Below are 68,506 nucleotides of genomic sequence, written 5' to 3' on the forward strand. Positions count from 1 at the left end.
TCTCTTTTTCCTTAGAAGATGATCTAACATACCCTGTTTCCTCCAAAACATCGTCTTTCCTGACACGTCTCTCTGCTGAAGTCTTCCATGCCCCAGGCAGAGTCCACGGTTGCCAGGCCCCACCGAGCCCTTCTCTGCCGGGAGTACCAGTGGCCGGCGCTCTTACAAGTGCTTCTGCTCCATAAATCCGGAAAAGTGCACCGCGAGATGCTTTAGATTACTTAGGAGAAGGGGCCGTGCTTTGGCGGGAGGGTGAAACGACCATTGGGACAGTGAGGTCCCCGTGGCCTGACTTCTGCCCCGCCCCCCCAGGCCATCTCCCTGCCTGCTTCAGAGGGTGGCGCCCCAGAGGGACCAGCCCTGACCTGCAGCCTGGAACACAGCCTTCCTCATGCATCCTCCACCCTGCGGAAAAAGAGGGAAGGGGGCAGGGCACAACCTTTAAAAGAATGGCATAGCCCGAGGACACGACGTAAGCTAATTGGAACCAAACAGGTCCAAGATGACGGAGGAGTCCACCTCCACTAGACCTCAAGCCTCAGCGTGCGTTCTTTGTAACAAGTCAGCTAAATGACACACCTGCAGGTGTCTCGACAGTTCCGAGGCTGACCATAAGGGTCAAGAAGTAGGTGGTGGCCCCATTCCCGGAAATCCCCGCCCCTTCCCCAATTAGCTGGAATATTCCTCCCACTCATTAGCCTATGAAATTAGCCAGCCCTATAAAAACTGACAGCCCCAGACCCTGGTGATTTTCTCACCTTCTGAGATGGCCCACGCTCTCTCTGTGGAGTGTGTTTCTCTCTAAATAAATCTGCTTCTTACCTATCACTGTGTCTCTCACTGAATTCTTTCTGCAATGAGACATCAAGAACCTGAGCTTCACTAAGTCTTGAAACCAGGTGTGTGATCTCAGTTAAAAGACCAGGGAGGGGCTTCCCTGGTGGCGCAGTGGTTGAGAGTCCGCCTGCCGATGCAGGGGACACGGGTTCGTGCCCCGGTCCGGGAAGATCCCACATGCCGCGGAGCGGCTGGGCCCGTGAGCCATGGCCGCTGGGCCTGCGCGTCCGGAGCCTGTGCTCCGCAACGGGAGAGGCCACAGCAGTGAGAGGCCCACGTACCACAAAAAAAAAAAAAAAAAAGACCATGGGGGATAGGCAGGGTGGGAGGGAGGGAGACGCAAGAGGGAAGAGATATGGGGACATATGTGTATGCATAACTGATTCACTTTGTTATAAAGCAGAAAGTAACACACCATTGTAAAGCAATTATACTCCAATAAAGATGTGGAAAAAAAAAAAAAAGACCGTGGGTTTTGGCCGGGTTCGAGTCCCCACATGGGGGTTCAAGTCCCAGTCTGAGGTACACGGTCTCACTGCCACTCACAGGAATGAGCCCCCACGCCCACACTCGCTGGGGGGGTCCCAGGAGCTGAGCCCCTCCTCTTCCCCGTCCAGCCTCTCCAGCTCCGGACAGGGTGAGCCCACCGGCGATAAAGCCAGAGTTTATAGAGCAGTGACCTCCACGCGGTGTGTAGCTGTGCACCCGTCACGTGGTGCTCGTAGCAACCGAGTGACTCGGGGTCCACTGCGGCTTGGTCAGTTTATTTACCAAGGTCAGGGCAGGTGGACCCAGGACTCCCAGCCACCTCCTAGGCAGCCGGACACCCAGGCAGCAGGACGCGCTCCCCGCAGCCACACCCTCCCCCTCCTCTTGCTCTTCCTTGCTAGCGCAGCTCGCTTTTCCAGAAAGCTGGCCAAGGGCCAAGGCGCGAGCAGGGAGCCAGAGGGACGAGGACGTGAGAACCGAGGCTGGAAGGACGTCCACGCCCCGCCCCCCACCGCCCGCTAACACTTACACACGTGTTGCTCTATTTTTAAAACCCTCCTTGGAAAGCTGTGCATTCTGACATGTGCAATCCCATGCCGTGGGTGGGAAATCAACAGCTAAGCTCTACAAATTACACATATTACAAATCCTTAGTGTCTCTAAATAAACGTACACTACTCCCCCCCCACCTGTAGCCTCATGGGAAACCTAGCAATAATATTCATGACAATAAAACGTGTGTTCCCACTAAGTCACCGAGCTTGCGGTCCTTTGTGATGCAGCAGGAGGTAAACAGATAACTGATACAGGTATTGCTGCGAACTTGTTTTTTGTTAATTTAGGAAGAAGCCTTCTTGTTAACAAGAGTCGCCCAGCGGTGGAGTGGGGACCAGAGGAAAGAGAGGGACATTGCCTTAAGGACACACTTCTGAGGGGGAGGGGCCCCTTGACACTGGGACTCCAAGGACTAGATGCTTGTAACCGGGGAAGCAAAGCCCTCATCTCGCTGTCCATTGTCTTCCCCTTTACGCTAGTTCAGCAGGAGCCCATTGAGCGCCACTGTATACAGCAGCCGCACAGGGGCCTGGGGGAAGTTGGCAAACCAAACAAGCCGGGACCCCCGCCATGGCGGGGTGGGTCTCCCTAAACAGACTGCTGGGCCCAGGGCAGCCAGGACCCCACCCTGCCTGCAGCATGCCGGGAACCCAGGGATCCAGAGCCACTCAGGCGCCTGCTGCCCCCTCAGGTGACACGCCTACTTCTCCAAGAAACACAGACCCCTCATTTACGGATCTTAGCCCTTGCCGACACGCAGCGTTTGGAGTGGCAGGGGCAGGGCGGCAGGGCCCCAGGTTCTCCCGCGCAGGGCTCAGGGGGTCAAGGGTGTGATCCGGTCACTGACGGACACAGCGGACCGGCCCCGCCCTCCCCGAGCACCCCACCGAAGATTTCTCTAAGGGGTCTCAGCAGTTCAAGAAGCTCTCGTGCCTGGGGAAGTCGCAGGAGAAAGGGAAAACAGCTTGGAGTCGAAGGTTCCGGCTGCCGGGCCGTCCGGGCTCCCCGGTTCACAGGAGAAGGGTTCAAAGTGGCCGGGGACCCCAGACAAGGGCCTGCCGCCCACACGGTACAGCAAAGCCTTCCAGGTGACATTTCCTGTGTGGTTTCAAGCAAAGGCCTTGTCATAATATTTGTGCTACGTTGCCTTTTATGACTTTTTAAGCTCCTAGGCTGGCTGGAAAAGAAAGCTTTGAAAAGAAGTCAGCTTAGCGGAAAGGTCAGGGGTGTGAAAACCAAACATGAGCTTCCGCAGCCCAGCCAGAGCGCAAGAGCCCAGCCGGAGCGCAACAGCGCAGCCAGAGCGCAACAGCGCAGCCAGAGCGCGCTTCCACTGCGGGCGTCCTGAGTGGCGACAGCTACTGCCTGGCAAAGGACAGGTCCCAGCGGCCACGGGCTGCTGCCTTCCCCTTGGGGGCTCCCGAGAGAGGCAACGGATGGCACCGTCCATGGTGAGACCCTGGCGTTCCCCTGGGTGCAGGGATGAGCCTCCACGGGCCCGACACAGTCTGACACATCACTCCTGTGACAAGGACACTCAGCTCCCAATCCCAGGACCTGATCACTGAACTGGTGGCCTGTCTTCCAGAGAGCAAACCTGGGCTAATTTGGTGGATTGAAAGCAACGTTTGTTGCCCTGGGCACGTCGCTCTCACCCTCCGAAGTCCCCACACGATCCGCACAAGAGCGTTCACTCCACAGGTGTCCACTGAGCAGGGCTGTTTGCAGGGCTGACGGCATCCAGAACAGCTGGGCCCCCAGGAGCATCCATTCACCTGTGTGCCCATTTCACAGACGACCAAATCGAGGCACAGAGAAGCTAAAACTCTTGCCCAAGTTTTGAGAAGCAGGTTGAAACCACTTCTGTCGCCTCAGAGCTCACTGTGCTGGCCTCCAGCAAAGGGACGTTTGTGTTTCCTGTGAAGGCTACATTTTTAAGCACGTATTTTATGCGCTAAGACTCCGTGGTGAGAACATCAGGGCTCAGAGGAGCAGGCAAGCCCAGAGCCAGCTGGGAACAGAAAAGTAAGTACTGAGCCTGAACTTCTCCCTTGGCCGTGCCTGGGGTCTGGGCAGGGCTCCCTGGCCTCGCCCCCTTTCCTCAGCGCCTCTCTCCCCTCCACCCACTGCAGTTTCTGATCCCCAGCCCACCAGGTGCAGCCAGCCAGGTCCACGGCTGGGCCCTGAGCGTGACATCTGATGGCCACATCCAGGTGGTGATGACAGTCCTGGGCCGCACCCCCTGCACCCACAGTGGCACAAGGCCACCCACAGGGTGCCAGGCGCAGGAGCCCAGCCCGCTCGGGGACCAGTGCTGCTTTGTTCTCTGCTCCCCCATTCAGCCCCCCCCCACCCGCCACTTAACTGTGCCAGAGCTCCCCTGGGCACCCAGCTTCTGGCGCCCCGTGGGCACCCCAGGAAGGAGGGGCAGCCCAGCCATCCCAGCAGGAAGCATCCTCCTTGGGACCCCCACCCCCTCACCTCCTCTCCCCCACCTAGCGAGCTACAGGCGACCCGGGGGCAGTTCCCTTGGGGACGCGGGGCATAAGAAGCTGGGAAGACCTGGGCCCGGAGGCCGAGCTGCCTGAGGAGGGTGGCTGGAAAGAGCCGACACTCCCTGCGCACCCCGCGGGAATCCCAGGCCCCTGGGGCTCTCCCCCCAGCCCGGATGGGCCCTGCGAGGGCGCGGGGGCGACCAGCCAGCCCTGCCCCCTTGCGGGGCGGAGACAGTGGCTGGGGCCGCCTCCTCTCCCCTCCAGCGTCCCCCACGGCTGGGCGCGCCAGTCGCCGCCGGCTCAGGGGAGGCGCGGAGCCCGGGAGGGGGCTGGCGCGGCTGGAGGTACGCGGAGCGGGGTGCGCGGAAAGCACGAACGAGGAGAGAGCGCTCCGGACAGCCAGGCGTGCGCTCCGCTCGGCACCACAGGCTCGCCCCGCGCAGCCCGAGCCCCAGCCAGCCAGGCGCTCTCAGCTGGAGCCGGCGCTGCCGCCCCGGGGCCCGAGGAACCGTGGGGTCTGGTATTCGGAGGAAGCCGGGAAAGCGCGCAGCCCCCGGTGAGTGCAAGCCCCGAGCGCTCTAGGCTGGCACGGACCAGGGGTCGGCGCTTCCCGGCTGGACGGCGCGCCCCCTCTGCCTTTCACGCCCACCCCTCGGGCTCCCTCTGCTCTGTCCCTGCCTGAGACGCGCCCACCCCGCCCGGCGCGCGGGACATGCACCTCAACAGCTCGGCGCCCGGCCCACGGGTCTCCCAGGCTGGCGACCCCTTCTTGCTACCGACATCGGGGCTGGAGGCGGCGCTCCTGGCCCCGGGCTTCGGCAACAGCTCCGGCAACCTGTCAGAGCCCGTCCCAGCGGCGCCCAGCAGCGACCTGGACGTGAACACGGACATTTACTCCAAGGTGCTGGTGACCATCGTGTACCTGGCGCTCTTTGTGGTGGGCACGGTGGGCAACTCTGTGACGGCGTTCACGCTGGCGCGCAAGAAGTCCCTGCAGAACCTGCAGAGCACGGTGCACTACCACCTGGGCAGCCTGGCGCTGTCTGACCTGCTCATCCTCCTGCTGGCCATGCCCGTGGAGCTGTACAACTTCATCTGGGTGCACCACCCCTGGGCCTTCGGCGATGCCGTGTGCCGCGGCTACTACTTCCTGCGCGACGCCTGCACCTATGCCACAGCCCTCAACGTGGCCAGCCTGAGTGTGGAACGCTACCTGGCCATCTGCCACCCCTTCAAGGCCAAGACCCTCATGTCCCGCAGCCGCACCAAGAAGTTCATCAGTGCTATCTGGCTGGCCTCTGGCCTGCTGGCCGTGCCCATGCTCTTCACCATGGGCCAGCAGAACCGCAGCGCCGACGGCCAGCACCCTGGTGGCCTGGTGTGCACGCCCATCGTGGGCACCGCCAAGGTCAAGGTCGTCATCCAGGTGAGCAGACTCTTCAGGGGAGCAGGAGTCAGAGGGCACCAGGCCAGGGTCTCCCCTGGGGCAAGGGTCCAAGGCACACCCTCAGGGAAGCCTCAACGTGTCTCTTTCCCTCACCCCAACAGTAATTTCTGGTCTGTGTACCCTCTGGGTACAGGAAGTTGGAGAAGTGTCCCAAAGGAAGTTTACTCCTGGGAAGCTGGGAAGGGGTGGGGGGGTGCGGCAGGGGGGGTGGGGCTTGAGGGCAGCCTGACCCCCACTTCTTCCCCCCTTTCGCTCCAGGGCTGCCAGGTCTCAGCCCCCCTTATCTCATCCCCTCCTTCCATCAAGGGGGCTGGAGCCCTGGATCAGTGACCTCTCCAGGGGAGGGGCATCTGTGCATGGGCCAGAGCTGTCTCCATGTTCCCCGAGATGTAGGGTAACCTTGTGTGTGCTGGTGCCGGCCTCTTTCGGGAGAGAGTCCCTTCCATCAGCTTCTCAAAAGGCCCTGTGGTCCGTCTCCTCTGTAGCAGAACCGCCCCCGCCAGGACTGCTCCCCCTGTGCCTCCTGGCCCGACGCTGTCTTGGGCCAGTTCCTTAATTTAGCCTCAGTTTTCCCATCTGTGAAATGGGGCAATCACAGCCCCCCACCTCTGAAGGTGGAAATTCAAGGGAGAAGGTGTGGGAAGTGCTTGTTTGGCTCCTGGCGTTTAGAAGCTCTCGGAAGCACTCTTACTGGTGGTGGTGGTGTCAACGCTGTTTCTATTGGAAAATCCTAAGGTACTAGGCGTGGTGGCAGGCGGGGGGCCCATGTAAGGTGGATAACACTGGAGCCGGGTGACCAATGGTCCTCTGAGGGTCTGGGCGAAGTGCGCGGGAACCCAGGGGGCAGCCCTCCCCGGGGAATTGGCTTGGACGAGGCGGCCTGGCCAGGAAGGGGTATTCCGACCCTGGGGAGAGGCTTCTCAGGCAGGGACGTTCCAGGCAGGGCCCCGAAATGGAAGGAGGAGGGCGTCCATGGGAGCAGGTCCTGGCAGAGACACCGCTTTCAACGGCATCGTGGCCTGAGAATGTGGGTAGCCATGAAGGGGGGTGGGGGGGCGTCCTCCATCTCAGGGTGGGATGGGAAAGGAGGAGCTGGGCTGAGTGGGGGTGGGGTGGGCGCTCTGGGCTGTCCCGTCTGGCTGTCGTTTCATGCCTGAGCCATCCGCAGCTTCCCAGCAGAATTGATGTTGTTGCCTCTGAGTATGACGGGTGTGCCAGGGTAGGAGAGCTGGCGTGCTGGGGGACAAGAGATGCCGTCTGCATGTCCATTCCTGGGCTGCGGCTGACCCTCCACAAGCCACCACCAAGATGGACCCGGTGGGCAGAATTAAGCTTCGGGTCCCCCGTCGCCTGTGCTGAAAACGTGTGGCTCCGGGTGTCCCTGCATGGAGTGGCCCCGGCAGCCACGTGCGGCGGGGAGATGAGTCAGAGGCGGCCGCCTCTCTACTGATGCCTCTCCTGTGCCAGAAACAGTGGCAAGCAGGGCGGATGCAGTGAACAGTGGGAATGACCTCCCGGCTTCCTGTGAGGTCTCGAGGGGCTGTGCCCAGGGTTGGGGGGTTGGGGGACAGCAGCCATGACACCTGCCTATGAAGGTTGGACGTGTCCGGCTCAGGTCAGCAGCTCGGGGTCAGCAGTGCCCACTGCCCTCCAAGGGGATGCGCCCCTCAGACCCCTGCCCGCTCTGGCCCCTGTGGCTCAGCCAGGAGCAGCCGGCATTCGGATCATCCAGAAAAAACAACAACAGCAGAGGGAGCACGGCCTCCCCCTAAAACATCCTCACTCTCTCTTGGTCATGGAACCAGACACCTCAGTGACATGGCCTCGCCTCCCAAAGGGCCACTCCCAGGAATCCTTTTGGTCAGAGGCTGTGATGCTGATGTGGGCCGGGGCGTGTCCTGCTCATGCGTCCACTAGACAGGTGTCTGTTGAGCACGCGCTGCGGAAGGACCGCTCTTGCGCCCGCAGCTGTAGCACTGCCGAGAGTTTACTCAATACTTGCTGGCTTCCTGGCGCCCTCAGAGATCAGAGTTTCCATTTTTTTTAAAGGCCTTGGCCGTGTGCTTGGGAGAGACTGACGGGCCGGTTGTGGAAGGTGCCCTTCCCTCTGATGCTGACGGCTCCCGCGAGGCTCCGTGGGCTCCTGCATGCGGGCTGCTTCCTGTGCCTGAAAGAACGCTCCTCACGGGGGAGCTCAGCCCTGGCGTTGCTCCCCGCTGCGTCTCTTCTGCACCACCATCTGCCATCCCAGGAGAGGTTTCCCCAGGGGATTTTACGTTCCCCACACGGGCTTCTGGGCCACCTGGCAGATCTGGGCCAACGTCCACCGTTTTTAAACCGTGACATCTGTCCAAAGAGGGGCTGGGTGCCTGCCTCCGTGCGTCTGCCTCTCATGGACCACGTTTGGGCGTGTGGCGATGTTGACCAATCCAATGACCCTACTTTCCAAAACGGGGGCCCCTCCCAGCCCAACTGTATCCCACAAGGCCTGTCAGCCCTCCATACCTGTGAGATTCCGTCCTGGACACTTGCAAACAGAAGTCGTGTTTAGAAACGAGGTGGTTTAGTGATTAGATTTCTGAGCCGCTTGGAATTGTCATTGCTGGCCACAGCTGGGCATTTTCTGGGCGTGTAGCCGGGGGCTGGGGGTGGACAGGGGGCAAGAGGAGCTTACGGTGAGGACAGGGCCTTGCAGGCCAGCGAAGGCCCCAGACCCTGGGCCTCAGGTCAATGGGGGAGTCTGGGAGGAGGAGGCCTCAGGGCCTGCCACGTTGCCCGAGGACGGTCCGGCCCCTCCCTGGACCCCAGAGGGAACTGGATTCAATCCTCCTAAACAGACTGCTGGGCCCAGGGCCGACTTCTGGAGTGGAAGACAGCACGTGCCAGGGACTGTGGGGTCTCCCTGTTGGGCAGCGCTGTCCCTGCTCACTCAGGCATCTCCCAGGGCAGGCAGTGGTCCCCACACAGGTGGGCTGACCCTGGTCGTGTCTGGTCCACTGCGTTTCAGGCCTGGCCTCGTGCTCTGACCTCAGCGTGATGAGGTCCTGCCATCACAGGCTCTGTGTCACAGCTGCGGGTCCGGTGGGGCCCGTGTCCATCCGTCCTGTGAGAGTGTACTGGGCGCTGACCGGGCAGCTGGCCGGGAGGGCAGCGACCCGAGGAGGCCTTAGTGGCAGAGGCCTGGGGGCTGAGCGTGTGCCTGACTGTGGTCGCTCGCGCCCTCCTGTCCCCGTCACTGGCTGTCTCCAGAGCTCAGTTACTAGAAGGGGATCCTTTCCCTCCAAAGTACAGAGTCATCTGTGCCTCTGGGGGGGCAGGATCTGGGGGGCCACACCTGCAGTGGGTGGGCACGTGAGCTCAGAGTCCAGACCTTGGGCCACAGCCAGAGACGCCCCAGGAATAGGGTCACCTCCAGCCCTCGATGCTGATGGGCACCTGCAGGCAGAGCGCCCAGCGCCCTGGTCCAGGATTTATGCTTAATGCTGCCCAGTGGAGCTTAGAGCCCCGTAGTGGTGAGTGCCCAGCGGTGATGAGTGCCCAGTGGTGGTTAGTGCCCAGCGGTGATGAGTGCCCAGCGGTGGTTAGTGCCCAGCGGTGATGAGTGCCCAGCGGTGATGAGTGCACAGTGGTGGTTAGTGCCCAGTGGTGGTTAGTGCCCAGTGGTGATGAGTGCCCAGCGGTGGTTAGTGCCCAGCGGTGATGAGTGCCCAGCGGTGGTTAGTGCCCAGCGGTGATGAGTGCCCAGCGGTGGTTAGTGCCCAGCGGTGATGAGTACCCAGTGGTGGTTAGTGCCCGGTGGTGATGAGTGCCCGGCGGTGATGAGTGCCCAGCGGTGGTGAGTGCCCGGCGGTGGTGAGTGCACAGTGGTGGCCTCGTGCAGTCACCGGCAAGTGTCCTTGGGGCAGCGTGCGTAAACCCAGTCCTCGTGAGGCTCAGCCGGGGGGTAGGTGTCCCCCTCCCGGGAGCTCAGTGCTCTGCCAGGGCGGGCCGACAGAGGACCTCTAGGAGGCTCCCAGGTCACAGCAGCCCCTCTGCACGTGGCCGCGCCCCGGGAAGGGTGAATTAGTGACCACAGGGCATCTGCACCCCCACCCAGCGAGGCCGCCCTAAGGCAGCCGCGTCGGCGCGGCTGAGCTCTCGGTCGTCACTTCATGGTCGCCGTCTTCCAGGCCCCGTGGCCCCGGCAGCAGCTGCGCGGGGTGGACCACTCCGGGAGCCCGGCCTCATCGTCTGCCTCCACATTCAGTGCCACCGGCAGCAGTGCTCCTCGCTGGGCTCGGGCCCGGCTGCAGGAGGGGGGCTGGCCCTGGGCGGGGCTCGTGCCGGGGGGGCTCGTGTCTGTGGGCACATGGACCCGGCGGTGTCCTGAGCGCCAAGGCCATTAAAGTCTGACGTGATTCCGCAGAGGCAGAGGCAGCCGAGACCCGTCTCCACAAAATGGAAGAAAATTGGTTCCAGTAAAATCAGGGCATCGATCATTTTCTCTGTTTCTGTCCTGTGCCACCAGCTGCGCCCGGTGCCCTCCTCCCCCATCCATCCACCTGTTGGCGCCCCATTCGTGGAGCTGCCGCTGCTTCCCCTGTAGCCGACTCGGCCTCAGTGACACTGCTACTCGTGGCTGAAGTTGGGCGAGTCACAGGCCTCCGAGAGTAACGTTATATTGGGGAAGCGGGCAGACGCCAGAGTGAGCGCCCCCAGGACTGGGGCCATTGTGGGCCTCCTGCTGTATATGCACTGAGGACACGGCACCCCTGCCCAGAAAGCGGACCCTCCACGTATCCCTTTGTCCCCGAAATTGAGGGATGTTCTAAAGGCAGCTGCCCTGTGCTCACAAGGTGCCCAGATCGTGAAAGTCCAAGACCGGCCGAGGGGCTGTTCTGTATTAAAGGGGATTAAAGACACAGCCCCTGAGCACAAGGCGTGGTTTCCCATCAGACCCTGGTCCAGAAAGGCTGTTGCTGAGACAGTGGCTGGATGAGGTCCACGGTTCGCGCGTGTGTTGTACTGACGTGCGACGGGACTCCTCGATCTGGCAAACTCCTGCTGCGCTTCTGCATGAGCACAGGGTCTGTCCTGAGGCTCCGCGGCAGTGAGGAGGGCAGGGACCCCTGTGAGCGGCCGCCCCAGGGGACGCCCTCAAGCTTAGGGCTGGCAGCCCGTCCCCCGCGTCTGGAGTCTCAGCCGCAGGAGGACCGGGGCTCTGGCCATGAGCTTTGGTGCCGGCACAGGGTGCTCTCCCACGGGCAGCAGCAGGACAGTGAGGCCGGGCCAGGTGGTGCTGGAGGCCTCCGTTCCCTCCAGCAGAGGAGCAGCAAACTTCCCGTCTGGTTATCGAGCGTCTGTTTCGAGGGGAGAGGAATCACAAGCCTTTTGTTCTTTTTTTCTGTTAGAGTGAAAGATACATAACATAAAGCTTTACCACCCATCTCCAGAGCTCTCCCATTGTTCCCCAGGGAGACTGTGTCCCCGCTGGACCCCAGCTGCCCCGCCCCTCCCGCCCTGACTGTCCGTCTAGGGTGTGGCTGCACCAGGCCTTTGTCGGACGGGATTTCAAGCCTTTCTTTGGTGCCTAAGATGCAGTGGTCAGGAGTGCATGCCCCGTGCCGGGGGTCGGAAGCCAGCCTCAACAGGCCCCCGACTGTACGACTCTGATCACGTGACCTGGGCACAGGCGGGGGTGTGTGTGTGTGTGTGTGTGTGTGTGTCGGCAGTGGGTGGTGAATGTTCTGTGTCTTGCCCGTGCTACGGGCGCATGTATCAAAACTCATGGAGCTTAGATAAAGGAGTGATTTCGGTGAACGTACACCGTGTCTCCATGAGTCAGTCAGAGATGAAAGATCAGGGTCCAAGGCCTTGTCCTGTGAAGGCTGTTTGGGTGCCGGGTCCTCCCTCGGGGGTGGGGTACCTTTGGGCAGGAAAGAACCCAAGGGTCCTAGGAACGTTCCTGGGGAGCTCGAAGGCCCCAGGCAGCCGCTCGCCCTGCGCCCGCTGCATCACCGCCAGGAACCGGGCCGGTGCTCGGCACCTGGGGGTGGGGGGAGCGGTGGTGCCCAGCTGTGGCGGCTGCCTGGTCCCCAAGACCCCCACTCCGACCTGGCAACGCCTGGCATCAGACCTGGCCCCTGCCGTCCCTGGTGAAAGCCTGGCCCCGAGAGGAAGGGGAAACTGAGGCCCAGAGGGGGGGGGGCATCCAAGCCAGGCCCAGCGCCGGCCCTGGGCTGCTGCTCCCGCAAGGGGCCCAGGTGGAGCCACCCACCTGCTGCGATCCCTGCCCCCTTTGGGGACTTCACCCACGTGCGCCTGTGGGGGCAGCTTCATGCCCCGGGGCTGGTGCGGGAGGGGGAGGGTGGCCAGGCCAGTGCACCCAGGAGCCAGGAAAGGGGCCCTTTGGGGCTTCTCGCCTGTGGCAGCCCAGGACCCGAGGTCAGACCCCAGCTTCTCCGCGGGCAGCTGCAGGGCCTGGGCGAGCGGTGTGACCGTCTGTGCCTCAGCTTCCTCACCTGCCGGCTGGTCCAGGAGCCGAGGAAGGGCTCAGGGGCCCACACACAACAAAACGCGGCATCAGGAGAGACGGGCCCTCTGATTCGCCGTTTTAGGGGAACAAGAGCCCGTCTCCTCCCTAGAAAGCTCTGCGTGCCGGAGCTGGGAGCTGATCCTGTGGTCCATGCTCAGTCCCGCCCTGGGGGTCTGCATGCACGCGTCAGGTCCTACAGGAAACCCCTGGGTCTGGCATTGTTCCCATGCCTGTAGGCTCAGGGGCCGCCCTCAGCGTCCGTCCAGCTCCTCTGAGAAGCGTTCGCTGCCCGAGGGCCTGAGCCAGGTCTCTGCAGCACCGTGCGCATGAAGAATCCCCTCCTGTCGCTTGTGATGACAGCCGCTTCCCTCACCCCCTTCCACCCCTACTCAATGAGCATCGTGTGTGAGGCCCCACGGGTCCCGCAGGGAACAAAACTGGCAAAGGTTTCCGCCCCATGAAGTACACATCCCGGCGGAGAAGACAGACAATTAGCAAAATAAATAGGTACAACATACAAATGGTAGATAGTAAGGAGGGCAGCAGAGAAAAGGTGAGCAGGAGAGGCCTCACAGCGGCAGGGAAGGGCAGGTGGGACAGCATCTGGGGAGGAAGGTTCCAGGAGAGGGAGCAACAGGTACGGGACTGTGGCCGCCGGCACCTGCCGCGGCGACGTGGCCAAGCAGGCGAGCCCAGGGCAGGACCAGACGTAACAGGTGATCACGTAGGGCACGCAGTGTCCCTTATCCGGGAAAAATGGGCCCCACGGGAGACTCTAAGCAAGGAGCCATGTGACATGCATTTCAGGGGACCATTCTGTCTGCCTCGCTGAGAACTCAGCGGGGGTCAGGGAGGACGGTTAGGAAGCTGCTGCGGCGTTCTGAGTGCGTGACCACCGAGAGCCGGCTGGTTACGGGGAAGGGGGAAAAATGATAAGATACCAGATCCAGGCTTTTCTGTTTTCTTAGGTTTAAGTTTACATCCAGGAACAATCATTTTCCTTTTGTTTACATCTATGCGTTCTGACAAATACATAGAGCCCTGTAACCACCACCACCAAAGAGAGAGCCCGGTCCTGTCGCCCGTGGAGTCTCTGCACACCCCCATCCCCTCACCCACCCCGCCCCACCCCTCGGACGGCCTTGGGCCTGACTCCGACGCCAGGTACGTGGAACCTCTGAGCCTGGCTTCCTTGGATTATGTAATGCCCTAAGATTCATCCATGTTGTCACCTGTGTCAATAGCGTGGAGTACGAGTCCATCGTACGGATGTTCCACCGTTTGTTCACCCATTCGCTGGTCGAAAGACATTTGGGTCGTTTCCAGTTTTGAGCAGTTATGAGTGAAGCCGCTGTAGATATTCACGTACAGGACAGTGTGTGAACGCATGCTTTCATTTCTCTCGAGTTAACACTCAGGAGGCAGATTTCTGGCTCATACAAACTGTGTATCTAACTTTATAGGAAATTACCAGACCTTTCCAAAAGTGGATTTGCCATTTCGAATGTCCCCCAGCAACGTGGAAAGACAGTCCTCTGCATCCCGGCCAGCACCTGGTATCGTCAGTGTCTGGTTTGGTTGTTTTGTTTTCATTTATGCATTCTAGTGGGAGTGTGGTGGTATCTTGTTGAGGTTTTAATTTGCGTTTCCTTAATGACTCATGACGTTAAGCATCTTTTCAGGTGCTTACTTGGAATCTGTGTATCTCCTTTGGCAAAGTGTCTGTTGCCGTAGTTTGCCTATTTTTAAAATCGGGTTGTTTTCTTATTGTTGACTTTTGAGAGTTTTTAAAGTATATTCTGCATCTAAGTCCTTTGCCAGATACGTGATTTGCAAATATTTTCTCCCCTTCTGTGGCTCATCTTTGTATTTGCTAACGTTGCATGTCACAGCGCAAAAAGTAGGAATGTGGACAAAACCCAACTTACCAAAACATTTAATGGCTCATGCTTTTGCTATTGTACCTAATCCAAGGTCACTAAGTTGTTTTCTCTCTTCTCTTCTGGAATCTTTATAGTTCTATGTTTTATACTTAAGTTTATGATCCATTCGGAGTTAATTTTTCTATAGGGTGTGAGATGTAGGTACCTTATTTGCATACATATATCCATGACCAATACCGCTTGCGAAAAGATGATCTTTTCTCCTTTGGAGTTTTTTTGCACCTTAATTAAAAAATCACCTGACCTCATGTGTGGGGTTCTATCCAGACTGTCATCTGTTCCTTTAATCTATGTGTCTGTTCTGTCCCCAGCCCCACAGTCTTGACCACTGTAGCTTTATAGGAAGTCTTTCAAGTAGCATGAGTCCTCCAACTTTGTTCTTTTCCAAAATTGTTTTGGCTACTCTAGTTCCTTTGCTCTCTACATAAATTTTAGAATCAGATTTTCAGTATCTACAGAAAAGTCTGCAGGGATTTTGATTGGGATTGTGTTAATCTACAGATCATGTGGGGAGATGTGGCATCCTAACATTGAGCCTCTTCCAACGCATGATCACACTACATCCTTCCATTTATTTAGGTCTTCTTTGATTTTTTCAGCAGTAGTAGTTTTCAGCACAGAGATCCTACACATATTTTGTTACATTTATATCTAAATATTCATGTTTGGGGAATTATTATATATGTACTTAAAATTTTTTTCTATTTCCAATTTTTCATGGCCGGTATATATAAATGTGATTGATTTTTAGTTACTGACGTTGTGTCTTGTAACCGTGATAATAATAATAATAATAAATAATTAATAATAATAATAACTTATTAATTCTAGAAATTCGTTTGTAGGTTCCCTGGGATTTTCTATGTAGACAGTGATGTTGTCTGTGAATAGAGAAAGTTTGATTTCATCCCTTCCAATTCTTTAATTTCCTTTTCTTGCCTTACTGGCCTAGCTACAACCTCTAGTGTGATATTTAATAGGGGTGGAAGGAAAGACTTCCTCGCCTTGTTACTGAGCTTAGAGAGAAAGTCTTCAGTGTTTACAATTAAGTATGAGGGTTTTAGTTTAAGTTTTTAGTAGATGTTTTTGTTTGTTTGGTTTTTTGTGGTTTTTTTTGTGTTTTTTTTTGTGTTTGTTTTTTTGTGTTTTTTTTTGCCGTACACGGGCCTCTCACTGTTGCGGCCTCTCCCGTTGTGGAGCACAGGCTCCGGACGCGCAGGCCCAGCGGCCATGGCTCACGGGCCCAGCCGCTTTGTGGCATGTGGGATCTTCCCGGACCGGGGCACGAACCCGCGTCCCCTGCATCAGCAGGCAGACTCTCAACCACTGCGCCACCAGGGAAGCCCTTAGTAGATGTTTTTTATCAGGTGAAGAAAGTTCCGTTCTATGCCTTGTTTGCTAAGAGTTTTTATCATGAATGGACGCTGAATTTTGTCCAATGCTTTTTCTGCATCTGTTGGTATGATCGTATGGCTTTTCTTCATTAGTCAGCTAATATGGTGAATGATATTAATTTTTTATTGTGGTAACATATACATTACATAAAATTTACCATTTTCAGATGCACAGTTCAGTGACATTAAGTTCATTCACACTGTTGTGCAATCATCACCGTTATCCATCTCCAGAATTTTCTTCATCTTCCCAAACAGAAACCCTTTAAACAACTGCTCCCCATCCACCCATCCTCCAGCCCCTGGAAACTACCATTTCCCTTTCCGTCTCGGTGAATTTGAGTATACTAGGTACCTCATTTCGGTGGAAAACATTGATTAATTTAATGTTGAACCAGTCTCACAGTCCTAGGACAAACTTACTTGGTCGTGTATTATCCTTTTTATATGTTGCAGGATTTGACTTGCTAATATTTTATTGAGAATTTTGGGTCTATGTTCATGAGAGATATTGGTCTATAATTTTCTTTTCTTGTAATGTCTTTATCTGGTTTTGGTATCAAGATAATTCTGGCCTCATGAAATGAGTTGCAAAGTATTGGCACCTCTTCTGTTTTCTGAAAGAGAGTGAGTGGAATTGGTATTATTTCTTCTTTAAAGGTTTGGTAGACTACTCCAGTGAAACCATCTGGGCCTGAAGTTTTATGGGAACGTTTCTAATTCAGTTCCTTTAATAGGGATGTTCAGGTTATGTATTTATTCCTGAGTACGTTTTGGCAACTTGTATCTTTCAAGGAATTGGTCCATTTTAACTAAGTTGGCATAGGGTTGTTTGTAGTATTCACTTATCATCCTTATGATGTCTGTGGGGTCTGTGATGATATCTCCTTTTTCATTCCTAGTGTTGGTGACCTGTGTCTTCTCTCTTTTGTCCTTGGTCAGAGTATGGCTGGGAGTTTATCAATATTATTGTTCTTTGTAAAGAACAACTATTGATTGCATTGGTTTTTTTAATTGTCTTTCTGCTCCTATCTGCATTTCATCTCTCTGCTTGCTTTGGGTTTAATTTGTTCTTATTTTCCTAGATTTCTTAAGGTGGAAGCTTAGACAATTAATTCAAGACCTGGGATTTCTTTCAATTCTTTTATAATATAAACATGTAATGCTAAAACTTTCTCCTAACTACTGCTTTAGTAGCATCTCAAAACCCTTGAAATGCTGTATTCGAATTCAGCTCAAAATATTTTCTTCTTTCTCTTTAGAAAGAGCTTCCTTTTTAGAAGCGTGTTGTTTAACTTCCAAATGTTTGGCGATTTTCCAGCTACCATGTTGTTATTGATTTCTCATTTAATTCCATATGTTCAGAGAACATGCTCGCACGATATCAGTTCTTTAACGGTGTTAATGTGTGTACTCTGGTCCCAGATAATGGTCTGTGTTGGCGGGTGATACATGCACACGCGCAGAACATGTATTCTGCTGTTGTCGGGTGTATTATTCCGTAAGGGTCAATGTGGTTGATAATGTTGTATTATTTAGTTCTAAAGTTTCCATCGGTCCTTTTAACATGGTTTCTTTTTCTCTTTTAAGAACTTCTATCTTTTCGGTCATTTCAGGAGGGTTGCCTTTACCTCAGGGACCATGATTGCGATAGCTTCTGTCAAGTCTTTGGTAATCCCATCACCTGAGTCTTCTCGAGGGTGGCGTGTAGGAATTGTCTTTTCCTTGAGAGTTCACCATATTTCTCCGGTTCTTTCAATGTCAAGTGATTTTGGATCACTTCCCAAACATCTTCAATACCGTTGTGGTATTTGGGGTTATGTTAAAAGCCTCTGGAGAACGTTGATGTTTTTCGTTGATTCTTTTCTTTTAGCCATCAGCCCAGTTAGAACTGAAGTTCTGTCTCACTCTCTGTTGGTGGTGGTTCCAATGTCAGTTCTGTTTTCAGGTTCTCGACTGTGCTCTTCTGCTCTTCCCCCTATGTGCGCCATTCGGGGTGTAGTCTTAGATCTTGGAGGTGGTTTATATCACAGTTCAGGTTTCGGAAGCTCTGCTCTGGTTCTTTGGGTGTGTCCGTGCGTGTGCGGGTCGATGGTAACCCCACGACTGGTGTCAGTTAATGCACAGACCCTTTTCCAGCTCTCACCTGCTGAGATCTCCTCCCCACATGCTCCACTTTCTTAGTCCTCAGGCTGGGAAGCCAGAGTATCCGGTTTAGGTCCTCTACTGACTTTTTTTTTTTGCGGTACGCGGGCCTCTCACTGTTGTGGCCTCTCCCGTTGCGGAGCACAGGCTCCGGACGCGCAGGCTCAGCGGCCACGGCTCACGGGCCTAGCCGCTCCGCGGCATGTGGGATCTTCCCGGACCGGGGCACGAACCCGCGTCCCCTGCATCGGCAGGCGGACTCTCAACCACTGCGCCACCAGGGAAGCCCTCTACTGACTTTTCGAGGTCTACCTCTCTGAATCTGTTCTTGTAATGGCTGCTCTCGGGCTATCAACACGCACCCTTACGTTATCAAAGTTTGGTGAGCGTTCGTATCGTACCCCTTCACACCTGACACTTCTCACGCTCACTGTTCACCCGGAGGTGTGTTTTCACGGACCTCCTTTTTTCTTATTAGTGGTCACGTTGTCTGATTTCTTTGCATACCTAGTAATTTTTTGCTTACGCTGGACGTTGTAGATGACACGTTGAAGACTCTGGATTCTACTTGCTTCCCTTGAAGAGTGTTGGCTCTTGTTTTAGCGCCGTTCAGCTGCAGACTGATTACCGTGAACTTGTGGAGGCTGGGCTTACGCCTCGTTAGTGCAGCTCTGTGGAAAGCCCAGCCCTCCTGTCCTGGGAGGATTCAAGTCTGGGCTCAGTCTCCACTGGCGATACTGTCCTTTGCTTTTAGGCTTAGTTAGGGTGGGTCTAGACTTGGCCTTCCTCTAGGGCGTGGTCCTTACTACTAAGGTGTGGACTTGCTGGCATCTCAGCAGGATACTCGGTGTGTTAGGGAGGGCACGCCTCTCCCCTCCAGCTCTGCCAGAATGCCAGCCGCCCTCCCATAAGCCCTTCAAGGTTTCAGTCTGTGCACACACGCCAGCCAGCCCAGACCCATAGGAAGGCCCCCCACAGGCTTCCGAGGACCCTACCACGGGCATGCATGTCCCCCTCTTCAGCAGATTGAAGCCCCTCCTGCAGCCCCAAGCTCCGGTTTCCACCTCCTCAGCTGGAGAAGCCATGCTCTGCCCAGACCCCAGCTCCTAAAGCCACAACCAGAAAAGTGTCCCCAGGAAGAGAACTGGGTGACAGTGGGGCCCACCTTGTGATTTCCCTGCTCTCAGGGGCCACAGTCGTGCACTGTGGCCTGTCCTGTGTCTGAAAACAATCGCCTGATAAATTGCGTACAACTGTACAGGTTATGACAGGAGAGCTTGTGCAGCACCCCACGTGGAAGTCATCTGTGGATTTTAAACACTGCCTGCTTTCAAAAATATCTGATGCAGCTTATGATAAAAGACCTGGTTCAAAGGGATTATTAAAATAATGTTGCGAAAGAATACATAAAAAGAAACACAGTTATCCTAGAAACATAAAGTTGAAGACAGCCACTGCATCTGAGTAAATCTTGTACTGAGGCTTGTGGAGAAAGTGCAACATTATTTGGACTTGAACATTTTTAGCTCTTTGTCTGTTAAAAGGTGGATTTGTTGTAAATTTCAATAACTCTCTCTGGACATATTTAAAGGTTAAGAGCGTTCTTCAGTGAGTAATTCAAAAAGGATTCCTCTGTTTAAGAAAACACACCACTTCCAACCTCCTGAAGTTCAGAGACTCCTGGGGTTGTTTGGGAATCATCCCTGTTGAGGAGCTATTAAGTAGTGACCGCTCACAGCAGGCCGTGGGATACTGTGGTCCAGAGCATAACTTCCCAGTTGTGTGGCAGGACCCCAAACCTCCAGGTCCCGAGGGTCAGGAGGGAGTGAAAGTACATCTGGGTCGTGTCACTTGGGAGCCCCGTCTGTAGAGCCATCCAGGACATGCTGGTCCGGAACCAAAATCAAAGACTCGCTCATCTGTGAACCGGTCCCTTTTGGGCTCTGTGCCCGACGGGACATGCACGGTCAGAAGCACTGTGCAGGGGGCATGGGGGAGAAGCAGTTACATCTGTGCTGACCTGTCTCCCGGGCGCTCCTGATCTGGGCTCACCGGCCGCTCCCATTGCTGCCAGCCCCTGCTGGGACCCTTCAGAAGAAGGTGCACCGGGTGGGGGCACGGATCTCTCCATCCCAGGGACCCTGTTGGACCCGTAGTCTGGAGACCCCACTCTGGACTGTCCTCAGTGTGGGGAGCCCCGTGACATCACCCCTTTGTTCTCCCCACCCCAGGGACGGGCCTGGGGGAGGCAGGGCCAAGCTGTGGCAAAGCACCCTCCAGTGGTCTCCCACTGGTCTGCCCGTCTCCCGGGGACAGCCGGTCAGGAGCACAGGCACCAGCGTCCAGGGCAGGAGGCAGGACGGAGAACCCCACGAGCAAGGGGTCAGGCAGCTGAGTCGTGGCGGGTCCTGTGCCGACGCCTGCGGCGATGCCCACGTGGCTTTTGCAGGAGGCAGGAGGGAGAGCGGCCGGCCCGAAGGCCCCTCTGTCCCCACAGGCTGGCACGACGCCTGGGCACCAGATTCCGCCCAGTGCCAAGGCTCATTCTGCTGAGGTGGACCTGAGCCCCAGCCGGGGACATCTGCTCTGCCGGGGGCTGCACGGGGTTTGAGGAGGAGGGGACATGTGAGGGCAGTGGCCGCACGCAGGCCCGGGGCTTGGGGGGCGCCGAGCTCATGGGGGCCCTGAGGACAGTGGGCTCTTTGCGCGCTCAGAGGCCCAGAAGATGGGAAAAAACACCAGCCGGCCACGGCGAGCTGGCGGCGAACAGACAGCGAATCCCAGCCAAGGGAGGCTTTCCTAGAACAGCAAGGCGCCTCTGAGGCCCCCACCCTGTCAAACACGCCTGCAGACTCTCGAGGTGGATAATTGCAAGGCGCTAAGACAGGGTGAACACCAGTTAAACTTCCTGCAATTCATTTTCCTGACAGCTTGTTTTAAGAGATGCCCGTCTCATGTATTAAAAATACCTCCTTGAGTGTCGGATCTGGAGAGCAGCTAGAAGACGCTCAGAAAGGTTCCAGTTAAAACCACCAGGGGCGGGTCTTCATGTTTCGAAAAAGCTCTAACCCCAAACACCTTTTGTGCTTCTGTCTGTCACGGGCGACCGTGGGAAACTCCTTGGTCTCGGGGCTGACTGTCCTGGGGCCACAGCAGCAAAGACCAGCAACAGACCAGGCCTCTCAGAACAATAGAAATCTATTCTCGCACAGATCTGGAGGCCAGATTCCAAAATCAGGGCGTGGGCAGGGCCAGGCGCCCTCCGGGGGCTCCAGGGGAGGGTCCTTCCTGCCTCTTCCAGCTTCTGGAGGCCCAGGCGGCCCTGGGCTTGTGGCCGCGTCCCCCCCCCCCCCCCCCCCCCGTCTCTGCCTCAGTCTTCACGTGGCTTCTCCCCTGTGTCTGTCTCTCCTCTCTGGCTCTTCCTAAGGACACTTGTCCTTGGATTTAGGGCCCCCCCACTCCAGGATGACCTCATCTTGAGATCTTTAATTGCATCCACAGAGACACTTTTTCCAAACAAGGTCACGTTCACTGGTTCTGGGGGTTAGGACTGGACGTATGTTTTGGGGGCCACCAGTAGCTCCACTAGACCACACTCCAAGGGCAGGGGCAGAATGCGGGACAGGGACGGCTCTTGCGGACAGAGGGCTGGCCCCTGTGGGCTGCCTGCCCGCATCATCTCAGCCCCCGGCCAGCACAGGGCCCCTTGGTAAATGCAGGAGCAGGAGAGGGCTGAACACAGACCTCACAGGCTGCCGTTGAGAGAGCCCCGGACAGTCCCAGGACAGCCAAGACGGGGCCTTGGGTGTCTTCAGCAGAGGAGATGCCCTCTGGCCTCCCTGTGCGGACACAGCCCTGGTAGGGCTGGGGTCTGGGGGAGGAAGAGGGGCACAGGCCAGGCAGGCTGAGAACCGCCTTTCATACATGTTCTCATTTGACCCCCGTGGTGACCCTGTGAGGCTGGGGCTATGGACCCATCTTACCACCCAGATGAAGAGGTGCCTCAGGCAGCACGCCAGCAGCGTCCTCCCGTCCCCTCTCCCAGATCCCTCCACCTTCTCTGTCCCGCCAGGGCCTGGACACGCAGAGCCCAGCAGTCCGGATCGCTGGCCCTGCCCCAGCCAGGTGAGGCCCGTGGGAGGTGCAGGAGGAGCAGAGGGAGACGGCAGGCGAGCTCGCGGCCCGTGTTGCCCCATCTCCTCCCTGCTGTGCAGTGGGCGCCGTCTCCCACCGCGGCCGTGGGTTCCGTCACTGGTCCTCGGGCCTGGGGTGGAAAGGGCTTCCCTTGGGGAGCCTCAGGATCCTGCACTAGGCCTGGCCAGTTGTCCTACCTGCCCAACCTTGTCAGGCAGACACACCTGTTCACACCTTGCCAGGCAGACACACCTGTTCACACCTTGTCAGGCAGACCCACCTGTTCACACCTTGTCAGGCAGACACACCTCTTCACACCTTGTCAGGAGTCCCACCTGTTCACACCTTGTCAGGTACCCCTTGGCTCAAGCTCTTCACGTTGCCTGCTGGAGCGCTGGCTGCTCCCTGCCGGGTCCTGTCCGACACCGTGATGAGCCAAACTTGAGCTCCGGTGGACTTGAGGAGCACACGCGAGCCTGCTGTGGCGGGACAGGTGCCTCTGACAGCTGAGCGGATCAAATGGGGAGAACCAGCCACGGCAGGAAGGGTGTGGTGAGGTCTGGGGCTCCAGGGTCCATCTTTTCTGCTCCGAGCTTGAAACCTTTAGCAACCCTGTGGGGTCCCTGAGCCTGGGTCAGGGTCTGCAAAGGCATCTCCGAGGGGCCATGTGAAGGCCGAGGGGACGTGTGTGCAGAACAGGCCTGGGCTTCCACCTGGGCCCCAGCAGGTGAGATGGCTCTGCTGTTTGGGGCAGCCTGGGTGCAGGCATGGACACTGGGACCCTGTCAGGAGGCTGCGCTGGCCCAAGGGTGAGCCGAAAAGGGGGTGGCGGCAGTGAGGCCAGGCTGCGGGCAGTTCCCCGGCGCCCTCCAGCCCAGCGCGTGGGCACCCTCCCAACCCACTGGGCTCCCTGGCCTGGGCACAGGGGGGCTCCTGGTGGCTCTGCCTCAAGGCCCCAAATCCCTGCTCCGTCCCCTGGGGACCCGGGGGTTCTCAAAAGAGGAAAAGCTCCCCTCCCTGTCCTGCCCCTGACAGGGATTGAAGGGAGCTGCCAGACAGTGACCTGGGGGCTGGGGTCACCGGCAGCCCAAGGGCAGCACCTGGTTGACAGTTATAGCATTTAGAGCTAATTCCAGCCCTTTCTGGGGGGCCTCCTGCTGAGTTTTAACGGACTCCTTCCCTGACCTTTTTAACTAACTCGCAAAAGAGATGGGACACCCCTGGGTCGACTTCCCCCCACCCTCCCAGAAGCTGTGAGCTGGGGTCACGGTGCAGGAACTACAGTCGAACCCAAGTAGCAGCGTGCCAGAACTCAGACAGAAACGGATCTCAGGGAGGCTCTGGTCTCCAGGAGCCGACAGCTCGGGCCACAGCTGCCTGGGAACTCCCACTTCTACGCCAATAAATTAAATTTGCCTTTGTTTCTCCTGCCCTGGAGAAACGGCTGCTGTCAGAGCGTGGAGCCCAGGAGGGAGGGCTCTTGACGAAGGACCCCCCAGAGGGGCTGGCGCTGCACAGGCCCCTTATGACCCCTTTCTCTGCACTCTGTGCCCCGCCCCGGGAGACGGAGCCGGCATCCCTGGCCACCCGCATGCGGGTCCCGGGAGACTCTCACTCTCCCACGCAATGTGGCCCCTGGGACACAGAAACACTTCCCAAATGTCAGGGGCTTTGTCAGTTTACAGACTTGGGGGTCAAGTGGTTCCATCTCCACAAATAATGGGGGCGCCCACAGTGCCAAGCCGGGATGTCTGCTTGTCCCTTGCTACCAAAGGAGGTGACAGATGCTGAACGATGCTCGTGACCGTCGTGTATCTCTGCCAGCGCTGGGTGTCACACCGTCACCTTCGGGGTTGCTTTGGAAGCCAGATGCCGTGTGTGCATCCGACCCTCTGAGTCCAGTCGGGAAACCGGCTCCACTAACAGGGCCGGAGGTTCGGGCGCTGATACTTGTCAGGAGTGCCTGGCAGGACGCGGAGGGTTTTGGTGTCACCTGTGTTCATTGCCTCCAAAGGCTACAGTGCTCCTGGAGTTGCCGGAGACACCATCTAGTGCATCGGGAAGCGTTATCTCGTGAAGCCAGGTCAGGTCACATCGAGCCCCCAACGGGAGCTCGTGCAGCCCCCTCGGCCCGGGGTCAGACACGGGGTCTCTGTGCCCACATGGCCCCACAGACTTGTCACCGTGGACTCCTCTCTCTGCAGCTACCTCTGCCGTCTGCCCTCCCAGCACGGCTCCTGAGCCCGTGGGCACAGCCCCTGAATCTCCATGTATCAGGGAGCAGCAAGGGCTGGGAGGGAGTGGGGATCACAGGGAGGTCCCGCCCGGAGTTTACCGTGAACAGGTGGGTCCAGGTGCCAGAGCGCAGCAAGGCGTGAGCAGCTTACCTTTGCCCCTGAAAATAAGCAAAGCCGTCACCGCCTGGGACCGTGGCTTCCTTCCCTGTGACAGGGCCCGTCAACCAGGCAGGTGTGGAGCCGACTTCTGCGCTCCACAAGGCTGCCGGCATTCAGCACAAGTGGCTCTGGGCGTCCCTGCGGATGGCCGCTGGGCAGTGGCTCTGAGCCCCTGGCTGGCGACAAAGCGACTACAGTAGGCAGCACAGACGGGACAGCTGGGCGTGGATTTCCGCAAGGACGTGTGTCCAGGGTGGCTGGAGGAAGCACCTCCAGCCGGAAGAGATGGACCCTGGGCCAGTCGTAATCACTAGCCGAAAGCTTTTGCGGCAGATGGTCCCTGGACCCCGGGAACCCAGGCGAACATCCAGGGCGGGCCTCGGTCTGCAGGAGCTTCCTGGGGCCAGCAGGGACCTGAGGCACTGCCCAGGGCGGGGGGCGGGGCTGCCCAAGAAGCTGCCCCGAGTTTCTTCTCAGTGCCACCCGTCCTGCCCGGGAGTCTGAGGCGAGATGTTGTCTCAGACTGGCCAGTCTGGTTCCTGGGTGAGGGCCGGCAAAGCAGACCAGGGGACAGAGCATCTGTATTCTGTGCCCTGGGCCCCCCAGTGCTGTGACCGATGTAGGGCCAGCCCAGCTGCCAGCTCCTGGCGCTGCTCACCCCTTGTCACAGCAGACAGTGCCAGGCCCGGCACGACCACAGGAGTGCCCAAAGCCCACGGCCTGGCCAAAACAGGGCCAGTCGGCTCTTTGCACCCCTCCTAGGGCTCCCTGTGAGGACAAGGAAGAGTGAGATTGATCTGCGAGCAGTGTCAGGCTTCCTAAAGCAAGGAGGGCTTCCTGGAGGAGGGGCCGGGGGGCTTTCAAGTCTGGGGAAGGGGGTGGTTTGCTGTCCCCAGGTTCCCTGAGCATCTGAGCTTTGGCCTGGTAGGACGGAGGCTTGGGCTCCTTGGCACTGATGTTCTCACCTCCCCCCACCTGCTCAGCTGGGCCCCTGGTTGCCCCCTCCAGGAAGCCCTCCATCCCTCCACCCCACAACTCCCGTAGCCATCCTTGGGCTCCACTTCCTCCTTGAGGAACGTGGGCAGGGCAAGCGAGGCAGCTCTGACTCCCTGGCGTCTGACTTGGTCGGCAAGCTGCCAGGTTTCGGGGGGCGGGTGGGAGGGGGCAGACGGACAGCTCAACGCAAGAGCGAGCAAAGCTTCCATTTGACCGAAGCTTTGCTCCTGCGAGTTTTTATGTTTGGTTCTAAGAACGGCAGAGGGCTCGTTTCTCAACATCCCCTCTGCAAAGCTGTTTCTATTTCAGTGAATTGAAGGTGTTTGTGGTTTTAATTGCCGACCAGTCCCTGGGCCCGTTTCCCTCTGGCTGCACCAGGGCTCTGCAGAAGGTAGTGTGTGCACAGTGGAAGTTTATTTCTATGTGCACGTCTTGCTCAAAAAGAGAAAACAAAAAAGGAACATCCGTGAAGGGCGGGCGGGCTGACTGGGAGGCTGGGCTTCTCTGCCGAGCAGATTGCAAGGCAGTCTCTCTGGGAACAAACACCTGCTCCTCGTTCAAAATAGAGGGGCGTCCACCAGGCCCACCTGGACGGGCCAGCAGGTGCTCGGCCGGGCGCTGGCAGCTGCACTACAGCCCCTCTCAGCAGGGCCCTGGGCTCAGGATGGAGACGGCTCTCAGCAGAGAAGGGTCTGGGTGGATTTTATCCTGAGGGAACCTGTGGTGCCGAGTTGGAGAGGGGCCCCCGAGGCACCTGCTGACCCCGCCCCTCCCGACAACGGCCAGAGAGATACTGTCCTACTGTCTGGCCCTCGTCCATCCGCGCCTGGGGGCTCCTGGCTGGCAGGTAATCGATGCTGAGAGTTGTCGGTGCCTAGACGCACACTCGGCCGCCTTTCCCAGCCTGTAGCCCATGGATTCGCCCAGGTCAGCTTCTCTGCTCTGCCTGCAGCCCCCGGGAGGGCCTGGGGAGGGTGGAGAGAGCAGCTGTCTGGGGCAGCAGGGGTGGCAGGTGAGGGGCTCTGGAGAAGTCCAGCCTCAGCCCCTCCCACTGGCGCCCCGGAATGGGAGCTGCCCAGAGGTTGTCCTGCCCGGAGGTGGGGCTGGGCTGTCACCCTCACATCGGGCATGTCTGGGCCAGGAGTGACTCAGGTCACACAGGCCTGTAGCAGGGCCAGCACCTGCAGCCTGTCACAGCGCAGGGGACCTGCGGGACACCGGAAGACCGCCCCGGCCCAGCAGAGGACACGTGCTGTCCACCCGGGGCTTGCACCTCTGTCCAAGGTCCCCGCCCAGGCACAGCCACGAGCAGCAGAGTTCAGCGGATCTGTGACACATGCCAGCGGCCAGGGTGGAGTTCAGGGTGATGAGTCAGGAGACGGGCGGCCATGCGTCGGCGCGGGTGGGGCAGGCGTGCCTATAGCAGTGAGTCGGGGGTGGGGGCAGCTGTGGTGATGTCCTCGGGGGTACCACGCAGGCACGTTGGCCCCAGAGGACCAGGCACCCCAGCTTGCCCATCCGCGGACCTCGAGCATCCAGCCCTCCATGCCCTGGTCCCACGGATGCAAGGACAAGCATGGCACCTGCGTCCCGGGCTGCCGTGAAAATTCCAGGAGCCTCAGCCCTCGGCCCGGCGAGCACCCGCGAGGCCTCAGATGTCAGCCCTGGGCCTCAGCTAGGCAGTTGAACTCTCACGCCTTGGTTTCCTTGTCCGTAGGGTGGAGACAGAGCCCACCCCGCCTGGGCCTCCGGCCCCTGGTGCAAGGCAGCAGACCGACGGCGGGGGAGTTTGTGGGGGAGGAGAGGTCTTCTGAACGACAGGGAAGCGTGCCAGAGCCCGAGGGCTCACCCGGGGCGTCACGCCCGCTGTGGCCGGGGGTGAGGGCCGCTGACTCCACGCAGGGACAGCCCATGACCCCTCTGTGGGACCAGGTTCAGCCCAGTTTGGCCGTGCATGGGGGAAGGGCGGCCGCAGGAGCTTAGCCCCTGTGGCCCTGAGAAGGGTGACCAGTCCCCGTGTGCTCGGGACTGAGGGCTTCCTGGGCTGTGGGACTTCCGTGCTAAAGCCAGGAGTTGGGAGCAGGCAAACAAGGACTGGGCCTCCCCCAAGTGCCGGAGGGAAGTGGCCCCTGGTGCCCACCGGAGAGCTTGTTGAGCAGGGCAGAGGCATGGCCAGGAAGGTTAGGGTTTAGGTCTAGCTGGTGGACGAACACTGTCCTGGACGGGCTTGAGGCTTGGGTGGCGAATGCTGAAACCCCTTGGACTGGCCCAACATCAGGCCCCCGCCCTTGGGCGGCAGACAAGGGCTCCCGGCGACGCTGCGCCCAGGTGGGAGGGCACCGCCTGCCCGGACCCCACTGCTCCCCACCCCCAGTGGCCTCTGCCGGGTGCTGTGACTCCATCAGAGCGCTGCCCTCCTCCCAGGGACTCAGGGGCCTCTGCTCCCCCAACAGTGGGTATCTTTCCAGGAGGTCTGGGTCCTAAGCTTGGCTGGCCCAGGCAGGCTCCAGGCAGGCACAGGGGGTCAGTCAGTGGGGGCAGCGGCAGGCAGGATGCAGCTGGTGAGGGTGAGGCTCAGGGCATGGGGGACAGAACAGCAGGGCCCCCTTGCTCCCTGGGATCCAGCTGGAGGACTTGGGGGCCGCCACCTACAAGGGCAGGAGGGGCTGACCTCTCCCACAGCTCTGTCAGAGGCCGCTGGTCCCCCTCACAGGCCCCTGGAGCCACCGGCCCAGACACATCTGGTCTTGCACCGTCTGCCTCCGGGCTAGGGCCTGGAGTCAGGGAAGGAGCCCCTCAGCCAGGGGGACGTCACAGACGGAGGGTCATCAGAGGGACAAAGCGCGGGGGGCATGCGCTAAGGCAGGGTCACCTGTTCACAGACGCACCTGGGGGCCCCTTGCTAAGTACTTAATCCTCTAATTTTGTGCCCATTTTATTTATCTATTTTAAATTATTTATTTATTTATTTTTATAATTTTTTTTAAAAAAAAATAAATATTTTTGGCTGCTTTGGGTCTTCGTTGCTGCACGCAGGCTTTCTTTCGTGGCGGCGAGCAGGGGCTACTCTTCATTGCAGTGCGCGGGCTTCTCATTGCGGGGGCTTCTCTTGTTGCAGAGCACGGGCTCTAGGCGCGTGGGCTTCAGTAGTTGCAGCACGCGGGCTTAGTTGCTCCGCGGCATGTGGCATCTTCCTGGGTCAGGGCTCGAACCCATGTCCCCTGCATTGGCAGGCGGATTCTTAACCACTGCTCCACCCAGGGAAGTCCCTTGTGCCCATTTTAAATGAAATTGGTTGTGTCCTGAGGAAGATGACCACATGGGTGGGGACACCCAAGGAAGGCCATGGGAACTAGAGACCAAGGGGACACAGTCACTGTTTCCAAACATCTGAAGCATGTCCAGAATTCTACCCAGAAGGCAATTTGTATTTTTCACCATCTCCATAGTTCTGCCTTTTCCAGAATGTCCTACAGAGAGTTGGAATCACACAGTCTGTAGTCTTTTCAGGTTGGCTTCTTTCACTTAGTAAAATGCTTTTAAGTGTCTTCCATGTCTTTTCATGGTTCAATAACACCTTTCTTTCTAGTACTGAATAATATTCCACTGTCTGGATGCAACATGGTTTATTTATTCACCTGCTGAAGGACATCTTGTTTGCTTCCAAGTTTTGGCAGCTACGAATACAGCTGCTACAAACATCCCTGTTCAGGTTTTCGCGTGGATATTAGCTATCAGCTTCTGTGGGTAAATACCAAGGAGCACAGCTGCTGGATGGTCTGGTAACAGTGTGTTTAGTTCTATAGGAAACTGCCAGACCATCTTCCAGAGTGGCTGCACCACGTGGCATCCCCCCAGCAATGAATGAACGCTTCATGTTGCTCCACATCCTTACCAGCATTTGGTGTTGTCAGGTTTTATTTTAGCCGTTCAGGTTGTATCTCATTGTTTTGATCTGCATTTTTTCCCTAATGACGTAGGATGTGGAGCATCTTGATTTCATATGCTTATTTTGTCATCTGTGTATCTTCTTTGGTGACGTATCTGTTCAGATCTTTTGCCCATTTTTATTTATTTTTATTTATTTATTTTTTTTTGCGGTACACGGGCCTCTCACTGTTGTGGCCCCTCCCGTCGTGGAGCACAGGCTCCGGACGCGCAGGCTCAGCGGCCATGGCTCATGGGCCCAGCCGCTCCGCGGCATGTGGGGTCTTCCCGGACCGGGGCACGAACCCGTGTCCCCTGCATCGGCAGGCGGACTCTCACCCACTGCGCCACCAGGGAAGCCCTGCCCATTTTTAAATTGGGTTCTTTATTGTTTGGTTGTTGAGATTTAGGAATTCTCTGTGTATTCTGGATATGATTCCCTTACCAGACATGAAATAACAAATCCTTTATCAGATACGTGTTTTGAAAATATTTCCTCCCAATCTGTAGCTTGTCATATTCTCTTAACGGTGTCTTTGCAGAGCAGAAGTTTTCATTGTAATAAATACAACTTAGTTTTTTTCTTTCATGGATCACGCCTTTGTTGTTACATCCAGAAACACGTTGCCAAACTCAAGCTCACCTAGATTTTTCTCCTGTGTTACTATCTAGAAATTTTATCGTTTTACATTTTACATTTAGGTCTATGATCCATTTTGAGTTGATTTTTAAGGTTTAAGGCCCATTTTTTAACATATGGTTGTCCAGTTGTTCCAGGACCATTTGTTGAAAAGACTGTCCTTTCTCCATTGAATTGATTTGCTCCTTTGTGAAAGTCAGTTGACTATATTTGTGAGGATGTAGTTCTGGGCTCTCTGTTCTGTTCCGCTGATCTCTTTGTCTGTTTTTTCCCCAGTGCCGTGCTGAATTGATGACGTCATAGTAAGTCCTGAAGCTGGGTAGTCAGTCCTCCGACTCTGTTTTTCTCCTTCAGTGTTGTGTTAGCTGTCCTGGGTCTTTTGTGAAGTTCAGAATCAATTCATCAATGTCCACAAAATAACTTGCTGAGATTTTGACTGGGGTTGAGTTGAATCTATAGATGAAGTTGAAGACAATTGACATCTTGACAGTATTGAGTCTTCCTGTCCATGAACACGGACTCTCTGTCCATTGATTTAGCTATTATTCGATTTTCTCATTAGAGTTCTGTGATTTTCCATCTATACATCCTATACATACTTTGTTAGGTTTATACCTAATGTGTTTCATTTTTTTGGTGCTAGCGGCAAGCGGAAGCCAGGCAGGTGGCCTAGATGCACGTCTCCACCCTGCACTTGCTCTCGGGGTGACGGGAACCTCCCTTTGCCTCAGTTTCCCCGTCTGGACTGCGGTGAGGACGCAGTGAGCTTTCATCTGTAGGTCACTGAGAGCCGCACCTGGTGGGGAGCCCCTGTGTCAGGATTTGGAAATAAAGGCCACTGGCCCTCTGCTCTTCACACAGGACATTTCCAAACTTCCTTCAACAACTGGCTTTAGCAGTTAGTTTAAACAGGAAGTCTGCCTTGGGCCCAACCCAAACCCACTTTGCTTTGGTTCAAGAGGAATATCTTTGACGTCTGAGTTCCTGGGCCTTTGACCCACTGGGCGCACATGCGTGTTTTTACCCCACAAGCAGGAGGGGGCACAGGGCCCATCACCAGGTGGGTCAGCCGCAGGCCGGCCGGGCCATGCAGCTGCCACAGAAGGCCAGGCATCTCCCCCGGGGGTGGACCCCAGGCTCCCTCCAACTGTCCAGCTCACAGACCGGCTGCTGCAGCTTTCCTTGGGTGCCCGTGGCCACGGGGAACAGAACCCCGGAGCTCCCCGCCCCGTGTCGGGTGATGGACGGGGAGCCAGGTGTGCGCGTGTCCCGGGGGACCCGCAGCTTCGTCCCACTCCCACCACCCGGCCAAGGTCAGGGGAGCCCTGGGTCTAGACCAGAGCCCCACGTGGCCACCTTTGGTTTAGGAGAAGTAGGTCGATCAACAGGGCGAGAGCAGCCCTACTCCTCCCCGTTCCCCAGTGAGCACCTCTCCTCCTGCGGGTGGGGATCACCGTGGGGCAGCCGCGGCCTGCGGACCCTGCTGACATCTGGGCGAAAGGGGCCTCTGGCAGCCTTTTCACGTCCCTGCGAGACGCCTGGGATCCCAGGCGGTCTGTGTCCTGAGAGCCACACGCATGGGTATCACGCGTCCATGAATATTCATGCCAGCAATTGACTTGCAAATCCCAAGTAATTTACATGTCATCAACAGTGTGTGGTTGTCTTTTCGGGATAAGAGCTGTCAGAGAAAATGAATCTTGATTACCAGTCGTAACAGGGAAACAGCCTCTGTGTCTGCATCCACGTCTCTGTCTGCATCCTCGCAAGGCCGCCTGGAGACACCTTTGTGCGACCAGCCTTCGTCTCAGCTCCAGCGCATAAACATTAGCGAGAATAAGGAGAGAAGGAAGCGGTGGGTTCCAGCGTGAGCTGCGGGCTGACATGCTCGCCCACACTCCTCTCTGCGGGCTGTGAGCACTGTCGCAGGGACGGTGGTGTCCCTCGGTCAGGGACACTCAGGGCTCCATGTGGGGTCAGTCTGTGTCCATTCCGATGTTCCGGACTGGGAGAAGGTCTAGAAATCGTGGCAGCAATTGAGTGGCTTGGGGCCTCTCAGCCAGTGATGCGCTGGGTCAGCTCGCGGAGGGCACGGCGCAGTGGCCCGGGCTTTGAGAGGGAGGGGCCCCCACCCTCTGGTGGCCGCTGTTGACTTGGGTCTCAGGTGATAAGGAAGGTTCTGAGCTGGGTGAGCAGACCTCACGTGAGGGGTCCATGACGAAGGTGTGATTAATGTTGGTCCCCATCAAGCCCTGTGACAGCCCTGACGTGGTTGCTCCTGGCATCACTAATGACAGTTTGAGAGCCAGCTCTGATCCCCGTGGCCACCCTTGGGGCTCGGGGCTCTCCCGACTGTCCCCGTTTATAGATGAGGAGACTGACACTCGGGTGGGGAAGCCGCTTGCTCTGCCTCTTATCCTGGGACTCGCCGCCCCGCCCAGCGTCCTGTCCTCAGGGCTTAGTTCCTTGACAAAACTCTGGTTCATTTCTGAGGTTTGGTGGTGACAGGACAAAAGAAGAGGATGCCTTCCCGGGAGCGCGCCCTGTGGCCCCTGCCCACTGGGAAATCTGGGTGCATCTGGGTCCTTCGTGGGGTACAGAGAAGGCCATTATTGGTTCTGGAAGCTATGGCCCCAAACGCAGGCTGCGCTGGGGTCCGTGCTGCTCCTGTAGTGTCTTCCAGGGGGGCTGCTTGCCCACTGCTCCTGTAGGGAGGCTTCACTCTTCAGCGCAACTTTGCTCACGGCTCCTTGTAAATGAATGACTCGTCCTTGACCTTGTGCAGACGCTGACGCATCCTGTTTTGGGGATGACCAGGGGGTCCGGAGGCTGCACCTCTTTCTCCCCCACTGACCAGAGATGGGACCAGGGGAGTGCAGGCGCCATGGGCTGTGGGGTGGATGCCACCTGGAAACGGTTCTGCGTGGCTTCTCATGAGAACTCCAAGCTGCCCTGTGTGCGGTGCGGCGTCCAGTCTGAATCCCGGGGAGCTTTCGGTGTAAAATGCACACCCGTGATTCCAGAGAGCTTGGATGAAGGGAAAATTTATAGGATCTCACTAACGCTTTTTATACTGGTTGCATGTTGAAATAATATTTTGAATGTATTGAGTTAAATAAAATCTATTAATGAAATTATTTTCACCTGTTTCTACTTTTTTTAATGTAGCCCCTAGAAAACTGTACATCATTGACGGCTGGCACAAACTGCACTGTTCTATCGGGCTGTACAGCCGCAGACGCTGCCTCCCGGGAAAGGAGGCTGCCTGTCCGTGCACACAAAGCTCCCGTGTGTGCTTGGGGCCGTTTGCCAGAGCCTCCCCCAGGTTAGGGGCCCCCCATGTGGAGACAGCTCAGCCCTTCCTTTGCCAGCTGTTCTGGACTGAATGTTTGTGTCCCCCCAAATTCATGTTTTGAAGCACTACCCCCAAAGTCATGGTATTAAGGGATGGGGCATTTGTGGGGTGATGAGGTCATGAGGGTGCAGCCCCCATGATGAATTAGCGCCCTTATAAGAAGAGGCCAGAGAGCCCCTCGCCCTCTTTCTGCTACATGAGGACACGGAAGGCAGCCTCACCTGAGACCGTCCACTCCGGCACCTGGTCTCAGCCCTCCAGCCTCCAGAGCTGTGAGAAATAGATTCTGCCGTTTATGAGCTGCTCAGTTGAGGGTACTGTGTTAGGGCAACCTGGGCGAGCAGGCAGTCATTCATTTGTTCGTTCACACGGTCAGTGTGTGGGTGACTGGAGGGCACCAGGCTCTGTCCCCAGGCAGCCACGGGGCGGGGTGGCAGCAACTAAGAGACACACACGCATCATCACAAGTGCCCAGGGGAACCGCTCTCCCTCGGCCTCTCCACCATCCCCCGGCTCTGCCACTGCCCACCTGGCCTGCTGGGGGTGTGAGGACAGCCTGGCGCTCCGAACAGCCCTGGGCCCAGGCCAGCCCCACTCACAGTCATGCAAATTGCCGTAATTGCAGGTGGGAGGTGGGGCCACAGGAGAGGCTGAAAGCCTGTCTGCTCCGAGCACAGGCGCCGGGTTCAGCTGGATCGCACTTCTGCATCAAAAACCTAACGTCAGTGTCTTGACACACGCCCAGTCTAACAAATGACCCGACTGTGCCTTTGGGACAAACACAGCGTTAGGAGGGAGACTGAGTTCCTCGCGTGGGTGGGAGAGGACGCAGAGGAGGTGGCCCCTGACAAGATGCTTTCTGCAGGGAGCAGCCCCTACGGGGTGGGCGGCCCCCAGCCTCCTCCACGCGGCTAAGGACAGGTTGGTGGCCATGCCCCAGGTGCCACCCTCCCATCGCTCCCTGGGGGCAGGTAACCCCGGGAGCCGTCTCCATCCACTCAGGCTGCTCCGACGGACCAGGCTGGGGGCTTCTAACAACACGTGTGTTTCTCACAGCCCTGGGGCTGGACAACCAGGATCCAGGCGCTGGTACTGACTGTGTCCTCTCCCTCTCCTCACGTTGGGGGGTGAGCAGGGGCCTCCCTGGGCCTCTGACCCCATTACGGGGCTCCACCCTCACAACCTCATCACCTCCGGGAGGCCCCACCTCCTACACATCACCTGAGGGGGTAGGATTCGACAGGTGAATTTTGTAGGACACACTTTCTGTCCACAGCGGTGTCGCCCCCTCTGTGTAATGTGAGGTTGGAGCGAGGGTGAGAAACGTAACACACAAAATAAATACACAGGTGAGGGGGGCACCAGGGACATAGGCCGTGAGGCTGTGAGGCTGGGCCTGCAGACCCCACTCGGGGGGCGGGTGGCAGATGGCAAAGCAGTGGCCGAGAGCCGGGGCTCTGGCCGACCCCTGTTTCCGGCCGCGAGCGTTCTTCAAAGGCGTGTTGTCTGAACGTCAAATGTGGGTTCCGGGTTCAAGCACCCTTTTCGTTAGAGGCTAATTTTCAGAGCCGGGTAATTATCGTCTAAATCTGCTAATTTTCATCCCTCAACAGAAACCAGTGTGCCGTGGTTATAGTAAGCCTGGGTGTTGGCCGAGGGGAAGTTTGTTCAGAAACACGTCCCCTTGGTAGTGGCATGGACTGGGGGCCGCAGGGTCTGCTCGGAATCAGGGGTGCAGCAGCTGGACAGCATAGAACCTGATGGCCTTCTCAGTGGCGACTTGGAGGGAGGCCAAGGCCTCGAGCTGTCATGAGGCGTTTCCCTCGTTGATGTGACCACCCGGGCTCTGCATGAGCCAGTGTCACCCAACCACACTCAGGTCCACGCGCCCACGCGCAGTAGAGCCAACCTGCTGACACTTGGCTGTGATGGAGGACAATGCAGCGTTTATTGTGGGCCCCAAACATGGAGTCCCGGGCAGCTAGCGCTGAAGAAGCCCGAACTCCCCAGTGGGTTTCAGGGGAGCACTCTTCTGTTTTGCGGTACGTGCGCCTCCCACTGCCGTGGCCCCTTCCGCCGCGGAGCACAGTCTCCGGACACCCAGGCTCAGCGGCCATGGTTCACGGGCCCAGCCGCTCCGCGGCATGTGGGATCTTCCCGGACTGGGGCACGAACCCACGTCCCCTGCATCGGCAGGTGGAGTCCCAACCACTGCGCCACCAGGGAAGCCCCAGGGGAGCATTTTTAAAGGCCCAGTTGGGTGGCGGGGGGCAGTGGGGGGAGTCGCAAGGTATGTGATCAGCTCGTGCACAATTAATTCTCTGATTGGCTGACAGCGAGGTAACAGGGTGGGCTCACATTATCAATCCTCAGACTCCAGGAGGCCTGGGGGCTACATGGTCATGGTCATCAAGTACTTAACCTCTTCCGTTTGGCGGGGGTTTTAGCATCTGTGAAGCAGCTCAGGAAGCTCGCCTCAGGTACTGCTATCTGAGAGCTTCAGAGAGGAACTACAGCAGAGGACGCGGGGGAGGAGTCTGTCCCGGGAAGGACCCAGAGGCCCTGCTCGGTTACACCAAGAGCAAGACAGGGCCAGACACAGGAGACAAGTGTGCACACACGCAGCTCACACACACGTGCACGCATAGACACAAACACACATGCACAGTAGGTGGGACCAAGGTTTGGGGGCTTGAGGGAAGACCACTCAGACACCGTCAAAGCACAGACCCCTTAAAGGATGCCGGTCGCTCGTCTCAAGCTGGGCTCAGCTGCCCAGGGCCTCTCGTGTTTGATTTCACACTCACTTGAGTTTGATTCAGCAGCCGGCTCTTCTCTTTCAAGCTTTAATTACACGCTGCTGGGTTTTCAAGAAGTCAGACCCACAGGTCAGATTCTCTGATGAGCCTCTCTTCATGGGAAATGAAAGTAAAAGACGCTGCCCCCACCCCCACCATGCTTCTTACCCTGCTCTGCAGTGTGGCGAGAGGGGTGGGACCTCACAGGTGGTGCCCAGTAACCTTTATAAAACCAGTCCCCACCTGGCCAGCTGTCTGCTGGCAACCTGTCCCTAGAACCAGAGTCTATAAAGAGATAAGAAAAAAAAGTACCCAAATTCTGGGGTCAGATAGCCCAGTCAGCCACACAAATGACCCTGCCCACCGCTCCCACCGCATCCCCCTGCCTTCACACGACTTGTTGTCAGTGCTTGGGGCAGGGTGGGGGGGGATGTTATTTTATTTAAGCAAGGTTTCCCTCCAAGGAGAAAATGCAGTGGTGGGACAGATAAAAACACAGCACTTTGTAAGGCAGTGTCTCAGCTAACCTCTGCTGTGTAACAAAAGAGCCCCAAACTTATTGGCTTAAAACACTAGCTATTTATTTGCTTGTGATCTGTTGGATGGCAAGTTGAGCTGGTTCAGCCGGTCTCAGCTGGGGTCACTCATGTGGCTTCGGTCATCTTGTGGCTGCACAGGGCCTGGATGGGTCTGAGACAGCCTCATTCATCTGTCTGGAGGCTGGCGCTGGCTCTCACCTGGGCCTCTGTCCCAGGGTGAGATGCAAATCAGGGTTTCTTCACATGGTGGCTGCCACATTCTGAGAGAGCCAGCAAGAGAGTGTGAGGCCTGGCTGGGAAGGCACAGGCCAACACGGCCGCTGCATTTCGCTGGTCAGAGCCAGCCCAGTCGAGGGGTGGGCCACAGACCCTACATCTCTATGTGAGGAGTGGCCAAGTCACATTGCAAGAGGTGGGCGTCCAAGGTGGGAGCCACTCTCGGCCGTCCTAAGGGCCATCTGCCACGGGCCACAGGGTGGCAAGTTCATGGCGCAGTCTGGTCCAGGAGAGCTTGCGAGGAGCTGCCTCACCATCTGGGATGACTAGGGGAGTCTAGGTGCCACCGCACGGCCCCTGGGGGGTCCTGGTGATTGTGAGGCTGCGGGCAGGCACAGTACTGCCCCTGGGCAAGCATGCCACTTGGTGGTGTGGGGGCCTGTGGCGGCCAGTCCAGAGACACCTGGACATACGGGGCTAGAGCCGTGCCTGGGCCTCAGGGGAAAGCAGCCACAGTGACCGGCTGTCTCCCCGCCCAAGGGGTGACCTTGAAGTTGTGTCTCCAATCATAGGACTGCTCAGGCCCGGCGTCGCTGTGGGTTTTGCCCTGTAGCTCTGCGTTGGTGAGAATTTGCGGTTAGTCCATGGGAACGACGACAGACTGACCAGAAGAGGCAGAGACCTCACAGCGCTGACCCTTACGCAACCGACCGCATCAGTGCCCTCAAGTGGCGGGCTTGCCTACCAGCTCAGCCCGGGCCCAACCCAGTACAGGGACCAGGCCCATACAGGGAGGGAGGCCAAGGCCCGGGAGTGCCTCGAGTGGCCTCCCTGGCCGGGGAAGGGCCGGTGTTAATTGAAGGGGGGAGGGGCACAAGGTTGCCCTGAATGAGCCCCAGTAAGTGCACCTGGAACGGTTCCAGAGGCTGCAGTTAGCGCCCAGGTTGATGGCGGGAGGCGTGGGCCGGCAATGCCAGGAGCAGAGGACGGGGGACCCGGGCCTGTGGGGGCTCGTGCACCCACCTCAAGGGCAAAATGATACCCCGAGCTCCTGCCCCTCCCCCACATCTCCCCCCGTGTCTGCAGGTCGCAGGTACCCAGGCTGGGCTGGGAGTGGGGCTTCAAGATGCCCGTACGCTGTAGTTTACCCTGCAATTCTACCTAGGGGGAAGAACCCCAATTCACGAACTCAGTGAGTCATTCTGGGGGAGGAGGGGCCCCGGCAGCTCAGGGCGCCTCCCGGAAGATGGACTTGGTGGAAGACTCGGGAAAGCATCTCTGCTCAGGGCACTTCCATGGGAAAGAGACTCAAATTGTTGGAGGAAAAATGTAAGAAGGAACCTCTGACCTGGGAGGTCAGCAGCAGCAAAGACACCTGCTCAGAAGGAGACGTGCTCTGCCCTGGAGCCTCCTGCACCGCCAAGCGCACGGCTCCAGGGGCCCTGAGAGGCTGAGGGTGGAGGGGGACCTCCTCTCAGCATCACCCTCGCTGCCCCCATGTCTACCCACACCGGGGCCTGCCCCCCAGTGCCTCCCAAACTTCCATGTATCCATCCCCACAGGCACCGCCCTAACACAGATGCATCACCTCCCTCCTGGGCTTGGGCCCCTCCCTGGGCCCTCTGTCCCCAGGCCCTACCCACCCTGCCCACAGAACTCTCCCGAAATGCAAACGCAGCTGCGCCCGCAGTCCCCTGCTTCACCCCTGCCCCCTTCACCTGCCCCCCTTCACCCCTCCCCCTCTTCCACGACCAGGAGGAAACAGCCCACTGTCTGGGATCTGACGCTGCCCGGCCCCCCGGGCTCCCGAGATCTCATGTGCTCCCCTCCTTCTCAGGCCCATGGGTGCCCCGCATCCCTCAGGTCTCCGCATGGAGGTCCCTCCTCCAGAAAGTGGCCCTTCTCCCCCCAGGCTCCATGCCACATCTGTCCACCTGTCCTCCGCGCTCACCTCAGTCTGTGTGCAGGGTGCCTCGCGTACAGCAGGTGCTCAGTAAGTGCTTGTGACGTTTAGACAAGGTGGGCTTGGGTGCACGGTGCACTCAGAGGGTGGAGGACGGAGCGTGAAGCGCAGGCTGGTGGACCTGCGGGGGGAGGGGAGGGGTGGGGATGCTGCGGGTAAACAGAAGGGAGGGTGCTGGAACATTCCAGAAGAGACGCAGAGCCTGTCCCTGTTCAGGTCCGCAGCTCCTGGGCTGGAGGAAGCCGGCTGCCCTGGGCCTGTCTCCAGGTAATTGCCTGACTCACAGGAGGCCCGAGCAGCACAGCCTCGTTTCCTGAAATTGCATCCGAGGAAAAGAAGGGCTGATGAGCCTTGAGTGGAGCATCAGGAAGGCCTCTTGGCGTCCCTGCAAGCCACTGGCCTGGCTCTCAAGAGAGGGAGGCTTCCCTGGGTGCCAATCAGCGCCCCCTCCGCCCCTGCCCCCCAGCCCTCGAGCTCAGACGTCAACAGTGCTCCAGGCACCCAGGGCCTGCGTCAGGCAGGAGTCCTTCTGCAGGGGTGCGGGCAGGGCAGGAACTGGGCTGGGGCCAGCCTGGACTATCCTCAGTCTCCTGGCCTTCAAGCTGGACCAGCCACCCCCATCTTCACAGGCAGGACACAGTCCCAGCGTGAGAAGGGGACGTGCCCAGGGGGCACGGCAAGACCCCAGCCTGGGCTGCTCTGCTCTTCACTCCAGTTCTAGAAACAGAAGTCACCCCACAGGCCCACCTCTCACACGCGTGTGGAGAGCAGTGAGTCTCGTGTGCCCCAGGCCGTTCACACGGTGCAAAGGCCAGGGCTGTTCGCTGTTGCAGAGGGGCCCTGTGCAGCCGTGCAGGAGGACAGCGTAGTGGAACACCATGTGGTCACGCAGCCTCGTGGAGGCCTGTGGTCTCTCGGGGATGGAGGAAGAACGGCCTTTAACAGATATGGTCGTCGGGGGAAGGAGCTTTGGAGTGGAGCTGGGCAGCTGGCCGGCACCCACTGGCGTTCCTCTTCCTTTACTGATTGACTTTTGTCCTGGAGAAGAGCACAGCCGGGCCCGCCGGCACTGGTGGGGACCAAGTGGGGGTGGGGCGCAGGACCCCACCATCATTTCTAAGGCGCCCCACTCCTAATCACAGCCATTTGGGGTGGAAGCCCCAGGAGGCCTGGCTGAAGGAGCAAAAGAGTCACTTCCCGGGGCTAAGCCCAGAGCACAAGGTCCCCTCCACACCCAGGGGCTGGTCAGCTTGAGAGAAGAACTAGATCCAAACGCTGGTCCAGTGGGGCCTGGGGGGACGTGGGTGGCCGCTCCCAGCCCCCCTCCCTCACACCGGCCGCGCGGCTCCAGGTCTACCATAATCAGATTCCCCGCAAGCAGGGACGGAGCGCTAATTCTATTGAAAGGAGCCGAGACACTGGGTGCAGGGCCAGATGTCCACGGGGAACGCAGTTAGCACTCTGCCAGTGGACGGTAGTTCAAAATCGGGAAGGAACAGGATATTTGCTGAGCTGCCCACACAATCACATGGCAAGAAAACACTGAAAATCGTGGGATTGGAGATTCAGTCCCACAGCTGAATCACAGAATTGGAGATTCAGCTGCCGGCGAACGCACAGTAGGGCCGCTTCCCCGCCCACCCCTAGAGGTGGAGGACAGGCCCCGGGCCTGGAGTACCACTCCTTCCTAAGCGCTTTCTGAAATGCACGTGACACCAGCTTGGACCCGGTCCTGCAGGACTCACTCCCAGGCACAGCTGGGGGATTCGCACAGTTCCCCGGAAATCCACTCCCAACGTCCGCCAGCCCCCAGGGGCTCTTAATTAAGACCAGGGCCCCAGGTCTTCCTGGCGTGGAGCAGAGAACGTTCTTCGATGCTTGACTTCCTTCAAGGGTGCACGCAGAACACTCTGTGCGGAACCGGCCCCGCTTTTACTCCTGAATCAAGGTGGCCCTACACGGCAGAAAGGCTCACACAGAAGGCTTGGCAACCGACCCTGGGGGCTCACGTTTGGACCGGGAGCCACCCTGCAAGACAGAATTTGTCACGAGCGAGTACATGGTCATCGTCGTGGTGTGAGGTGCCGGTGGGGGTGAGAGCTGGGCTGCATCTGCTGGGGGCTGTGGTTTCACGGTAGGTGACAGGTGACCGCTAAGGTGCCTCCCTGCCCACATTCCGTGAGACACAGAGGCGGGGACCGGGCCCAGGGTCAGACTTGCACCCCCTGCCCTGCGCCTGTCCTTGTCAAGGATTTTTACAGCCCCGTCGGTTGCTAATTAGCAGATGTCCCACTGATTTGAATGTTCTCATGGGCTTTTTAGCCAACAGGCATCTGAAAACACGGCAAACAGGACTTCAGTCTACAGGTGGTCTCGATGCAGTTTTGAGATGGGATGGCACGACCGGAACGCGACTCACCACCCCGGCTTCCACACCCAGGGTGATTAACGAGCCCCCCACCAACTCACAGCCAAGGCCAGGCCCCCAGCACCTGCCCTGTGTGCTGCTGAGGGCAGGGTCCCATCCTGTCTCTCCTCGAGGACGGCGACCCTGGTACAGGTGGAGGGACAGACGCAGTGGGAGGGCCATTTCCCTAATCCGATGGAGGGTCTCCTGGCAGCCCGTCTGGTGCCAGCGCTGCAGCACAGCCGGGACCAGGCAGGATGTGGCTGCAGGGCGGGGGCGTCCTCTGTGGCTGCGGCGCTCCAGGAGGGCGAAGACTCCCACGTACAGGGCTGCTGGCTGCGCGGGCAGCGGGGACTCGGTGGGGCCTCTTGCAGAGGTCACAGGCTGCTCACCTGCCCTTCATCAGTGGACAGGAGGGGTCTGGGGACAGGGTGGAGTGTCCCTGATGATCGCTGCCCCCAGCTGGCTCGGGGGTCCCACTCCCCAGTCCCTCCCCACCCAGTCTTGCCAACCACAGCTGCTCCCAGCCCGGCACGCCTCTCCACCGGGGCAGCCCCTCCGCAGCGATGGGCTCTGTCCATGGTCCTGAACCCTAAGGCTCCCTGGGGCACGAGCATTGTCTCCACTCTAAGTCGCTGGTGACTCTGGTCAGTCGTCTCCCAGAAACTCCAAACCTGAAGAGGAGCACGGGGACCAGCGTGGAGCGGAAGGGAGATCAAAGAAAGGAGAGGGCTTCCCTGGTGGCGCAGTGGTTGGGACTCCGCCTGCTGACGCAGGGGACACGGGTTCGTGCCCTGGTCCGGGAAGATCCCACATGCCGCGGAGCGGCTGGGCCCATGAGCCATGGCCGCTGAGCCTGCGCGTCTGGAGCCTGTGCTCTGCAACGGGAGAGGCCACAGCAGTGAGAGGCCCGCGTACCACAAAAAAAAAAAAAAGAAAAAAAAAAGAAAGGAGAGAGTAATGGACAGATGTTCAGTCCTGAGAGATCACCATGGAGTTGTGGCCTTTGGACTAGAAGTTGCTGTCAAATTTTTGCAGTTACCCAAAGTGTCCTCTCTGGGAAGCTGGGGGTGGGGCGTGCATCCGCCGAAGTGAGGCCCCCCGACACTTGCCCACGACCAGGGGGGTCTCCGTTCGTCTGCTCTCTGCTCTCTGCGTGTCACAGGCCCCAGGACACGGAAGCGAGCACTGGGCTGTGGGTCAGACTGTGTCTGGGCTCTTTCTTCTATAAAGTGAGAGCACCAATAGCTTCTATGTGCCTATTCCACAGGGTGACACATGCAAGTCACTGAACATGGGTCTGGCTCATGGAAAGCACTCTGTTAAGAGTTAGCTAAAGGGGGGCTTCCCTGGTGGCGCAGTGGTTGAGTCCGCCCGCCAATGCAGGGGACATGGGTTTGAGCCCTGGTCCGGGAAGATCCCACATGCCGCGGAGCAGCTAAGCCCGTGCACCACAACTACTGAGCCTGTGCTCTGGAGCCCGCGAGCCACAAGTACTGAGCCCACGTGCCACAACTACTGAGCCCACATGCCAAAACTAAGCCCAAGTGCCACAACTACTGAAGCCCACTCACCTAGAGCCCGTGCTCTGCAACACCACAACTACTGAGCCTGTGCTCTGGAGCCCGCGAGCCACAACTACTGAGCCCACGTGCCACAACTACTGAAGCCCGCGCACCTAGAGCCCATGCTCCACAGCAAGAGAAGCCACTGCAATGAGAAGCCTGCGCACCGCAACTAGAGGAAGCCCACGCGCAGCAACAAAGACCCAATGCAGCCAAAAATAAATAAATAAAATAAATTTGTGACAAAAAAAGAGTTAGCTAAAGAGTGTGTATCAACCAGAGGGCGGCAGTCCTTTATACTGAGCCAAAACCTGGCACTAGAGCCGCCTAACGGCGGGCGGGACCGCACTGTGAGCGGCCGGGACTGGTGGCCCGAGTGGCCTCGCTAAGCCGGAGCTGCGCGCAGCCCGTGGAGCCCCTCCCCCACCCGAGGTGGCCTTTCAGGCCCTAAGGTGACTCACTTGGGGCCTCAGCAACGCAGGCAGTTCCTGGGGAGGCTCGGGGTCCCTCCCCTAAAGGCACACGCTGGGCTTCTCCTCAGACACTCAGGCCTGCGGTCAGGGCTCTGACCCACAGAGCAGCGGGCCCTCGACGCTCATCTGTCTTCTTTCCCAGACGCTTGTCTGCCGTGGACCGCGTGTGCCCTCCTGGGTGGGATCCCAGCAGCGTCCGGAGGGTCTGGGTGCTCATGAGATGAGGGATGTTGGAGGGCAGAGTTACTCGGACAATGTCAGCCCGGGAGATTCTGGGCTGTGTCACCCTGAAGGACAGTTTCTGCCCTCCCAGCCCTGGTGTCCCGCCTGTGAAGCAAGGGTGGGTGCACTGAGATCTGGTGCCCTCCACCTCCAACACCTCATCCCAGGGCGGCAAGGTGGGGTGTGTTGTTCTCGTGTCACTGTGGGAGCAGGGGCCCGGGCACCTGTCATAGGACACGCATTCATTCCACTCAGGTGCTTTAAGGTCAAGAGGGCGTGCCCAGCGCCCCAGCTCCCTGCCCTTCCCTGAGTCGGCCTGGGCCAGCCTCTGTCAGGCTTCTCTCCAGGGAGCAATCCTGGGCGTCGAGGCGGCTCCTTACTTTACGGAGGCACCAGCTGCTCTGTGTTTGCTCTTCTCACTAAACCATGACCTTGGCCCCCCCGTCGGTCATTCTCAGTGTCTACAGCACCCCGTGGTGTGGGCGCGTCATAACTCATCAACCAGCCCGAGTGGGTGGGCACTGAACTTGTTCTGGGTTTTTGCTTTTCGAGCAGGGCTGTGCTGAGTGACAGTGACAAACAGGGACTCTGGAGTGACTTGCATCATTGTCCTGCCCTTGGTGGTGGCCGAGAGGGAGGGGACTTTCAGCATTTGCTGGGTGAGGAGGTTAGGAGGAGGCGGTCCCTGAAGCCTGGGCCTGGCTGGACTGGTCATCTGCTGGGGGTGGCCCCTGCCAGGCCAGCGAGGCCATCTACATTGGAGGGTTTGACAGGAAGCCCCTCCTCTCTGCCTCTCCCCTCAGAAGCCGTTGTACAAGCTGCTGAGTTTTGCAAACACCCTGAGAGATATATTTTTTTTTTGGCTGTGGTGGGTCTTAGTTGCTGCACGCAGGCTTTTCTCTAGTTGTGGCGAGTGGGGGGTCTACTCTTTGTTGTGGTGCGCGGGCTTCTCAGTGCGGTGGCTTCTCTGGTTGCGGAGCACGGGCTCTAGGCACGCGGGCTTCAGTAGTTGTGGCACGTGGGCTTCAGTAGTTGTGGCTCATGGGCTTCAGTAGTTGTGGCACGTGGGCTCAGTAGCTGTGGCTCGTGGGCTCTAGAGCGCAGGCTCAATACTTGTGGCACACGGGCTTAGCTGCTCCGCGGCATGTGGGATCTTCCCGGACCAGGGCTCGAACCCGTGTCCTCTGAATTGGCAGGCGGATTATTAACCACTGCGCCACCAGGGAAGCCCCTGAGCGGTATTTCGCACCTTCCCACTCACCGCAGGCTGGTGTTGAGCCATGAAGCTCCGGAGTCCAGGGGCTGTCTCTTTACCTAAACACAGTGGGATCAGAAACAGGCTGTTGCCCCTCAGAGGAAGGGTGGACGGGACGACAGCCTCGAAGGAGGAGGCAGAGGCACGAGGACCCCGTGACTGCGGGCCAGGCTACGCGCATTCCATTGGTGCCCCGCACCTGTTTGCAGGCAGGTCGGGGGCAGCCCTTCCTCCCAGACAGACCTGGGTCCTGTTCCACTTTCCTTTTACTGCTTAACCATTTCACTCTCTGTCCCTCACAAAATTACAAATGCTCTCCTTTCACCTGTGAGGGCCCGTTCTTAGGCAGGTCCCCCACACAAGGTGGGAGAACAGAACCAATGGGCACAAAAGCAGTTTCCTGCTCAGCAGGCCCCCCACAAAGGTGGGCTCTCTCTTCTGAACAGCAGGCCTGGGGCTGGTTCTCATAGGACAAACGTGATTGGTGGAGAGGTGAACGTGCGGCCTGTGTGTGTCCAATGAGGGCTCACCCGGGCCTCTTGGATTGTGCCCATTGGCCAGGAATGGAGCGGGGTGGGTGTTTCCAGGGAAGCGGACGGAGGTCCTGGGAAGGGACAGTGGAAACAGCAGGCCCTGAGTATCCAGCCCCCAGCTCTGCAGCCCGTCACCCGCCTCCTCCCACTGGTTCCGGCGCTGCCTTTACCACAGGCCACGTTGGCCTCATCGGGAACCGCTCCTGGCCTCTCTCCTGCTCCCCTGATTTATTCGCGCCAAACTCTTCTCCTACAATCTCTTTTTAGTGCCCTCCCATAGTGGGTGAGGCCTCCCGTCCCCTACTGACCTGTCACCTTCCTTCCCAGAACTTTCCTGGCTACTCTTAGATTATCTTTTTTTCCATTTGGATTTGAGAGTCAGTCTGTCTATCCCCAGGTGCTCTCACATTTTACTGGGACAAATGCATAGACGAGGCGCATCCCTCCACGTCCGCATGTCTCTGTCTGGAAGGGCCCCGGTTGCCCCTCCTTCCCCTCTGTCCTTCCTGTGGCTACACTTGCAGTGGTTCCTGGACATCTTGAACAGGGCTTAGCAGACTCCCTTCTCTTTGCTTGTTGCCGGGAGTGGGCTGCTCCCCTGTTCCCAGAAGTTGGGGTGGAGTGCAGGAAAGGGGTACAGGCTGAGCTCCCATCCGTGCTGTGAGCCTCAGCAAGAGAAGGCGACCCCGAGAGCCAGGCGTTGCCCTGGTACCCCACAATCCAGGTTCAGTCTCAGTCTCCAGGCTGGAGGGGCGGGGGAGGCCGAGAGAAGACACGCCTCTCCGGAAGCCCACGCCGGCCCGAGCCTCATCCCCAGGCCTCTGTTGGGGGGCGCCTGCAGTGCCGGGGCCCCTCTCCCCATTCCAGAACCTCAGGATCAGGGCCTGGACTTCTCCCAACTGGGGGATCCGCTGGGGGCCTGGGCCCTGGTCCACCGCTCGCGGCCCCCAGAGGTGGCTGTTTTGCTGTCTGTGCTCATCGAAGTATGGTATTTCAAATGTTTTGACATTTAAAATCTGTGTTGAATACATTTGTTTTGTTTAAATTATGCCCGGCTGTGGTGACTCACGGGAATTGGTGTGTCTCCTGGGCCCAGGCCCGGCATCCCCCTGCACCCCAGCCCAGCCCCCGGCCCAGAGCTGCCCCTCGGCTGCACCAGCCCATCATCGTCCTGCGGGAGGACCTCCAGACGCCACTTGAGCTCAGTGGACGCAGGAGAGAAGGGTGCCCGGGGGAGGCCACTCCCAAGCGCCCAGCGGGTGACTAGTGACGGGCGCAAGGGCTGGCAAGTGTGGAAAGGACGCCTGCCGAGGGCCCACGCGGCCCCTGTCTGACGTGCTTGTCCTCTAGTTTAGGGGAGTCTTTTTCAAAAGGAGCCAGAGGTGACCTCAGCCACCATCTCCTGGATGCCTACAGTCCTCCCAAGCGGGACCCGGAGCACTGTGGGGCGGGCAGGACTTGCGGAGGCGTCGGCCAATGCCCCGAAGAGAGGGCCGTGTGGGCTGCCCTGCTCGGGACAGAGGTCTGACATCCAGGAGGCCCAGGAGGCGAACCCGTCGGCGTTCTAGAGCCTCCAGCGCCTCTTGGCCTCCTGCTGGCCGCTGCCGCATTAGGAGGGCAGAGCTGGACGGTCCTTACCCTGCTGAGACAGTCCTTGTCTACCATCGAGGAGACCTCCACGCGGGACCCTCGGCTCTGCTCTCAGGGCTGTGCGCAAACCCGAGCTAGGAGGTGGAGGGGGCAGCCTGGAGCCCGGCACCCTGTGCAGACCCTGGGACCCACCCAAGTTAGGAGGTGGAGGGGGCAGCCTGGAGCCCGGCACCCCGTGCAGACCCCGGAACCCAGTGGGGCCAGTGCAGGTGTCTCTCCAGGTGCAGCCGTTTGCTCTTTGACTCTGAACTTCACGTGAGCGTTAAGGGCGGCGGCGGTTGGGTAGGGGGCATGGCGAAGAGGCACCGCCCCCTCACAAGGGCTCGCGAGCTCACACTTAGAAGCTCGGGCGTCGGAGCGTGGCGTGCGGACCAGCGTGCTCAAAAGCCAGCGGCAAACGCGGCTTTACGCCAGAGGCTTGTTACTCCGGGGCCCTGGGAGGTGATGCGGATTCAGGACCAGCTCGGTGGGAGGCCCGTTCCCCATCGCTGGTCAGGGCCACACACGTGCACTGGGGGTTTGCGTCCCTGTCAGCAACGCCAGTGGCAGCTCAGGGAGGCCACAGCTGCTCGGGCTGAGCAGGTGCCCGTGAAGGCGGGTCTCAGCCTGCTGTCGCTGAGGAGCTGGGCTCCAGCTCAAGTCCAGGTCCAGCCGCTCTGAGCTGGTGACTTTGGCAAAGCCCCTCAGCACCCGGAGACTCAGTTTCCCCAGAGGCAGAGAAACGTGGAAGGTGGAGTTGCCAACGAGAAGCGCTTTTCAACACGCTGAGAGGAAGTGGGGCGGGGGGCGGGTCTTCCCTTCGTGTCCTAACGTGAGCTGTATGTGTGCAGGACGAGGGACGCTGGGTGAGCCATCCTGGAGAGAAGTCAGGAGGGACCGCTTCCTTGTCCAGACCCGGGAACGCAGAGCCCCGGCCCCTCACCGCAGCCGGGGTGCCCCAGGGTTTTACTCCACACTGTGTACAGGCTGAGGGCTCCCCAAGCTGACGGAGAGTCTGCAAACCTCCCCTAGGAAGCCAGGGCTGTGGGAGCAGGCGGAGAGTCAGTCTGGGAACGGACAGACCGAGCGCCGCCCACGCTCCAACCCCTACACCTGGGCCGGTGGGCGGGGCGGGTGCCAGGGCGCGTCCCCTGCCCCAGCCTCACAGGCTGCCCCTCTCCACCTCTCGCAGATCAACACCTTCATGTCTTTCGTGTTCCCCATGGTGGCCATCTCCGTCCTGAACACCATCATTGCCAACAAGCTGACCGTGATGGTCCGCCAGGCAGCCGAGCAGGGCCAGGTGCGCACAGTTGGAGACCAGCATAGCTCGTTCAGCATGTCCATCGAGCCCGGCCGGGTCCAGGCCCTGCGCCACGGCGTCCGGGTCTTACGTACGTAACCGCTGGGCCCTGCGAGGGGCGGGCGGCGGGCGGCCACCAGGGGCCAGCAAAGCAGCGAGCTGGGTACCACAAACAGAAGGTTTAGAGACCCTGGGAACGGAGCGCGTCCGGACCGAGGCTCAGAGTGCCGGTTCCCCTTGGGGTCGGGGCTTCTCTTGACTCGCTCACTCATCCATCCATACATCCACCGATTCAGCAAGCCTCCTGGCACCGGCTGAGTCGGACAGTTTGCTCACAAAGCCAGGGCCGCAGGGTTGCGGTCCCCATGCGTGCTGGGCAGTCGGGCGCCAGCCGGAGAGGCCGGAGGTGCAGTCCCTCTGCACAGATTCTCGCAGGGAATCCTGAAGGCCTGAAGGATCGTGTGGGGTGGACGTGAGGATCCATCCTCCCTCTGTGTGTCCCGGGCCTGGCCTGGGCCTGCAGGTGCCTCGTGAGGAGGGGTCCTCAAAACAACCTGCCCCTCCCTGCTCTCCTGAGGCAGCCCCGGCCCCCCGGTCCCGCAGAGTGCCTACCCTGTGCTTCCCACCACCCCAGGACCCACGCCCCGTCTCCCCCCTGCCCCGGGCTGCCCGCCCCGCAGCTTTGCAGGCCTTGGAAGGAAAAGGTCCCCGCAGCTCTGCCAGAAGGAACGCGGCGCAGGCCCCACGTGGAGTGTTCAGTGGTCCGGCGGCCGCCTTTTTAAACAGCCAGAGGAGACGGGCAAAGCCCACTTGGATCATTTATCGCTCCAGTGTTTCCAAAACAGCACGGCGCCCGCACCCGTCCACGGCCCGTGATTGACGGGAGAGTGACTCGGGGGTGCTTCGCACCCGGGCCGGCTCAGCCCCCACAGCCGCGGGTCAGGTGACCAGGGCGGCAGCGTTTGCTTCTGCTGTGTGCGGGCGGGCTTTCTGGAGCAGCCCAGTGCCACCAAGCCCTGCTGCCAGCAGGCAGTGCCTCCGTTGGGACCTCCCCGGCCCAGGGTCTCCGCAAGCCCCCCAGCGGGCAGCAGCCCTGGAGCGGGGATCCCAAGCCCAGGACCTCCCACGGATCCCCCCACGTCCCCAAGAAGACGACGCACCTCTCGGGGAACACCCTTCTCTCTGCCCCGGGACAGCACACTTGGCCCGAAGTTTGCCCGAGTGGTTGGGTGCTTTCTTTTGCATTGTGGTGAAATATGCAGGGCATAAAATTTACCATCTTGACCGTTTCTAAGTGCACAGCTGAGCAGCAGTGTAGATGCCCATGTTGCTGTGCGGCTCTCACCACCAACCCTCCCACCTTGTAAGACCCAAACTCTTCCCATTAAACACCAAGTCCCCACCCCCTCCCCCAGCCCCTGACAACCACCTTCTACTTTCTGTCTCTGTGAATTTGACTCCTCCAGGGACCTCCTTTAGGTGGAATCACACAGTATTTGGGTTTTTTGTGACTGGTTTATTCACATGGTGTAATGTCTTCAAGGTTCATCTATGTTGTAGCCTGTGTCAGAATGTCCTTCCTTTTTAGGGCTGAATAATATTCTGTTGTACGGATGGAGCACATTTTGTTTATCCGTCATGCATTGATTTCAGCTACTCTGAATAGTAGTGCTGCTATGAGCTACTGGTATCTGTTTGAACTCCTGCTTCCAGTTCTTTGGGGGCATAAACCCAGGAGTAGAATTTTAATTTATTGAATTAAAAAATATTTTTAAACAGCCAAACTGTTTTCTAAAGTGGCTGTACCATTTTACATTCCCACCGACAGGGTACAAATGTTCCAGTTTCTCCCTATCCTCCCCCAGATTACTCTTTCCTGTGTTTTCTTTTATAGGAGCTGTCCTATTGGGTATGAGGTGGTATCCTATTGTAGTTTTGATTTGCATTCCCCCAGTGATCAGTGATGTTAAGCATCTTTTCATGTGCTTATCGGCCATTGGTATCTCTTCTTCGGAGAGATGTCTATTCAAGTCCTCTGCCTGCTTTTGTATTGGGTTGTTTGATTTTTGTTGTTGAGTTTTCTATGTGCCCAGGATATTAATCCCTTATCAGATATGTGATGCAAATATTTTCTCCCGTTCTGTAGGTTGCCTTTTCACTCTGTCAATTGTGACCTTTAATACACAGTTATTTATTTTTATATAGTCCAAATTATTTATTTTTTCCCTTGTTGTCTTTTCAAATTCAATGTTGTGAAATTTTTTGTCCTATATTTTCTTCAAAGAATTTTATACCTTAGCTTTCATGTTTAGATCTTTGATCCATTTTGAGTTAATTTTTTCAGATGGTGTGAGGTAAGGGGACAGCTTCATTCTTTTGCATGTGGGGATCCAGTTTTCCCAGAACATTTGTTGAAAAAACAGCCCTTTTCCCTTTGATCTTGGCGCCCTGTAGAAAGTCATTTGACTATATATGGGAGGGCTTATTTCTGGGTCCTCTCTTCTAGTCCATGGGTCTATACGTCTGTCCTCATGCCATTACCACTCTGTTTGGATGACTGTAGCTTTGTGGTAGGTTTTGAAGTCAGGAAGGGTGAGTCCTCCAGCTTTGTTCTTCTTTCTCGAGATTGTCTTGTCTGTCCAGCATCCCTTGAGATTCCCAATGAATTCTTCTATTTCTGCAAAAAATGTCATCAGGATTTCCATAGAAATTCCACTGAATCTCTAGGTCACTTTGGGCAGCACTGTCATCTTAACACTATTAGCTGTTTCGGTACACGAACACGGGACCTCTCCCTCCACCTCCCTGAGGCCCACGTCCCTCCACGTCTCAGGTGCCGTGGTCATCGCCTTCGTGGTCTGCTGGCTGCCCTACCATGTGCGACGCCTCATGTTCTGCTACATTTCGGACGAGCAGTGGACCCCGTGAGTATGGGAGGCTGGGGCCGAAGGGGTGAGTCTTGGGCTGGGGACATGCTTCCCAAAACAGTTGAGTGTAGGGGTTGGGGGTGCTGAGAGGGGCAGCTCAGGGTGGGCGGGTCAGCGTCCCCCGACAGGCCCTCAGGTGCGGCTGTGATAGGGCAGGGAAGGCAGAGTCCGTAGAGGGACAGACACCCTGGAAGCTGCTTCGTAAAAGGAAAGCAAGTCCTAAAACAGTCAGTACAAGACAGGTTTGGGGGCGTCTGGAGAGCGACAGGAAGGGCTGGCACTGCTGGCTGTGGGAGGAGTGATGGTGACTGTCGGGGCCCCCAGACCACCCCCAGCCTGGAGGAGTTGCCAGGAGGACCCCTGGGACTCCGAGAGCATCACACCCGCACTGCGACGTATGGACGCCGGCCTCGCCAGCTGGCCTCCCCGCAACGGTAGCCTCAGCCCCGCTGCGTGAGCTCCTCTGCGTAGCGGGGCTGCCAGGCCCCAGGGTTGTGGGCTCTTCCAAGTGTCGGGGAGCCACTAGGGAGGGAAAATCTAGAAAGGATGAAGAGAAGGTACAGGGCGTGGAACACAGCCCAAAGTAAAGGGGTTCTGAAACTCAGGGCCGCCTGGTAGTGAAGTGAGCTGCCAGATGAGGGGGTGAGATCCCTGTGCACGGAGGCAAGCAAGTCGAGATGAGGTGCACAGCTGTCTGGGAGGTGCAGAGGGGGTTCCTGGCCTGGCTGTTCCGTTGAGGCCAGGCCCTGGCCACGTCCTGCAGCCCTGAGCAGGGGCTGGGATTCTGCACAAGAAAGGGCAGGCCAGCTGGGCTGCAGGGAGAGGTGGAGACTGTGGCCAAGGGGGACTGCACAGCTGGCCTCGGGTGGGCGGCTGCAGCTCAGCTCGGCAGTTCAGCTGACCGGTGCCAGGCGGGAGTGTGCTCAGAACTTCCAACCTCTCAAGAGAAACCATAGCCCTGGAATTTATTGTGAAATATCCCCACTTCAGAAGATGTCCAAGTAGTCTGCAATGACTGCCCCAGGCCCCCGCGTCAGCCACAGGCTGCCCCGTGCGGGCTGTGTCTGGCCCGCCAGCCTGAGCGTCCTCTCCCACCCCAGGTTCCTGTATGACTTCTACCACTACTTCTACATGCTGACCAACGCCCTCTTCTACGTCAGCTCCACCATCAACCCCGTGCTGTACAACCTCGTCTCCGCCAACTTCCGCCAGATCTTCCTGTCCACGCTGGCCTGCCTGTGTCCCCTGTGGGGGCACAGAAGGAGGAGGCCGGCCTTCTCGAGGAAGGCCAGCAGCGTGTCCGGAAGCCACACCTTCTCCAGCAATGTCACCCGGGAGACGCTGTACTAGGCCCGGGCGGGGCCGGGCGGGGGGCCGGGAGGGGTCACAGAGGGGCTGCCACTCGGCCTCCACGCCTGTCCGCGCAGCGCCTGCGAGCTGGACGGGGGTCGGCCCTGGGCCCGCTCCGTGGCATCCGAGGCCCAGGACCCAGCACCCACACCCAGAGGCTGCACTTCCTTTCGGCTTCTCCTCTCTCACCCTCCCCCGCGCCCCTTCTCTTTCAAAGCCAGAAAGAGAGACAGATCCTCTCCCAGATCCAAAACGGGCCTTTAATGAGGAGAAATTAGCGTTGGGTGAAAGGCGGTCTTTTTGTTCTCGGACTAATGGATGTTGAGGGAGAAAGACATGAAGGGGTAGGTTGGGGCCGGAGGGTGGTGACCCCGAGAGCTGGCGCTGGGAGGAGCCCGGTTGGCAGGACCACCGCTGTCCCGGCACCGCCGAGAGGGCCTCCGGGCAGCTCAGGACCGGGTCAGCCCCTTGTGCAGCAGGCATCCGACCCACCGCCTTTCCAAGGGCGAATCCCAGGAAGCTTTGATGTCACAAGAGGTCAATGAAGGCATCAGCCTGACGTCGCCCAGCCCTGGCAGCCCCCCCGCCCCCCCCACCGCCTGTCCTCCCCAGGCCAAGGTGGCCAAGCTCTGCAGGGACACCACAGGGCAGCTAGCCTCGCAGTTCTCCATCCTGGCTCTGTGGACACAAGGCCAGGTCAGTGGGTCCCAGGACAGGCACGTCCTCACATGCTCTCCCTCCCGCTGTCCGGCTCCTGCGGCCCAGCTCCCAGCTGCTTCAGGGTGGACGCTGCAAGGCAGAGGGGAGCCGGCCAGCTCTCCGAAAGAGGCCAGCACTGAGGTCCGGGCCACATGTATGGAGGAGGGGCCCTGGGTACAGGCGGCCCACTGGCTGGCAGCCAGGCGGGGGCTCAGACTCGTTTGTCACGGCCAGCAGGCAGGCCTGGCCCCAGCTCGGGCGCCCAGAAAGGCAGGCGCCTCCTTGGACTCTGGGATCCGGTCTCCAGACAGGATGGCCCGGCCCCAGGAAGGTGCCCTGAGCCAGGGGAAGGCGGGTCCCAGGGGAGCTGCCCTGGACCAGCCGGGACCACGAGTGGCCAGGGGCCCAGAAGCGAAGCGCAGGCCTTTTAAAGCAGGTCCTCCCTGGGCCTGGAAGCACGTCTGCCCAGAAGGGAGACAGACAGACAGGCAGACCGCCTGCCTGGGCGGCACTGACTCAGGATCAGGTGACCTGCTCCTGGTCTGGAGTTAGCCGGGACTCGGTCTCCACACGCTCAGAAACGACGGTCAGATAGTACAGTATCCACGGCCACTTCAGACCTGGGCTCTGCTATGAACCGGGGTATTATACACTTGAGCCCCACCAAATCCTCCCCCCAGCTGTTCACCAAGAACAGGCCTGGGGGCAGGCCCACAGCTAGTCCCCAGGCCAGGCAGCCCTCCTGTGACCCAGTGGCCACCGGTGCAGGGGACACGGGAGTCCAGCAGATGGGCCCGAGGTCAGTGCAGCCCCCAGCCCTGCTCAGCGAGTGGGCATCAGAGTTCAGCAAAGACTGAGTCTGGGCTCCGGCGTCGGCTTCAGAAGGAGGACCTGGACTCTTTGTGACAGGTCCTCAGACCCTCCCTGGGCCCCAGACACGCCATGATTCCCCCGAGGCCCGGGTTCCCCATCTGAGAAGTGGGCGTGGTCATCCCACCCTCTCGGCCAGGGCTGGGTGTGATGGCCCTGGAGCGGACAGAAGGGACGGTCCCCTGAGGTGGGGGCAGAGTGGACGTGGGATGAGATGCCCACTGCCCAGACCCTGCTGCGGGCAGACGGGCAGGGTCTGCCGCTGAGCCCGAGTCCACTTTACTGTCTGCCCACTTCACGTTGGTGGGGCCCCGTGTCCATGCCCTGCCAGACACCCCTCCTGACCGCCCCAGCTCCCGGCCCGTCACCGTGGAGCCCCAGAGGCTAGCTCTGTGTGCCGCGTGTGTCTGCTCTCAGAGCCAAGTGCCCGCGTGGCTGGGCACAGTGATGGTGAAACCTGTGGTGTGCGCGGACCCCCACCACCCCACGTGTCCTGCAGTGACAGGTACATCCTCCGACTCCCTCAATAAGGGAATAAAGGAGGCTGTGGACCCGTGACGCACTCCCACGCGGAAGGGCCGGCGGGCCCGCCTGAAGCTGCTGGCTCGCTCGCTCATTCGTGAGAAGGTCACTGACACGGCAGATGGCCCCCGACTGGGCCCTTTTACTGAAAACACATGCGCTTGGTCTCTGAGAGCCTGGAGTCGGGAGACCTGGGTCCACAGTGGCTGTGTGGTGACGCCCTGTCCCTCAGGGTCCTGATCTGTGGCCTGGGCACAGGTGAGGCCCAACGAAGTGCGGTGTGGGGTCCTGTGACTGTTTGCCCCTGGTCTCCATGGCCCTTCCGACCAGCTCAGGGAACCGAGGGAAAAACCAGCTCCTCCCTGGGGGCCGGCAGGTGGGGAGCCAGGCCAGGGAGGGGCACTCAGCCTGTCTTCAGACACAGCCGCCCTGTCTGGAGCCTCCCGGCAGCAGCGGGACCTTCTGCAGCGGGGTGCCCCCCGCCTCCCCTTTCCTCTTCCCCTGCTCTGCCTTTATCTCACCGCAGCAGGATCCCCGGAGGCCCCCAGCCCGGGGGACGAGAAGGAAAGCATCTTTCCAGATTGCAGGCACTCTGTCCTCCCCCTTGAGTCTCCTCGGCGGTCTTCCCCACGCTCCCCTTCATTCATTCATTTACCTGCCAGGTGCCCCTCGAGGCCTGGCTGCCTCAAAGCCACCCCATTCTGATTGGCACAGGGCTGCTCAAGGCCTCTGTGCTTTTGACCCACCCGCCTTATCGGCAGGGAAGTCTCAGAACTCCCACCGACTCTGAGGGTAAGGGATTCACTGGCAAAAGCTCCAGTAGGTGCAATGACATTTTACAAGAATAGCCAAAGGAATGAAACTCCAACAGTGAAGTTCAGGCCAGTCACGGAGAGAGACACTTGGGGACAATGGCAGGCTGTCCCACACCCTAGCTGCACCTCAATGCCACTGTCCCCTGGGGCCAGAGCTCTGGACGAGCCCCTGCCCACCTCCTGCGGGTTTGCTGAGTTCCAGCGCAGGGACAAGGCAGGAATCCACTCTCCTATAGGAAGACACCTCTGGCCCCACCGCTGTCGCTAGGCAACAGGAGGAGGGCTTGGGAGAGAATTCCATACATTTTAAAATACATTTGAAGAAAGAAAAAAACCAGCCAGTGGCTGGCTGCAGGGGCCTGAGAACGGGATAGCTGCCCCCCATCCAACTCCTCCCCCCACCCTCCCCCCACCCCCTCCTGCTTCCCACAATTAGGATTTGAATTCCAATTTTTATCAGAACACCACAGAAACCCCACCCAGGCTGAAGTGATGAAGGAGAGAATGGGACAAGGGGAAGGCTCAGAGCCAGCTGGGGAAGGAGGAGAGGCAGGACGAGGGGCCACGAGCGGCTGCCCCTCCAACCGGGAGGGTCCCCCCAGCGCACACGCGTGCACCCGCACCATGCACACACGTGCTCGCACACATGCCCAGTCTGCACTTCTGCCGCTGGGTGCCTCCCGCCCCCAGGCCTCATTCCTCGGCTCTGAGGGTACCAGTTCTCAGCCTGCGGTCCAGCTTGGTGGTGGGGGTGGCTACTGACTGGCCGCTGCCCTCCTGACCATCTGAGCCCCCAATCCCACCTCCCCTCCTCCTGCTCTCGGAACCCCCGGGGACCCCAGCGAAGCTATAAGGAAACTTCGAGGGAGTCGCCTGCCACAGCCAGGGACGCCCGGGAGGAAGTGGGAGGGCGCGTCCAGCCAGCTCCCAGCACCTGCACGGGGCTCCGGTGCGGCGACAGCTGCAGAACTTCCGGCTCGCCTACATGTCTACCCACCCACCTCTTCACTCCTCAAGGAACGTGAGCTCAGCCTCCAGGGAGAGAATTGGACCCGGATGGAGCGGGAGTGAGGCCCGAGAGGTGGGCTGGGCTGGACCCAGTCCCCCCACCCGGAGCCCCCGCCTGTCTAGCTTGCTGTGCGCACATTAACTTTCAAGATGCAAAACCTTTATCTTTTATGATAAAAGCAGTTCATTCTCTCATGAAAAACTGAAGTAACGTGAAAGGACAAAGTACAGAGTGAAGTCTCTGCTTAGCGCCACCTGGAGGTAATCAGGCTGGCAGACGGGCGAGCACAACACCCGGGGCTGTGGGCACTGCCAGCCGCTGCCGACAAAAGTGCCAGTCCTTGAATGGAGCGCACGCTGCCACGTGCACACACACACGCGTGCGCACACATATACGCACATGCACACACATACACGCACACATATACGCACACGCACACACACGCACATATACACGCATGTGCACACGCACGCGCACATGTATACATACATGCACATGTGCACGTGCACACACACACGTGCGGCTGCAGCCATGTCAGTGCACACAGCCCTCCCCCCTTCCTTTGTGTGCACCCAAAAAGTCATTTTTTAGACACAAAGTTAAAATAAATTTCTGACATTCAGATGTTTCCAAAAACAAATTTTCCTGTGCAGGTGAGAGGTCTCCGAGTGTCCAAGCAGAGGACATGCCATGTCCCAGCAGGCCTCAGCTGACCCCATGGGAGCCCAGAGACAGGGATGGCCCTTCAAGGGTGTCTTGGGGGGTTGGGATGGGGAGCCCTTTATACCCCTCCCCCCTTTCCTTATCGGGCTGTCACTGGATGCAGCCCAGGGGAAGCTGAGGGGACAGCAATGAGGGCAGGGACAGGAAAGGGAGACAGGAAGGGGGGAACGGCAGAGAAGGGACACGAAACACCGGCTGCCCTCCCGGGTGTGCGACCTGGCAGGAGTCACCGGGCCCCTCCATGCCTTGGTTTCCGTGTCTGTTCCACAGGGAGCGGGGTGGTTCCTTTAACTGATGAGGAAACTGAGGCTCAGAGTGGGTCTCTGCCAACGTCACCTGGGGTCCGCAGCAAGGCAGAGGACACTCAGGTCTCCCAGCTCCGGCCTGGCCCTCCCTCCACCGGGACCCCCTCTCCCCACCCTGCCTCTGGCCGCAGGTCCACAGCCCCCGGGGAAGCTGCTCCGCCCTCATCAGTCCACCTGCCCCACACCAGGGATCACTTCACCGTCCCCTATTCCTCCAAATGCGCTGTTCCTGGACAACTAATGAGCACACAGATTACAACCTCTGCCACCCAGGGTTATCTGAGGAGCCTGAGGGAGACGTGAAAACCTCATTTCAAAACCACCTGCGCCACCCTTGCTGCCTCAGCAGGAGCAGGGAGGGGCTGCCCGAGAAGCCGTCAAATTGCCCTCCCCCCCAGGTACTGGGGCATCCCCGCACCCCCAGCCCTCCCCCCCTCCCAGGTACTGGGGGCATCCCCGCCCCCCAGCCCTCCCCCCCCAGGTACTGGGGCATCCCCGCCCCCCCAGCCCTCCCCCACCCTCCCAGGTACTGGGGCATCCCTGCCCCCCCCAGCCCTCCCCCACCCTCCCAGGTACTGGGGCATCCCCGCCCCCCCAGGCCCATGGCAGCCCTAATCCAACGAGGCTGCCTGGAGGAAGCAGCAAGGGGGGCAGCCCTGGCTACACTCCCCCAGAGCCCGCTGAGTGGCTGGAGATTGCTGTGGACAGATGTACCTGAGCCCCTCCTGAGTGCCAGGCCCGGGCTGTTTGGGGACCCAGTGGTGCTGCAGCAGGGCAGGGGGGGCACAGATGAGAATGAGGAAAACAGACAAGGAGGTGAGAATCGTGGGGTGGGCTCTCAGGGAGCAGACAGAGAGAGTGGCTGGGAGGGGCATGCTCCCTCGGGGGCTGGGAGGGTGACACCTGTGTGGCCAGAGCAGGAGAGCCAAGGGTAGAAGGGGGACAGGTGGGCAGGGCTGGACGGCAGGGCTGGCTTTATTCTGAGCTCCTTGAGGACACGCGGGTGGGGGCGGCATTACAGACATTCCAGGCGTCGGCCCAGCCCAGCGATGGGACCCTTGTGTCCACAGAGAGGTGGGCCAGCAGGGCAGCCAGCACTGCAGGCTGTCAGTCCACATTGGTCACTTCTCTTGGGCCCAGGTTACCCTTAATCACTCAGTTCCCTCTCCCGGCTGTCAGGCTCCTCCCTCATCATTCGTCTGCATTAGAAAGGGACGCTTCCAGAAGGACCTCAGAGGCAGAGCCCCGCCTCCTGTCTGATGGGGCGGACCCCTACCTGAGGTGACCCCAAGGCTGAAGGGGCCTGCAGCTGCCCACACGGTCCCCTCACATCCGACGACGGTCCCCTGGGGTTCCCACCGGTCCCCACAGCCCGGCCCACCAGTCTGCACCTGTTTCCAGCACTCGACACATTTAATGAGCACCTACTGTATGCACCCAGCCGGGAGGGAGCAGCTCGTCGGGGGTTCAGGGTGGGAGGCCTCCTTGGCCTCAGTTCAGGCCCCTCTCACTGCAGCACCCCCCCCCCAACACCAGGCTGTCTGGTTCTTGGTCCCCCTGCACTGGGGCTCCAGTAGGGAACCTGGGAAGCTGCATTTACCCAGAAGTTATGGAGTCTGGCCTGGGATGGACTGGCCCCTTTCGAGCTTCCCAGCAGCGCCAGAAGATGCCCCTGCATTGTCCCTAGTTTACTGATGGGAGAAGGGCCTGGGGAAAGGGCTGTGTCCCTGAGCAGCTTGTCCCCCAGCCCCTGCCCACTGCTGGTGTGGGAATCCAGCCTCAGTGGGGATGAGTAGGGAAGGAATTTTAAGGCCCACCTTCCACCCTGGGGTCCCTGGGGTCCTGATCCCCTTTCCTCCACCCCAACCCCAGCCAGAGCAGCCCTGGCCTCAGCCCTTGGGGCCCCAAGAAGCCAGAGAGGCAGATTCTTACATGGCGAGGTGGCATCCGTGACCAGGAGGGTGAATGTGTTCCCCTAGAGAACGTGTGGTCAACGGGTGTGTCTTCTTGGCTCTAGAAGAGGTGTGATCACATCTCTCAGCAGATGACCAGAGCTGCTGGCACTCCTGAAAAGAAAAGGCAAACCTGCCCGGCTCCCACCCACACAGGAGGCACTCATCTCGGCTGCCCAGATGCCCTGCCTGCCGCCTCCCGCGCAGAGGGAGGTACCAGCCGGCTGAGCGGGTATGTGACCGCTTTTCCATCCGTCCAGAAAGCCAGCCCCACATGTAATTCAAGGACAGCCTTGCTGCTGGGCCCCGAAAACACCAGGCTGAGCTCGGGGTTCTGTAAAGGCAAGTGCCTGTCGGTGACTTTGACTGAATTTCCACTAATCACCTGCCGGGGAGCCCAAAGTAACTCCCCAATGTGCAAGCCTCAGGGTGAGCCCCGACCGAGACCTGATTCTACATCTCATCTTTTCATTGTTTTTTAGTTTATTTTTATTTTTTAAAACATTTTTTATTTCTTTAATGTTGTGTCTATTTTATTTATTTATTCTTGGCTGCGTTGGGTCTTCGTTGCTGCACGCAGGCTTTCTCTAGTTGCGGTGAGCTGGGGCTACTCTTCATTGCGGTGCGCGGGCTTCTCATTGTGGGGGCTTCTCTTGTTGTGGAGCACGGGCTCTAGGCACGTGGGCTTCAGTAGTTGTGGCCCACGGGCTTAGTTGCTCCGCGGCATGTGAGATCTTCCCACACCAGGGCTCAAACCCGTGTCCCCTGCATTGGCAGGCGGATTCTTAACCACTGCACCACCAGGAAGCTCCATTGTTTTCTTTTTAAAATATACCTTTTTCATACATATAGATACAATTTTTCACATAGATGATATATACACACCATGCAACACGAAAGGAGGTGCAAAGCTGATGCCAAGAAACATCACCATCCCGTACCTCCCCCACCGCCCCTCCGGTCCTCTCCAGAGGCAGCCCCCGCAGGGAAGTGGGTGACCAGGTGGTCCTTGAACACCCAGCCCGCCGCCTCTGACTGCAGCTACGGATCCTTCCATGTCAGGCTCACATACGGATCTGCCTCGCCCCTGGAGCCACGTCACGGGCAGAGGGACTTGGCAGAGGTGATTAAGCTCGGGGGAGAGCCTCCTGGGTTCCCAGGTGGGCCCACTGTGGTCACGTGAGCCCAGCCTGGACAAACGGGCAGCAGCTCCATCCTGGAGCCTCCTGGTTGGAGCTCAGTGGGTGACGCTGTGATTTCAGCCTGCGGACCAAGCAGAGGGCCCAGCTGAGCCCTGCAGCGTCTGCCCTGCAGAATGGGAAGCAGTAGACTGTGCTGTCTGACGCTGCTGCACTGGGGTCATTTGTTGCGGCTGCCGCCGGGGAGTCAGGGAATTGATAGTGTCCCGCTGTGGGCTTCGCTGCAGCGCACCTACCAGCTCCCTGTGGGTGCAAACCTACATTCTGTTCGGTCTTCTGCTGTTAAGAAACTTTTGCAGTAAGTATCGTTGCACGCTGTCTGGTGCACATGCCGTGCAGGTCAACCTGCTCGTGAGCCCTGAGTTAACCATCTCCTGTGGGCCCTGCAGAGGCTGCGTCCACACATGGCCACAATCCCAGCAGCCCGCCGTCTGATTCTGGGCGCTGTGTGGCTGTCACCTGCTTCATCCTGAGCTGGTGGTATCCTGGATCTGAGTCGGGGGCCGTGAGGGAGGCGGGGCAGGGGCTCTGGCTCCCTGTCTGCAAGGAGGGGACAGCTCCGTGCTCCCAAACAAACAAGGCCCTGCTCTCCACGACGCTCCGAAAGCTGCTCCTGACAGCTGGAGGGCAGGACCGGCCTGGGACAGCACAGTCAGCGGCGAGGGGACAGCAGGGGCAGGACATGGCCACACGCTCCTGCCCAGTTAGGCCCCCAGCTGGGACCCCTTCCTCCCGCTGCTGGTGCCAGGGCCGCCGGTGCTCACCTGCTCGGGTGGCCACCCCTGCGAGCCTTTCCTAGAAAGGACCTTCATGACCCCCAGGGTCCAGCTGTGACACAGGCTCAGTCCAGGGGTCACCGGAAAGTTTGTGCTCAGATAGGCTGAATATTCTGGTCTGTTTCTTACTCAAGCCTGGAAGAAAGGGTCTGCTTTGCAGGAAAATGCCCCAGGCGATTTCATGACACATGGAGACTCCTCCGGCGGCTACTACAGGACCCTGAGTCCTGGCACCGAGCAGGTTGTCAAAAGCACAGAGGAAAGAGTTTGGTCCAACCTCCTGGCTTGGCCTGTGTGTCCATCATGCTGTGAGGTTGGATTCCTTCATTCCTGCCCGATTTGGTCCCTGGTGGAGCCTCAAAGCCCACAGAGGCAGCCGTTCCCAAATCCACGAGCAGGGAGAGAAAGGAAAGAGAAGGCTGTGGGAAAGCAAGTGTCGATCCTTATGGGAAGCAGTTCTCAGTGGCCGAGAGTCGGGGCGGTTGGGAAAACAGTGATACACAGAGAGATTATTAGCACCCCTTGCCATCACACTGCGGTGAGGGGGGCAAATTGTGCCAACCTGGACGGTACAATTCTGAGGGAGAGACCGTTCTCAGATATGCACAAAGATGAGCCCTGCACCGGACGGGAAGAAAACCCCCCACCGGCACCACGTGGCCTCCAGGCGATGGGGCTGCGTGCAAGTGGCAGACCCCCCCACCCCCCGCCTCCACCCTGTTCTGCTTTTCTCCACTGTGGGTGCCTTGATTTGTTATCTTATCAACTATTCCCATCTCTCAAGCATGAGGAATCGTGCAGTGTTCACACCTCAGTGCCTGACACATAGATAGTGGGCGCCCAGCAGATGTCTGTGGGATGGTAATGGATGAGTGGATGAGTGGGTGGATGGGTGGATGGGTGTGTAGATGGATGGATGGAAGGATAGATGGAGGGATGTGTGGATGGATGGTGGATAGGTGGATGGATGTATAGATGGATGGATGGATGGACGGATGGATGGATGGATGGATGGATGGGAGGATAGATGGAGGGATGTGTGGATGGATAGTGGAAAGGTGGATGGATGTATAGATGGACGGACGGATGGATGGATGGATGGATGGGTGGATGATGGATGGATGGATGGGAGGATGGATGGATGGATGGATGGGTGGATGGATGGATGGATGGGTGGATGATGGATGGATGGATGGGAGGATGGATGGATGGATGGATGGGTGGATGATGGATAGATGGATGGGAGGATGGATGGATGGATGGATGGGAGGATGGATGGATGGATGGATGGGTGGATGGGAGGATAGATGGAGGGATGTGTGGATGGATAGTGGAAAGGTGGATGGATGTATAGATGGACGGATGGATGGATGGATGGATGGGTGGATGGATGGTTGGATGGATGGATGGATGGGAGGATAGATGGAGGGATGTGTGGATGGATAGTGGAAAGGTGGATGGATGTATAGATGGACGGATGGATGGATGGATGGATGGATGGATGGGTGGATGGATGGATGGATGGATGGATGGATGGGAGGATAGATGGAGGGATGTGTGGATGGATAGTGGAAAGGTGGATGGATGTATAGATGGACGGATGGATGGATGGATGGATGGATGGGTGGATGGATGGATGGATGGGTGGATGATGGATGGATGGATGGGAGGATGGATGGATGGATGGATGGATGGATGGATGGATGGGTGGATGATGGATGGATGGATGGGAGGATGGATGGATGGATGGATGGATGGGTGGATGGATGGATGGATGGGTGGATGATGGATGGATGGATGGGAGGATGGATGGATGGATGGGTGGATGGATGGATGGATGGGTGGATGGATGGATGGATGGGTGGATGATGGATGGATGGATGGGAGGATGGATGGGTGGATGATGGGTGGATGGATGAGAGGATGGATGGGTGGATGATGGGTGGATGGATGGGAGGATGGATGGATGGATGGGTGGATGGATGGATGGATGGGTGGATGGATGGATGGATGGGTGGATGATGGATGGATGGATGGGAGGATGGATGGGTGGATGATGGGTGGATGGATGGGAGGATGGATGGGTGGATGATGGGTGGATGGATGGGAGGATGGATGGATGGATGGACGGTAAAGGAAGGAGACATGCACCACAGGAAGATGCCATGTTCTTCTTGTTGATCATTTTGTCCCTCTGTCTGCCGAGAGGCAACATGAGGAAACTCCTTGCCTGTGGAGCCAAACTAGCTGCTAATAACAAGGCTAATGCCTGTTGAGCTTTGCCCAGGAAATTTCAATTGGGAAATGAAGATTCTGACAGGTCCAGCATCTCGGTTGTGGAAACAGACTACACAGCCGTGCCCACCCAGAGGACTAGAAGGGATTTGGTGCCTGGGTGCACACCTCACAACTGGAACTTTCTGCCAGCTGCTTCTGGTGGGGTGGGCAATGACTGTGGCCACAGGACCTCAGTCACAGGCCGAGCCCCAGGCCCCGTGCAGAACCCTGTGACAGGGACCCCAAACGGGCCCAGCCTGGAGGCTGGAGACCCAAACACTCCCTACCACCCCTCTGCCTGCGGCTTCTAGATGGTTCCTCCCCCACTCATGGGCTTCCCATGGGCGGAGGCTCGCTCCCACCAGCCACCCTGGCGTGGGGAGTGTGTGCACCTCGGGGCCATGATGGGGGAGAGGGAGGGGTGGCCTGGGAGGGAGAGGTGTGTGTGCCTCAGAGCTGACAGCTATTCCTGTGAACGCAAAGGTCCTGAGCGCCGGGCATGGGATCCCGCTGGCCCCCTCCAGGTCCCCACCTTGGTCAGCCCCGTCTCTGATCTGTTCCCTTCTCACTCTGGACAGAAGCCTGGGTCCAGATGGTGGCCAGAGGGTCCCCTGCCCGGGTCCCCAGATAGCTGTGGGGTCCCCCATCCTGCCGCCACCCCCCATCCACTCCGCCCTGGCCACCAGCTGCTACCTGTTTCTCAAACATGACACGCCTGCTGCAGCCCCAGCCTTGGCTGTGCTGACCCTCAGCGCCCGGCACTCCCCCTGAGTCCCAGCATGCAGCCCAAGACAAGCATGCCAAGTGTCCTTGGGAGGTGATCCCGGGAGCAGGTCAGGCGTCAACGAGCATGTCTGTGGGTCATGGGGGCTCCGTCCCACCAGGGACTCCTTGGGGACAGTGCAGAAACTCCAAGAGGTCCCACCAAGGGGCGGGAGAGCTGGTGCCCACCACCAAGGCCCCCAGGCAGCAGCCACAGGGCACCAGAAGAAGCCTGGGGCAGAGGGTGGCGCATCCGGGGGCGTTCCTCACTCAGAGGGGACCCAGCCCACCCCCGGGCCTCTCCAGGTAAGAGCAGTGCCTGGCCCACCGTCGGCTCTCAGCAAATGTTTGACAAGTGAGGCGAGTCTCTATGGGCTGAAACGGAGTAAGTTTTGTGAGGAGCCGCTGAGTTAACAACAAAGTGGCGTGCGAGCAGCAGGCAGAGCGGGCTTCCGTCCGGGCTCTTCTTTGTAACTAGGGGATTACGGGTGGAAAACCAAGCTTCGGGCAGAGGGCCTGCGTGGCTTTGCCACATAGACTTTTTGTAGCCAGAATGTTCTTTACCTCGTAGGGATCACTGGTTTGGTTTTTATAATAATCATCTTCATCAACATAGAGACAGTGTTTATATTCGATTTTTTTATGATGAAAAATGTCAGACCTACAGAAAAGCTGAGAGAGTATACAGTGGGCACCTGGCCGCCCACCAGCGAGATTCGACAAGCGCGAAGGAGAAAATTCTATGTTTCCTTTTAAGTTTGCCAGGAGGTCAGAGATTAGGACACAGCCAGGACAGCAGGAGGGAAACCTGGGCCTGGGGAGGGGTGGGGGAAGCGGGGATGGAGTGGGGGTGGAATGGGGGTGAATGGGGGTGTGACGGGTGGGCGGCCGCCCCCCAGCATCCCAGCCAGAGGACCAGGTGAGGAGGCGGGAGGGGTGGGGCAGCTCCCCATCCACTGGGACCACCGCCAGTTCTGGGCAGCAGGTGGACCCCAGGGGGGCTTCCTCCCCTCTATGGCTTCTCTGGGGAAGCTCCCGACCAGGAATGGAGACGGCTCCCCTGCAGCCCCCAGGGCACCTCGGCGGGAGGGTGAGTCTGTTGACGACTTTGTGAGTCGGTTGTGATGTGTCAGATTCTCAGGAAAATATGATAAATGCTGTGACCTTTCCCCAGAGGTGTCAGCGTCTCGTGTGTGCACGCTGTCATGAGGAGGGAAGGGGCCAGGCATCTTCACGCCCCGGGAACTTTGGGAACAGGGAGGGGATCCAGAGGGGAACAGGGCACCGAGGCCATGAGCACAGCTGGCCAGGGATGGGCTTCTTCTCCGGGGAACCCCCCAGCCCCGGTGCACCCAGGGAACTAGAAGAGGCTCCTTTGGGCTTTGGACCCAGAGACCACGGTGGAAGCTTCTGTCTCCAGCTCCGACTGCCGTGGCTCCACTGAGACACGGGCCCTGCCTGCCAAGCCTCCCTGGTGAAATGCCCAGCAGCTTCACCGGGGTCTCAGACAACCGCACAGCTGGCCTTGCTTCAGGGGATCCCTGACCAGCAAGCAGATTCTCCTTAATTATCTGGACATTTGAGACAAAGGCCACGCCCCCATTCCCGGCATCTCCCCAGCAAGGACTGCCATCCAGATGTGCAGGGCTGGGACCAGACTGGCTCCAGCGCCCAACAGACAGGAAACAGCCCACGTCACAGTGGAGGGGGTCCCTGCCTGGGACCCAGGGGACCCAGCACAGCGCCTGGCCTTGACTGCTGCCCAACCCTCAGACCCTGAGCCTCAGGTGGACGACGGGAAGGGCCTTTAACAGGTGGCACGGCCCAGCTTGGACAGACCAATGCCAAGAGGCACTGGGCTCTGAGCCCACCACTCGCTTCAGTCCCAGGAAGGGCCAACACCGCATCTGTTCTGACTTAACCCAGGTCCTCATGAGCGGCCGCCCTGCCCCAGCCTCACGCGGAACTCAGAGATTAACCAAGGAGGAGCACATGGCCCAGGCCCCACGTGGGCGTCCTCGATGCGGCCAGGCAAGGGGCCCGGGACCCAATGACAGAGCTGGAGCCCAGGCGGGGGTGCTCTCAGACGGGGGCTGCGTAGGAAGGCTTGTCGGGTCCCATCCTGGGGTCCCACCCTGGGCTCCCCCGAGCCAGCCCACTTCCCCGGCCCCACGAGCCAGCGTGAAGGCAGCCGGGAGACAGTCTCACAGGGTGCCGTGGGGTCCAGCAGCCATGTCCCTTCCTAGCAGCCCTTCGGGCTTCCTCGAGGGCTGCCTTTCCACCCCCTGAGGCCCATCCAGCTGGTGACAATCAGTGCAACACACCCCTTCCCAGCACGTGGGCCTGGACGGGAGGAACAGAGCTGGAGAGCAGGGGACCCCACCTGCCCCAGCGCCCCCGCTCCCTGTCAGCTCTGTGAGCCAGCCACGGTCCCTTCTGCTGCTCGCCACTCCAGACCCTCCAACACAGAAATGAGGGAGAACACTCAGGAAGGAGGGAAGGCCCTCCAGCCGAGGCCGGGCGTGAGCTCTCATGCTGAGCATTTTCAAAGCCACGACTGCCGCCTTTGCGGACTTGTGGTCAAAACCTGCCCGCTGGGGCCATCCTGCGTTGGACTCCTCGGATGCGCAAGCCCACCCTGGGCAAGAGAGTCACGGCCAGGCCCCCAGTGAGCCAGGTAACGTGTGACTGTTTCAGGACAGCTCCCGCCAGACGCTCTGTCCCGGGACAGACCACACTCACGGCCAGGCCCGTGATGGCTCCTCAGGGGGGACGGGGCCCAGCATCACACGGTGGGTTCTGGTGCTGCCAGGAGCCATGGGAGTCCTCAGCTGCCCCCAGGCCAAGTCTCGGGGGTCCTTCCCCTCCTGTGTAAAACCAAGGGGCGGGGGGTCCTCAGGGCTGCGTTTCCCCCGAGCAGTGCTGAAAGCAGGGCCTGCCTCTACGTGAGTCCCCGGGGCTCCGGAGTGAGCCCTACCCCAGCAGGCCCCCCACCCCATCTTTGGGGCTGTAACTGGTCCAAGCGGTCTTGTCAGAGATACCCCAATGCTCACGGGAGACCCCTGGTGACCCCATGAGATCCTTTGGAGGGGTCAGCCCTGAAAGCCCTTTTCATTTCCCCTCTGCCTTCCCCACCACCACCTCGCGCTGACCACCTCCATCTGTGGACTTAACGTGAAATGGAAATGATTTCATTTTACAAAGCAGGTTTGGGGAATTATTTTAATCAGGAAGCCTTGCTCTGGAATACCTAGAAAGGCCAGGATTTGGGAATTGATCATGTATGAAATTATACAATGCTAGTTTTCAAAAGAAAACTCACTGTTGCGGTAGGTTTCCTTCACGTATCTTTTTTCCTCTCCATCTCTATATATTTTTAAATTTTTTAACTTGAAATAATTTCAAGCTCAAGTTGTATGACTCATACAAGAGCATCTTGGCCCACCCCTCCCCCACCTCCAGATGCACCAGGTCGCTGCATCTGCCCGAGTTTGCTTTTCAACCCCTGTCTCTCTGTGGATCCTCTTCTGGACCATCTGAGGTCATTGCCTTGGTGGATTTTATTTTTTTTAATAGACGTAAAAAGAGAGTTGGTGCGAGACAGTTTGGATGGCACAGAGGGTACAGAGCGGAGGGTCAGAAGGTGACAGCCTCTCCCAGTGGCACCTGGCTGTGTGTCAGGCTCCATTCTGAGCATGTTCACCACAGCCTGGGATGCTGGTGAGCCAGGCCCTTCTCAGGTCCCTCCTGTCACCACATACCCCATGCCCCAGGGGCGTCTATTCCAGGGTTTCCTCCTAGTTCTTCCAGTGTCCTATGGTCTGAGCGTTAGTGTCCCCCCAAATTCTAGTGTTGAAACCCTAATTCCCAAAGCGATGCCTTAGGAGGTGGGTGATGAGGTCATGAGGGTGTAGCCCCCACAATGGGATTAGTGCCCTTGTAAATGGGACCCCAGAGAGCTCCCTCTCCTCGTGAGGACACAGGGAGAAGACCTTCGTCTAGAGCTGGGAAGAGGCCTCACCAGGACCCGACGGTGCCGGCTCCCTGATCTCAGACCCCCAGCCTCCAAGGCCGAGAGAAATAAGCGTCTGTTGTGGATAAGCCCCGCGAGCGTGCGGTCTCTGTTATAGCAGCCCGAGCTATAAGACAC

General features: G+C 58.6%; 1 protein-coding gene across 1 annotated transcript; it reads left to right on the top strand.

The window, feature by feature from the left end:
• Positions 1-5,088: 5,088 nt before the first annotated feature.
• On the top strand, positions 5,089-52,447 carry NTSR1 (neurotensin receptor 1; the record flags this gene model as incomplete). The annotated part of the gene is made up of 4 exons (XM_082857086.1): positions 5,089-5,802; positions 48,060-48,261; positions 51,004-51,094; positions 52,198-52,447. The coding sequence occupies 4 exons, from the start codon at positions 5,089-5,091 to the stop codon at positions 52,445-52,447; spliced, it is 1,257 nt and encodes a 418-aa protein (XP_082713212.1).
• Positions 52,448-68,506: the final 16,059 nt, after the last annotated feature.

Source organism: Leucopleurus acutus (genome assembly GCF_964270905.1).
Source record: "Leucopleurus acutus genome assembly, chromosome: 16".
NCBI classification, from domain to species: domain Eukaryota; kingdom Metazoa; phylum Chordata; class Mammalia; order Artiodactyla; family Delphinidae; genus Leucopleurus; species Leucopleurus acutus.